The 72,089-nt window shown below is 35.9% G+C and overlaps 2 protein-coding genes and 1 pseudogene across 3 annotated transcripts; 1 reads left to right on the top strand and 2 right to left on the bottom strand.

Moving 5' to 3' along the window:
- Window positions 1-1,086: 1,086 nt before the first annotated feature.
- Window positions 1,087-3,139, bottom strand: LOC306651916 (transformer-2 protein homolog beta). The gene has a single exon (XM_079124877.1). The coding sequence runs from the start codon at window positions 2,415-2,417 to the stop codon at window positions 1,851-1,853; it is 567 nt and encodes a 188-aa protein (XP_078981003.1). The 5' UTR covers window positions 2,418-3,139; the 3' UTR covers window positions 1,087-1,850.
- A 30,555-nt stretch (window positions 3,140-33,694) lies between these two features.
- CYSLTR1 (cysteinyl leukotriene receptor 1) lies at window positions 33,695-57,155 on the bottom strand. Its single transcript, XM_079123059.1, has 3 exons — window positions 56,685-57,155; window positions 39,743-39,826; window positions 33,695-35,667 (listed from the first exon to the last, which is right to left on the bottom strand). Exon 3 carries the CDS (start codon window positions 35,638-35,640, stop codon window positions 34,588-34,590), a length of 1,053 nt encoding a protein of 350 aa, XP_078979185.1. The 5' UTR covers window positions 35,641-35,667; window positions 39,743-39,826; window positions 56,685-57,155; the 3' UTR covers window positions 33,695-34,587.
- Window positions 57,156-64,851: 7,696 nt separating this feature from the next.
- On the top strand, window positions 64,852-65,326 carry LOC306651293 (large ribosomal subunit protein eL21-like; annotated as a pseudogene). Its single transcript has one exon. The product of its transcript is annotated as a large ribosomal subunit protein eL21-like (transcript).
- The last annotated feature ends 6,763 nt before the right edge of the window (window positions 65,327-72,089 follow it).

Genomic DNA, 72,089 nt, shown 5'->3' with positions numbered 1-72,089 from the left:
AACAAAAGGAAAATATAAAGAGATAAAAATTATAAGAAAGAATTTGACAATTTATGGAGATGAAAAATAGAGTAACTAAATTGAAAAAAATCATTAGAGGGGTGCAACAGCAGACATAAACAGGCTGCAAAAAGAATCACTGAATTCAAGTATAGATCATTTGAAATTAGAGGCACAAAATGCAAAAACAACAACAAAAAATACATGTGGAATAATGAACAGAGCATAAGGGAATCAGCACTACCAAGATGACCAATATATACATTATGGAATTCTCTGAAGGATAAAAGTTACATAAATAGGAAGAGAGATTATATGAAATATAAAGGTTGAAAAATTCCCAAATTTGAACAAACACATGGATATGTAAATCCAGGAATCTCCAAGTAAGATAAACCATAAAATACTTGTACAGATATACATTATAGATAAACTCTCAAAGACAAAGCAAATAATTTTGAAAGCAGCAAGGGAAAAGTGGCTCTACAAGGGATCCTCAATGGAATTATCAGCTGAATTTGCAGCAGAAACCAGTAAGGCCAGAACATACAGGGATGATACATTCTAAGTGCCAATAGGAAAAAAAATACTATCAGCTGAGAATTTTATATCTGACAAAACTCTCCTTAAAAACAATGGAGAAATTGACATTCCCCAAATAAACAAAAGATTAGGAGGTAAGATACCACCATACCTCACTACCAGAAATGCTAAAGGGAGTATTTTCTGTTGAAATGAAAGGATGCTAGACAATAACTTGAAACCATATTAAATTATAAAAATCTTCAGTAATTATGGATAAAAATGAAAATATTATTATAATTTTGGTTTGTATCTACATTTTATTTTTAGAGGATTTATTTTTTTAAATTTTTTTCTCCTCATTTGCATTTATTTAACACAGTTCTCAAAACATTTGAGTGAAATTGGACCTCCTTTGGTAAGCAAAGGACCTGAAAATAATATTTAAAAAATGAACAGGCAAAGTCTTCAGTTTATCCATGACACAGGTGTAGTGTTCCCTTCTCTTATCCCACACTCCGAAGCACCCAGTTTTTTCATAAAGTCTAAAAACTAGAACAAGAGTACATTTGTGGTGGAATGTATTGTCACTTGCTGATAACTAGTTGAAATACCATTATCCCCTTATAACAGCTTTAAGAAACAGCCTTAAGGGATACAATGTGTAACTCTTCTTATTCTCTGCTGTGATACAGATTACATAAAGGCTGACAAATCCACATTGATAAGCATTAAGCATTTGCTTTCTTGAAAGATTTTTAGTTCTAATACTAGCAGTACAGAGTTACAGAGCATATTTTTTAACATTTAGTTGCAGGTATATTAAATATGGTTTATGTTTCATGGATTGAAGGAAAATGGGCAGCTTTGTCTTGAAATTTACTACTGACAAATTCAAATAGTTTTAAGCATTGGATATGTTAGAAAGAAAAGTAAAAATCAAATTGTTTATTGTTGCTTTTTGCCATTTGGTAGCATTTTACACACAGGCTTCTATCTTCAGAATACCCTGGATTCAGTAGAAAAACCTTTTAAATGAAGTTTTATACAATAGAAACTTCTGAGCAGTCAAAATTTAGACTGTAAAAAAATACATGCAAAACATACTTTTCTGAAAACACTTAACGTTGAACAAAGCACCGAACTACACAAATGCAGAATGAAAACAGCATTTCAACTCCACCAAAAGTAGTCATCATAAAAGGTGTAAAAGTCACCTAACTTCACTAGGCACTGTTCACTTTTTAAACATGAGACAATAAAAAATATTTTCCACAAACAATATCCCAGCTCAATGGCAGGTTTCAGAAAGTCTTCAACTTCATGCTTTAATAGCGACGAGGTGAGTAGGATCCTGATCTGGATCGTGACCTGTATCCTCCACGACTGTAGTAAGGAGAAGGTGACCGCCTTCTGTAAATTTGATCCCTGTCTTGAGCAGCTCTCCACCCACCTCCTCCTCCACCTCCTCCTCTGTATGATCTGCTATAGTAGTCCCGATCATCATAGTCTCGATCATATCCTCTGTCATAATAATCCCGACGGCGTGAGCTGCCATAGGTTGGTCTCCCCATGTAAATTCCTGGTGTTGGAGTATGTGGTCTTTTCGTTATAGAGAAATCAACTCTAATTCTGCGTCCATCAAGCTCCATTCCATTGGCACGTTCTTTAGCTTCCTCGGCATCATCTACATTTTCAAAATATACAAAGGCAAATCCTCTTGATCGCCTAGACTGCTGGTCATATACAATAGACACATCAGCAATGGGGCCATATTTAGAGAACACTTCTCTCAGATCTCTTTCTGTGGTAGATAAGCTCAACCCAAACACTCCAAGACAACAATTGGGGTCAGGATTTGCCCGATTGCCAACATGGCGCCTTCGAGTAGACATGGGAGAATGACTGTGGCTGTGCCGTCTGCGATAATCTCGACTGTAAGACCTGCTACGGGAACGTCTATGGGAGCGGGAACGGGAGCGGGGCCTTGTATAATGCCTCCGAGAACTTCCTCTGGATCTAGACCTAGATTCAGATCTGGACCTGGACTTTGATCTGGAACGCCTGGAATCTTCCTTGGAGCGAGACCTTGCAGGGGTATGCCTTGCAGATTTCCCCGATCCGTGAGCACTTCCGCTTCTGGAAGCAGAACGGGATTCTTAGCGTAGTGCTTTCTGATTCCAGATTACTTCTTATCTTAACTTCATTTTTATTTCTTTTCTTCATTCTTCCGTTTCAAATTCTGACTTCTTTCATCTTCCCCACTTCACACAAATTGCTCAATATTCTACAAGTGGGACTTCTGGTCTGACAATTAGCATGCATTCTTTCTTTTATTTTTTCAAATTTCAGCTTCACTTATTCCTGAGCTTCAAATACTCATTTATAAAACTTGTCAAATGACGACTTCCGCATTTTCCTTCTTCAACATTAACCCGCTCGCCGTAGTTCTGCTCGCCGCTGTCGCTCATGACTCCTGGCTGACGTCGCTGCTCGCTGGGCTTCAATCGAAGCTTCCAACCTCTTGCACCTTCTCTCTAGAGGCTCCGCCGCAGCCTCGCAGGATGCACGGGTTGCCGAGCGGCTCAGAGCCGAAACGCTCCGCACCACCTCCGCACGGGCTCTCATTTTTAGAGGATTTAAATGACAAAGTCATAAAATAATTAGAATCTATATTGAGGCACATACAGCATACAAAGTTGAAATTTGTGAAACTAATAAACCCGTGTGTGTGTGTGTGTGCTTGTGTATAGTTGTAAACATAACTTTTGTGAGTGATTAAAATTGATTTTAAATTATTGTTATAACATTAGAATGTTGTATGTAATTCCCATGGTAACCACAGAGAAACATGTTTTACTTAGCTGTTTGTCTCTGTGACCAAAATGCCTGACAAGAACAACCATAGAGTACCAGTACCAGAAAGGAAAGGGGAAGTGAGTCTGTGGGGCCCCAAGGAGCTGCCAAGTGCTAGGCCAGGGTAGGCTGGTTTCTCAGGGGGTATACTAGAGGCAGGGCAGAGTCAGAGCCAGCTGCACCCTCCGGCACTCCTGCAGCTGTGAGTTTAACCTTCTTGAAGCTCCATGTGAGTGTCATCTAGACACCAGAATGTGAAGATCTGCCATCAGGGTACAGCACCCAGAGCCTGGAGGCCACCCTTCGCCAAGGTTGCTGGTTCAGTTAAGAATCTACCTCTGGTTCATCTGCCTGCAGGGATCCTTATCAGGTAACTAACAACACAGGAGGAGGAAGAGATACCCTACATGGACCAGGCAACTTTATCCTGTGTTACTGGACCCTCAGGCCACACAGAGAGGCCACACGCAGACTGAACACACTTGTCTGTGCTCAGAGGGCTTCACGGCATTCATGACCATGCTCCTGCCCCTTGTTTGACATCTTCTGAGGATCATGTGATGAAAGGCTAACCAAGTCCATGAGTTTCTATAGGTTGAGCATCCAAGGTCTGAAAACCAGAACCTTTGGGTGACACAAGTGGAAAATTCCATACTGTGAAACTTAATTTCATGCACAAAAATCATAAAAAATATTGCATAAAATTACCTTTTGAGCTATGTGAAGAAGGTGCATATGAAACATAAATGAATTTCACACTTAGATTCCCATGCCCAAGATGTCTCATTATGTATATGCAAATATTTCAAAATTCAAAATCCAGAGTACTTCTGATTTCAAATGTCCAACCTGTACCCAACCTGTACTGAAATACCCAACCTGTACTGAAATACCCAACCTGTACTGAATAAAGGATACCCAACCTGTACTGAAAACAAAACAAAACAAAACATTAAAAGAACATAGAGGAGGAAGGAAAAGTTTATTTTGGTTCATGGTTTAAGAAGTTCAGACCATGGTCTTCTGACTTCATAGCTCTGGGTCCAGATGAGAAAGAACATCATGGGAGAAGGGTTTGCAGAGGAAAGCAGGCAGCCCAGGACATGACAGCAAGGAAGGGGGGGGGGAGAGAGAGAGAGAGAGAGAGAGAGAGAGAGAGAGAGAGAGAGAGAGAGAGAGAGAGAGAGAGAGAGAGAGAGAAAGAAAGAGAAACTTAAAAACTTACCAGGGACAAAATATAAACCCAAAGTCATGTCCCCAGTGACCTACCTGCCATACTCTACATGCCTACAGTTACTACCCAGTTAATCCAGATCAGTGCATTAATCCACTGATTTGGGTACAACTCTTATAATCATTTCGCCTCTGAACGTTCTTGCATTGTCTCATACATGTGCTTTTGGGGTATACCTTATATCTAAACCATAACAACATATATGAATACAAACAAAAGAAAATGAAAATAGAATAAAAATGACACCCCAGATAATCAACTAAATGAAAAGGATGGCTGTAATGGAGGAAATGAGGGACAAAAAGCTTTGAAACATACAGGAAACAACAAAAAAGCATTCTATTGCCATGTATAACTGAATAGAACAAACAATAAATAAAGTAAATCCTTTCCTATGAGTAATTACTTTAAATATAAATGTATTAAACTCCTTACTAAGAAGATACAGATTGGGAGAATGTATAAAAAGGAATCTGACTGCTGGGCACAGTAGCATATATCTGTGATGCCAGTGTCTTGGGAGGCTGAAGTAGGAAAATTGCAAATTCAAAACCAGCCTCAGCAACTTAGTGAGGCCATAAACAACTTAGCAAGACTCTGTCTCAAAATAAAAAATAAAAAGGGCTGGGGATGTGGTGCAGGGGTTGAATTCCTCTGCATTTAATCCTTGGTAACAAAAAAATCTGATCATATGCTATGTTTTTTAAAATTCTAATTTGTTCTAATTAGTTATGCATGCCAGTAGAATGCATTTTGACCCATCATACATAAATGGAGTATAACTTCTCATTCTTCTGGTTGCACATGATATAGAAATACACTGGTCATGTAGTCATATAAGCACACAGGGTAATAATGACTGATTCATTCTACTGTCCTTCATACCCCCTCCCCTTCCTTCATTCTTCTCTGCCTGGTCCAAAGTACCTCTATTCTTCCCTAGCCCACTTATTGTGAATTAGCATCTGTATATCAGAGAAAACAATTGGCCTTTGGTTTTTTTGGGATTGGTTTATTTTACTTAGCATGATATTCTCCAGCTCCATCCATTTACCCGCAAATGCCATAATTTCATACTTCTTTAAGGCTGAGTAATACTCTGTTGCATATATATACCACATTTTCTTTATCCATTCATCTGTCGAAGGGCACCTACATTGGATCCATTGCTTAGCTATTGTGAATTGAACTGCTATAAACACTGATGTGGCTGCGTCACTGTAATTTGCAGATTTTAAGTCCTTTGGGTATAAAACATGGAGTGGGATAGCTGGGTCAAATGGTGGTTCCATTTCAAGTTTTCTGAGGAATGTCCATACGGTTTTCCTTCATGGTTGTACCAATTTGCAGTCCCACCAGCAATGTGTGAGTGTACCTTTCCTCCCATGTTGCTCCCTGTGAGGCAACAAGGTCCGATGTACCTCCGCAGGGCCCACCTGAGGAGAATAGGGGGCTGAGCAGGATGATGAGTGTCAGCGGCAAAGGAAACACACCAGAGCCGGGAGGTCTGTCAGCCCACGAGGCACAGCAGGATCTCGTTTATTGAGGAAATCACACAGCTTTTATGTAGGGTGGGGGCTAGGTGGGAACCAATCAGCTTAAAGGTCAGCAAGGCATGGGAGGTTCACATAGGCGAGAGTCCCATAGGACTATATGGCAAGCACAAGCTGATCAGTTCGCAGAACTGTTGTTAACCAATCCCTGATGGTGGTCTGATTTATCGTCATTAACCTTTTTTTATTTTTTTTTATTATTTAAACAAATGGGATACATGTTGTTTCTCTGTTTGTACATAGAGTCAAGGCTCCATTTCTGTAATCACAAATTTACATAGGGTAATGTTGCTTGATTCATTCTGTTATTTTTTTCCCTTCCCCCCCACCCCTCCCACCCCTCTTTTCCCGCTATACAGTCCTTCCTTCCTCCATTCTTGCCGCCCTCCTTATCCCTAACCCTAAACCTAACCCTAACCCTAACGCTAACCCCTCCTACCCCCCATTATATGTCCTCATCTGCTTATCAGCGAGATCATTCGTCCTTTAGTTTTTTGAGATTGGCTCATCTCACTTAGCATGATATCCTCCAATTTCATCCATTTGCCTGCAAATGCCAAAATTTTATCATTCTTCATGGCAGAGTAATATTCCATTGTATATATATATACACCACAGTTTCTTTATCCATTCATCAACTGAAGGGCATCTAGGTTGGTTCCACAATCTGCTATGGTGAATTGAGCAGCTATGAACATTGATGTGGCTGTATCTCTGTAGTATGCTGATTTTAAGTCCTTTGGGTATAGGCTGAGGAGTGGGATAGCTGGGTCAAATGGTAGTTCCATTCCAAGCTTTCTGAGGAATCTCCATACTGCTTTCCAGAGTGGCTGCACTAATTTGCAGTCCCACCAGCAATGTATGAGTGTACCTTTTTCCCCACATCCTTGCCAACACCTATTGTTGCTTGTGTTCTTGATAATCGCCATTCTAATTGGGGTGAGATGGAATCTTAGTGTAGTTTTGATTTGCATTTCTCTTATTACTAGAGATGTTGAACATTTTTTCATATATCTGTTGATTGCTTATACATTTTATTCTGTAAAGTGTCTGTTCATTTCCTTAGCCCATTTGTTGATTGGATTATTTGTATTCTTGGTGTAGAGTTTTTTGAGTTCTTTATAGATTCTGGAAATTAGTGCTCTATCTGAAGTACAAGTGTCAAAGATTTTCTCCTATTCTGTAGGCTCTCTCTTCACATTGTTGATTGTTTCATTTGTTGAGAAGAAGCTCTTAAGTTTGAACCCATCCCATTTATTGATTCTTAGTTTTACTTCTTGAGCTTTAGGAGTTATGTTAAGGAAGTCAGATTGTGAGCCAACATGGTGAAGATTTGGGCCTACTTTTTCTTCTATTAGGTGCAGGGTCTCTGTTCTAGTGCCTAAGTCTTTTATCCATTTTGAGTTGATTTTTGTTCAGGATGAGAGAGAGAGAGGTTTAATTTTATTTTTCTACATATGAATTTCTGGTTTTCCCAGCACCATTTGTTGAATAGGCTAACTTTTCTCCATTGCATGTTTTTGGCAACTTTGTCTAGTATGAGATAACTGTATTTACATGGGTTTGTCTCTGTGTTTTCTATTCTGTACCTTTGGGCTTCATGTCTATTTTGGTGCCAATACCATGCCATTTTTGTTCCTCTTGCTCTGTAGTATAGTTTAAGTTCTGGTATTGTGATGCCTCCTGCTTCACTCTTCTGGCTAAGGATTGCTTTGGCTATTCTGGGTCTCTTATTTTTCCAAATGAATTTCATGATTGCTTTTTCTAGTTCTATGAAGAATGTCATTGAGATTTTAATTGGAATTTCAAATTTAAATTTGTATAATGCTTCTGGTAGCATGGCCTTTGTGATAATAATAATTCTGCCTATTCAAAAGCATGGGAGATATTTCCATCTTCTAAAGTCTTCTTCAATTTCTTTCTTTAGTGTTCTGTAGCTTTCATTGTAGAGGTCTTTCCCCTTTTTGTTAGGTTGATTCCCAAATATTTTATTTTTTTGAGGTTATTGTAAATGGGGTAGTTTTCCTAATTTCTCTTGTGGTGAATTCATCACTGATGTATAGAAATGCTTTTGATTTATGAGTGTTGATTTTATATCCTTCTACTTTGCTGAATTCATATATTAGTTCTAGAAGTTTTCTGTAGAATTTTTTAGATTCTGTAAATACAGGATCATGTCATTGGCAAATAGTGAGTTCTTTTTCTATTCATATCCCTTTAATTTCTTTGATTTGTCTAATTGCTCTGGCTGGAGTTTCAAGAACTATGTTGAATGGAAGTGGTGAAAGAGGGCATCCCTGCCTTGTTCCAGTTTTTAGAGTGAGTGTTTTCAATTTTTCTCCATTTGGAGTGATATTGGCCTTTGGCTTAGCATAGATAGCCTTTACAATGTTGAGATATGTTCCTACTATCCCTAGTTTTTCTAGTGTTTTGAACATGAAGAGGCACTGTATTTTGTCAAATGCTTTTTCTGCATCTGTTGAGATGATCATATGATTCTTACCTCCTTCTTCACTCTTCTTGCTAAGAATTGCTTAGGCTATTTTGGCATATTCTCTTTAAAAGAGATTTAATTTATATTTAAGGACATGCATAGTTGGAAGTGAAAGGATAAAATAATATATTTCAAAAATGTACATTTTTTTCAAATGCATATGGGCCATTCTCTGGTATAGACCCAGAGTGTATAAGTCAATATATTAAAAAATATTGAAATTATAAAAAGTAACTTTTGCAATCATAATGGAATGAAACTAGAAGTGGTGGAAGGAAACATAAAATTCACAAAAATGTGGAAATTCAACTCAAAGTCTTCACAAACCAAAGAATTTCAGAATAAATAACAATAATATCAGAACGTTAGAAAATATCTTGAGACAAATAAGAGTGAAAACAGAGCATAAGAGATAGTGTGTGCCATAGTGAAAATAGTGCTAAAAGGAAAATTTATATCTGTAAACATTTACATCAGAAAGGAGGAAAGATTTCAATGGGACTCAACTTTACACTGAAGAAGTTAGAATAACAACAATAACAAAAACAAACAAACAAAGAAAAAACAAGTTCAAAGTAGCAGAAGGAAGGAAATAATGAAAATTAGACTAGGGATAAATAAAATCCAAAGTAGAAAAACAGTAGAGAAAATTGACAAACCAAGAATTGGTCTTTTAGTATATCAATACAAGTAATAAACTTTAGCAATATTAAATAAGAAAGAAGAATACAGAATAAAATAAAATATGAAATTAAAGTGGGAACATTATATTTTATTCATATGAACAAAAAGAATTATAAGAAGGCAGTATGAACAATTTTATGCCAACAAATGAAATGAAGTGGATGAAATGGATAAATTAATAAAAACAACCTAACAACAACAACAACAAAAAACAACCTAACCATACTGAAACTTGAGAAGTAGAAAATCTGAACAGACCTGTATCTATTAAACAGATTAAATCAGTATTCAAAAACATTCCATCAAAAGTTCTAGAAGAGATGGCTTCAGTGGTGAACTCTACTACATATTTAAAGAATCAATTCTTTCTTTCTTTCTTTCTTTCTTTCTTTCTTTCTTTCTTTCTTTCTTTCTTTCTTTCTTTCTTTCTTTCTTTCTCTTTCTTTCTTTCTTTCTTTCTTTCTTTCTTTCTTTCTCTTTCTTTCTTTCTTTCTTTCTTTCTTTCTTTCTTTCTTTCTTTCTTTTCTTTCTTTCTTTCTTTCTTTCTTTCTTTCTTTCTTTTAGATGGACACAATATCTTCATTTTGATTTATGTATTTTTACGTGGAGCTGTGGATTGAACCCAGTGCCTCCAACCAATTCTTTTAAGTCAATCCTTTTCAGACAAGATCGGGTGCGTTCAGGGTGGTATGGCTGTAGATAGTCAATCCTTTTCAAACACTTTGAAAAAAATGTAGAAGAGAAAAGACCTTCCTGTTATGGTTTAGATATGAAATGTCCCCCAAAAGCTCATGTGTGAGACAATGCAAGAAAGTGTATAGGTGAATGATTGGGTTAGGAGGGTTTTAACTTAATCAGTATGTTAATCACCTCATAGGAATTAACTGAATGGTAACTGTAGGTAAGCAGGGTGTGACTGGAGGAAGTGGATTCCTGGGGTGTTCTTATGGATTAGATATTTTGTCCTTGTTGAGACTGAGTTCCTTCTTTCTCTGCTTCCTGGTGCCATGTTCCCAGTTGCTTTCCTCTACCCCACACTTCTGCCATGGTGTTATGCCTAACTCAGACACAAAGCAATGGAGTCAGCTGTGTATGGACTGAGACTTCTGAAATTGTGAGCCCAAAATGAACTTTTCCTCTAAAATTATTCTTGTCAGGGCTTTTGGTCACAGCAGTGAAAAAGCTTACTAAATCACTACCTCATTTTCTTTTTTAAAAATTTATTTATTTTGATTTATTGTAAACAAATGGGGTACAACTTGTTTCTCTGGTTGTACATGAAGTAGAGTCATACCGTTTGTGTAATCATACATGTACATAGGGTAATGATGTTTGTCTCATTCTGTTATTTTTCCTCCCCCCCACTTTTCCTCTATACAACCCATCCTTCCTCCATTCTTGCCTCCCTCCCACCCCCCATTATGTATCATCATCTGCTTATCAGAGAGATCTGTGGCATATATACACAATGGAGTATTACTCAGTCATAAAGAAGAATAAAATTATGGCATTTGCAGGCAAAAGGATGAAGTTGGAGACTATCATGCTAAGTGAGATAAGCCAATCCCCCCAAAAAACAAAGGATGAATGATCTCTCTAATAAGTGGATGATGATACCTCATTTTCTAATGCTGGCATTTCCCTAAAATGGATGTGGGGCCATGTAAGCCAAGACTCAAAAGTGGGAGACTGTATGTAAGGAGATAATGTAAGTATTTTTGTTTCAGTGGAGTTATAAATATGAGGCAGGGGAAGGTGATCAATGAGGCTGGAGAATTAGGGAGAGGTCAGATCATGGAGGCCCATGAACAGAATATTAAGAAGCTTGCTTAGCTTTTACTCTCTGTGTTTTTGATGTTTAGCTTGAAACTTACCACTAAACAATGCAGACATGAGAAAATTTTAATTGAAGGTACTTCAAATACAGAATAGTATAATAACTATTCTTAGCAAAGTGAGATGATATCTTATGGTGACTTTGATGTGCACCTGATGATTAGTGATATTGAGAATTTTTAATATATCACTTAGCCATTTGTAAGTCTTCTCTTGATAAATTTCTATTAAGATCCATTGTCCATTTTAAAATTGGGCCATTTATTTCCTATTGAGCTTTTAGTGTTATTTACATGTTCATGTTATTAACCCTTTGTCATATGTATGCAATTTTTTTTCTTGCATTTTTTGGGTTGTTTCTTCACTCTGATGCTTATTTTCTTTGCTGTGCAGAAACTTTTTAGTTGAGTGTAATCCCATTTGTCTATCTTTACTCTTTATCCCTTATGCTTTTGGGTTTTTTTTCCAGAAAAAAACTTGCCCATTGCAAAGTCCCAAACTATTTCCTCTACATTTTCTATAGTATTTAATTGTATTGAGCCTTACATTTAATTCTTTGATCCAGTTTGAGTTAATTTTTTTGTAACTTGTGAGAGATAGGAGTCCAGTTTTATTCTTTTGCATGTGGCTATCCTGTTTTCCAAGCACCATTTAAAAGATTGTCCTTTCTACAATGTGTGTTTTTAGTGTCTATTTTTTATAGTTCCTTTCAGGTATGCATAATATTAGGGTTTATTTTGACATAATTATATATACATGGAATATATTTAGCTCTAATTCAGTCCCCAGTACTTCCCCTTTCCCTCCTCTCCTTTCTCCCCCTCTTCTCTTCCCTCTACTGATATTTCTATGTTCTTAGCATCATTGTCAAAAGTCGGTTGGGCGTAGATATGGGGTTTACTTCTAGTTTCTTTGTTCTATTTCCCAGTGTGTATTTTTATATCAACACCACACTGTTTTGATTATTACAGCTTTGTAGTACATTATGAAGTCAAGTATTTTAATTCCTCAATTTGGTTCTTTTTGCTCAAGAGGACGTTGGCTATTTTGGGGCTTTTGTACTTCAACATAAATTTTAGGATTTTTTTTTCTAGTTTTGTGAAGAACATTATTGTTTCTTTGATAGAGATTGCATTGAGTCTGTAGATGACTTTGGACAGTATAGATATTTTAAAAATATTCATCTTTGCAATTTTAGTGTCCTCTTCAGTCTTTTCATCAATATTTTATGTTTTACTTTAGAGATCTTTCACCTCTTTTTAAAAATTTAATCTTCCTAGTTATCTCATTCCTTGGTTTATACCCAAAGGACTTATAGTCAGCATACTACAATGATGCAGCTGCATCAATGTTTATAGCAGCTCAATTCACAATAGCTAGATTGTGGAACCAACCTAGATGCCCTTCAACAGATGAATGGATAAAGAAACTGTGGTATATACACACAATGGAATATTATTCAGTCATAAAGAAGAATAATATTATGGCATTTGCAAATAAATGGATGGAATTGGAGAATATCATGCTATGTAAAATAAGCCAATACCAAAAAACCAAGGGCTGAATGTTTTTTCTGATAAGTGGATGATGACACATAATGGGGGTGGGAAGTTGGGGGATAAGAGAAGAATGGAGGAACTTTGTATTATGTAGAGGGAAATGAGAGGGGGAGGGGATGGGGGGAAATTTATTCCTCAGTATTTTATTTTTTGTAGTGAGTATAAATGGGATTGCTTTCTTGATTTTTTTAATTTTTTTTAAATTTTTTTTATTGTAAACAAATGGGATACATGTTGTTTCTCTGTTTGTACATGGCGTAAAGGCATACCATTTGTGTATTCATAAATTTACATAGAGTAATGTTGTTTGATTCATTCTGTTATTTTTTCCCTTCCCCCCACCTCTCCCACCCCTCTTTACCCTCTATACAGTACTTCCTTCCTCCATACTTGCCCCCCTCCCTAACCCTAACTCTAACCCTAACACTAACCCTTCCCTCCCCCCCATTATGTGTCATCCTCCACTTATTAGCGATATCATTCGTCCTTTGGCTTTTTGAGATTGGCTCATCTCACTTAGCATGATATTCTCCAATTTCATCCATTTGCCTGCAAATGCCATAATTTTATCATTCTTCTTATTAATAGAGTTGAACATTTTTTCATATATCTGTTGATTGCTTGTACATCTTCTTTTGTGAAGTGTCTGTTCATTTCCTTAGCCCATTTGTTGATTAGATTATTTGCATTCTCCGTGTAGAGTTTTTTGAGTTCTTTATAGATTCTGGAGATTGGTGCTCTGAAGTATGAGTGGCAAAGATTTTCTCCCACTCTGTAGGCTCTCTCTTCATATTGCTGATAGTTTCCTTTGCTGAGAGAAAGCTATTTAGTTTGAATCTATCCCAGTTATTGATTCTTGCTTTTATTTTTTGTGCGATGGGAGTCCTGTTAAGGAAGTCTGATCCTAAGCCAACACGTGGAAGATTTGGACCTACTATTTCTTCTATAAGATGCAGGGACCCTGGTGTGATTCCAAGGTCTTTGATCCATTTTGAGTTGATTTTTGTGCAGGGTGAGAGATAGGGGTTTGGTTTCATTCTACTGCATATGGATTTCGAATTCTCCCAGCACCATTTGTTGAAGAGGCTATCTTTTCTCCATTGCATATTTTTGGCACCTTTGTCTAGTATGAGAAAATTGTATTTATTTGGGTTTGTGTCTGTGTCCTCTATTCTGTAGCATTGATCTACCTGTCTATTTTCATACCAATACCATGCCGTTTTCGTTACTATTGCTTTGTAGTATAGTTGAAGTACTGGTATTGCCATACCCCCTGCTTCACTCTTCCTGCTAAGGATTGCTTTAGCTATTCTGGGTTTCTTATTCTTCCAGATGAATTTCATGATTGATTGCTCTATTTCTGTGAGGCATGTCATTGGGATTTTAATTGGAATTGCACTGAATTTGTATAGCACATTTGGTAGTATAGCCATTTTGACAATATTAATTCTGCCTATCCAAGAACATGGGAGATCTTTCCATCTTCTAAGGTTTTCTTTAATTTCTTTCTTTAGTGTTCTGTAGTTCTCATTGTAGAGGTCTTTCACCTCTTTTGTGAGATGATTCCCAAGTATTTTATGTTTTTCAAGGCTATTGTGACTGGGGTAGTTTTCCCAACTTCTCTTTCTGAAGACTCGTGACTTATGTATAAAAATGCTTTGGATTTATGAGCATAGATCTTATATCCTGCTACTTTACTGAATTCACTTATGAGTTCTAAAGTTTTCTGGTGAAATTCCTCTAAATATATAATCATGTCATCAGCAAATAGGGATAGTTTGAGTTCTTCTTTTCCTATTCGTATCCCTTTAATTTCTTTGGTCTGCCTAATTGCTGTGGCTAGAGTTTCAAGGACAATGTTGAATAGAAGTGGTGAAAGAGGGCATCCCTGCCTTGTTCCAGTTTTTAGGGGGAATGCTTTCAGTTTTTCACCATTTAGAATGATATTAGCCATGGGCTTAGCATAAATGGCCTTTACAATGTTAAGGAATGTTCCCACTATCCCTATTTTTTCTAGTGTTTTGAGCATGAAGGGGTGCTGTATTTTATCAAATGCTTTTTCTGCATCTATTGAAATAATCATGTGATTCTTGACTTTAAGTCTATTAATCTGGTGAATTACGTTTATTGATTTCCTGATGTTGAACCAACCTTGCATCCCTGGGATGAAACCCACTTGATCATGGTGCACTATCTTTTTAATATGTTTTTGTATGCGATTTGCTAAAATTTTGTTGAGAATTTTTGCATCGATGTTCATTAAGGATATTGGTCTGAAATTTTCTTTCCTTGATGAGTCTCTGTCTGGTTTAGGTATCAGTGTGATATTGGCTTCATAGAATGAGTTTGGGAGGGTTCCCTCCTCTTCTATTTTATGGAATACTTTGAGAAGTATTGGAATGAGCTCTTCTTTAAAGGTTTTGTAGAACTCGGCTGAGAACCCCTCTGGTCCCAGACTTTTCTTTGTTGGTAGGCTTTTGATGACTTCTTCTATTTCATTACTTGAAATTGATCTATTTAAATTGTGTATGTCCTCCTGGTTCAGTTTAGGTAATTCATATGCCTCTAGAAACCTGTTGATGTCTTCGAGATTTTCTATTTTGTTGTGGAGTATAGATTTTCAAAATAGTTTCTACTTATGTTTTGTATTTCATTTGTGTGTTGTGATATTTCCTGTTCATTCCGAATTTTAGTAATTTGAGTTTTCTCTCTTCTTCTCTTCATTAGCATGGCTAAGGGTTTATCAATTTTGTTCATTTTTTCAAAGAACCAACTATTTATTTTCTCAATTTTTTTCTTATTGTTTCTTTTGTTTCAATTTCATTGATTTCACCTCTGATTTTAACTATTTCCTGTCTTCTACTACTTTTGGTGTTGCTCTGTTCTTCTTTTTCTAGGGCTTTGAGCTGTAGTGTTAGGTCGTTTCTTTGTTGATTTTTTTCTTCTTTTATTGAATGCACTCCGTGAAATAAATTTTCCTCTAAGTACTGCTTTCATAATGTCCCAGAGATTTTGATATGATGTATCTTTGTTCTCTAAGAATTTTAAAATTTCCTCCCTGATGCCTTCTGTTACCCATTCTTCATTCAATAGCATATTATTTAATCTCCAGGTGTTGGAGAAGTTTCTGTTTTTTATTCTGTCATTTATTTCTAATTTCAATCCATTATGATCTGACAGAATACCAGGTAGTATCTCTGTCTTCTTGTATTTGCTAACAGTAGCTTTGTGGCATAATATATGATCTATTTTAGAGAAGGATACATGTGCTGCTGAGAAGAAAGTGTATTCGTTCTTTGTTGGATGGTATATTCTATATATGTCCATTAAGTCTAAATTATTGATTGTGTTATTAAGATCTGTGGTTTCTTTGTTCAATTTTTTTTTGGAACATCTGTCCCGTGGGTAGAGAGGTTTTTTAAAGTCACCTAGTATTATTTTGTTGTGGTCTATTTGATTTCTCGAATTGAGGATTTGTTTGACATACATGGATAAGTCACTGTTTGGGGCATAGATACTTATGATCATTATGTCTTGCTGATTTATGCGTCCCTTAAGCAGTATGAAATGTCCTTCTTTATCCCTTCTGACTACCTTTGGCTTGAAGTTCACATCATCTAATATGAGGATGGATACTCTGGTTTTTTTGCTGAGTCCATGGGCATGGTATGTTTTTTCCCATCCTTTCACCTTTAGTCTGTGGGTATCTCTTTGTATGAGATGAGTCTCTTGTAGGCAGCACATTGTTGGATCTTTCTTTTTAATCCAATCTGCCAATCTATGTCTTTTGATAGATGAGTTCAGGCCATTAGCATTCAGGGTTATTATTGAGATATGATTTATATTCCCGGTCATTTCGCTCATTTTTGTTTTTTTGACATGATTTGGTTTCTCCTTTATTTGCCTATTCCTTTAGGGTAGATCCTCCCTTTGCTGATTTACATAGCTGTATTTCATTTCTTCCTCATGGAATATTTTGATGAGAATGTTCTGTAGTGCCGGCTTTCTATTTTTAAATTCTTTTAGCTTTTGTTTTTCATGGAAGGATTTTATTTCATCATCAAATATGAAGTTAAGTTTTGTTGGGTATAAGATTCTTGGTTGACATCCGTTTTCTTTCAGAGCTTGAAAAATGTTGTTCCAGGCCCTTCTAGCTTTTAGGGTCTGGATTGAAAAATCTACTGATATTCGTATTGGTTTCCCCCTGAATGTAATTTGATTCTTTTCTCTTACAGTCTTTAAAATTCTGTCTTTATTTTGTATGTTAGGTATTTTCATTATAATGTGCCTTGGTGTGAGTCTATTGTAATTTTGTATATTTGGAGTCCTATAAGCCTCTTGTTCTTGATTTTCCATTTTATTCTTCAAATGTGGGAAATTTTCTGATATTATTTCATTCATTTGGCTGTTTCTCTCTGACTTCCTCAAACCCAATAGTTCTTAAATTTGGCCTTTTCAACCAAAGGATGAATGATCTCACTGATAAGTGGATGATGACACAAAATGCCAGGTAAGAGGGTTGCAAGAATGGAGGAAGTAGGGACCATACAGAGGGAAAAGAGGGGTGGTAGGGGTGGGGGGAAGAAAAAAATAATGGAATGTATCAAAAACTATTACCCTAGGCAAATATATGATTACGCAAATGGTATGCCTCTACTTCATGTACAGAGGAACAAGATGTATCCCATTCATTTACAATTAAAAATAAAAAAAATTTAAAAATTTGGCCTTTTCATGATATCCCATAATTCTTATAGATTCTGTTCATGATTTTTTACCATCTTCTCTGTTTGGTCAACTTTGTTTTGAAGATTAAATATTTTGTCTTCAATGTCTGAGGTTGTGTCTTCCAGGTGTTCTATTCTATTGGTTATGCTTTCTATGGAGTTTTTAATTTGATTTATTTTTTCCTTCATTTCAAGGAATTCTGTTTTTTTTTTCAGTATCTCTAACTCTTTATTGAAATGATCTTTTGCTTCCCGCATTTGCTCTTTTAACTGTTGAGTGGCAGGATCATTCAAAGCGTGCATTTGCTCTTTTATCTCATTGTTTGCTTCTCTGATCATTTTAATTATGTACATTCTGAACTCCCTTTCTGACATTTTTTCTGCTATGCTGTCATTGGATTTTATTGATGTAGCATCTAGGTTTGTTTGAGACATTTTCTTCCCTTGCTTTCTCATATTGGTCAGGTATCTACCCCTCTAGTATGAAACTCTGAGATATTGTGAATTTCCTCTATTGACTTATAGTGTCCCTGTAGATTTCCAATAACTCACCTCCTAGCCTTCAGTAGACTGAAGTCTTGGAGGAACTTGTAAATGCAGTGATCCACAAGGAAGCTGCCGCTCTAGGGGTGGTGGGGTATATTTCCTGCTGGTGGGAAGTGGTGCCTCTACTTGTTGACCAATGGTCAGTCAAAAGGGGGAGTAGACTGTGGGTTGGGGCATGGTTGGTCTGGGCCTGTGTCTCTTGTTCTGCTGCCCTGGTGGGAAAGCCTCACCTGGTGGGGAAGACTCACCCAGCGGGGACGTCTTGCTGGGCAACTCTCCTCTGAGAAGTTCCCTTCAGTCCAGAACTACCACCTGGGCTGGGCAGCCCTCCTTTGTGATGTTCTCAGGGGTCTGGACCTCCCTCCTGGGCCAGGGAACCTTGCCCTGCAATTGAGACTCTCGCTGGGCAGCCCTCCTCTGCAACATTACCTGGGGCCTGGAACTACCACCTGGTCTGGAGTGGCCTGGCCCTGGGAGGGACTCTGTCTCTAAGCGGCCCTCCTCTACAACATTCCCCGGGGACTGGACCTACTGCCCATTCCTGGGACCCTCGCTCTGCGCCTAAGCCTCTTTCTGGGTAGCCCTCCTCTACAATGCTCCTGGTTGTCTGGGTTCATGTCTCCAGTGGGAGAATCTCACTGGGCAACTCTACTCCATGAATTTCCATGCATTCTGGGACTACTGACCCGTCCAGAGAGCCTCGCCCAGTGGGAGAGACTCACCCGGCGGCTCTGAGTTGGTCCCGAGTCTCTCAATATCTGTTTTTCTTGAATCCTGAGTCTTGTCAAAGGGCCTCCAGTCTCCTGTAGGTGTCTCAGGAAGGGAGTCGCCCTTCCAATGATGATGATCACGCCCTCAGGAATAATTCAAAATGCCTGCACCAGCCTATAAAGAAGCTCGGGGGTCCCAGTGAGGGTGTGCTGAGTCAGCACAGGCAACTGCAGTGTCCCTCAGCAGTAGGGGGGCAGGCAGGCAGGCTAGGCAATGGCGTCTGACCTCAGTGTGGGGGAGTGGAGGACCCACTAGCTCCGCCCGATGGCGACTGACCTCCAGTAATATGATTTTTAAAAGAAGAATCAAAAAGTATAACAATGAAAATGTACTAATAACAAAATCTACACTTGCACTCCATTTCTTGCTGCAGTTTGAATTTCTGGTGTCTAATTTTATTCCTTTCTATATTACCTATGTCTTAACATATTGATGTATCTATTTGTGTATTATTATTAATCTTCACATTAAAGATATGAATCATTAATATACCAAGTATTCAATATATTAGATAATTCCAAATTTGTCTAAGTTACTCTTACCAGTGAGTTTTATACCTTCCCATGTTTTCTTCTTACTCATTAACATTTCTTTCTTTCAGTTTGAAGAACTACCTTTAGCATTTCCTGCAGGATAAATCTGGTGGAGACGTATTTTCTCAACTTTTTTTGGTAATGTCTTTTTCTTTTTTTCACTTCTAAAGGAAAAGCTTGCTGGGCACGGTAGTGTCCACTGGCTTTTTTTCCACTTTTAGCACTGTGAAAATCTCATGCCACTCTCTCCTGGCCTGTAATGATTCTACTGAGAAGTTTCCTGTCACATGAATATGTACACCTTTTTGTGTTATTTCTTTTCTCTTGCTGCCTTCAAAATCTTTTCTTTATCTATAATCTTTGAGAGCTTTATTACAATATGTCTTGTATAGACTATAGACTTGGTTGATGTAAATTTGACTAGTTGCCTTTGATTTTCTTGTACTGGGATATTTATATCCTTTTGTAGATTTGGGAAGGTTTCTGTTATGATCTCTTTGAATGAACTTTCTACCCCTTTGACATTCTCTAGGCTCTCTTGAACCCCAAGAGTTTTTGCTCTACAAGGCTATCTCAAACTTCTCATATGCTCGCTTCATTCTTTCTTTTCTGTGTGTTTTCCAATAGCTTGTCTCCAAACTAATTGTATCTTCTGTTTGACATATTCTACTATTGATGCCTCTATCACTTTTAAAATTTCTCTTAATGTATTTTTTCAGTTCAAGTATTTGTTTGATTTTTCAAAAATTCCTTTCGTCTCTGCATTAAGTATTTCTGTTTGAGTATTATATCTTTTATCTTTTTTTCTTGAAGATCATTGAATTTCCTTAAACCAGCTCTTTAAAATTCTTTATCATAGTGTTTATACATGCTTGTTACTATGTGATCAGTTTCTGATGCTCATTAGGTGAGGTCACATTTTCCTGAAAGCCTTGATATTCAGTGTGTGGTATCTTCTGGGTAGTAAAGGATTAGGTATTTATTCTAGTCTTCATAATCTGACTTTGTTTGTGCTTGTCTTTCTGTCTTTCCAGAAATTCTAAACAGGCTTTGTATTTTCTAGGTTTATACATAATTCCACTATTTCAGCCCTAGGTGGAGCCCTAATTTCAGATTTCCTGTAAGTCTGGTGTTTCTGTCGCCACTCTTTCAGAACTTGAGGGCAACCTAATCCCAGGTTTCCCCAAATCTGCTGGTGAGTTGTACAGCATGAAATGGAGGAATACATAAAAAATATAGCCCATTGTCTCAAAAATCTCCCTGAGTCTGGGGTAGGTCCAGTAACTTCATGCATAGTCACTATTCTGTGGTCATGCATTGCTAGATTCCTCTAGGAAGAATCACCATGGTGGAATTTGTACCAGTTTCCTATGCCATGCCTGTGGCTCCCAACACTGACAAACTATGTCACACTGTATGCCCATCAATGTCAGTATAGGACTTTGGTAGGATCAAGACCCACACTGCTAGGTTGTCTACTGCTCAGGTAGATTCATGGCCTAAGACCTCTGCAACCAGCCACAGGTGTGCTGTCTGATAGACTGGGGCCCTGTGTCTTCCCCTGGTACTGGAGCTCTTTTAGAAGCTCCATCTGCTGGCAAACTTTGGGATGGGGGCTGTTAACTTCTGTCTAGTGTTAGGATTTGCTAGTCCAGCAGTATGTTTGAGAGCAAAGTCCTGAACCTACTACCCTGTCCTGCCCCCCCAAAATAGGGTCTTGCTTCACTCTATGCTGTCTGAAGCTGACACTAGCTTGGGGCACACCAGATTCTCATAGCCACAGGAATCTTGGCAGTCTGAGTGGGTGGTGGTGCCCCAGACCCACCCAAGCCTGACAATACTACACACCAAAACTTGACCCAGTCCCATGATTATACAGTCTTTGATGTCATCAGGTCTACGAACTGAGTGAAAACTCTGGCCTGGGTATAGAGGCCTTGTGTTTCTGCCTGGTTGCTGGGCCTTACCACAGTAAGCCCAGGTTGGACCTTCAAGGCAAGTCCTATGGAAACATCTATGCCCTGTTCCCCAGTTGGTAGAGTCGTTTTTGTTGGGGGGGGGGATGCCAGGGATTGAACTCAGGGCACTTGACCACTGAGTTGCATCCCCAGCCCTATTTTGTATTTTATTTAGAGACAGGGTCTCACTGAGTTGCTTAGTGCCTCACTTTTGCTGAGGTGACTTTGAACTCGTTACTCGTGATCCTCCTGCCTCAGCCTTCTGAGCCACTGGGATTATAGGTGTGGGCCATCGTACCTGGTCAATGGGTAGAGTCTTGATTCCCTCTTTTCCACCTAAGGTTGGAGAAGTGCTGGAATAGGCAGTCAGCTGCATGTTGGTTAACACAATTCCAACAACTCAGTTTGTGGGTACTTGTCCAGGGATGGGGTGGTTGAGGTTTGCCTGGCACTGGATTTCACCTATTGCTGGCCTGGTCTGGGTCTCAAGTCTAAGGTCTGAATTTAATTCCCTCCCCCTTCCACAAGCAGGAGGTATCTCTCTCCAGGCTGTGCTGCTAGAATTGGGGGAGAGATGATTCTGGCAACTCTTTTCTTCCTGCCTTCTTCAGTGCATCTTGTCTTTTTATTTTACTAAAAGCAGATACTATGGTCTTCTACCTGGATTCCATGGCCTTTGTGAAAGTAGTTTTGGGTATGAATAACTGATCAAACTGTTGTGTCTCTGGGGAAAGAATCACTGGAGGATGTTATTCATCTGCCATCTTGATCTACCTCACAATTTTCTTTATTACTTCTTTCCTTCTTGGTTTTAAAATTGTTATTTTTACTATAATTTTCAAAATTGTATATGTTTATGGTATAAAACGTGTTTCGAGATACACACACATTGTGGAATGGTTAAGTCAAACTAATTAGTATACCATCACCTCACATATTTATCATTTTTTTGATGGAACCATGAATTTTCTTTTAAAAGTTTAAGCCATACTGATAAACCATAAAACTATTAACTATTATTACTGTTATTAGTTTGATTTGCAGATAATCAGTTATTTATGGCATTTTTTCTATGGGATATCCCTGGTAAAAGCTACACAATTTTTCTATGTTCATATATGAATACATGACCAGTGTAACTCCACATCATGTTTAACCACAAGACTGGGACCCTCATTAGAAAAAGTTATACTCCATGGAGGTATAATATGTCAAAATACACTCTACTGTCATGTATATCTAAAAAGAACAAATAAAAAAAACTCTAAAAATTTTTTCCAGTAATAAAAATAACTTGGAATATTTAATCTATGTTGAAAAACAGATACATGTTTTAATGAGAAGGAGATATGTGGTGTATATGTGTGAGAATGAAATGAGGAATGAAATGGAGACTAACTACACTGGAAGGATTTTCTCTTCTATTTCTTTCTTCCTTCCATCCCTTTATTTCTCTCCCTCTCTCTCTCTCTCTTTTTTCCCCTTGCCCATAATTTTTAGTTGTTGCAATGGAAAACAGTAAACTCAGTCTGATAAGGGTTTGCAGGAAGAGCTAGGAAATCTGGGGTCTGGGGAAAAGACAACTCAGAGCACTTCTGTTAAATTACCTGTAGAGCAAATGCACAGTTGAGGGTTTTCAGAAGCCTGACATAACTTCTATTACAAGGGCAGTAGAAGTCTCCATAGAAAAACTACTCATTTTACAACTTTGCTCATGATAGGATAGGACTGTTCTTATTTTATTATATAGTTGATTTGTTAATTATTTTAATTGATAAATAAAAATTGTACATGCTTATGTTATTTATTTATTTAGACTGGGAGTTGAACTCAGGGATGATTTACCACTGAGCTACATCCCCAGCCTTTTTATTTTTTATTTTGAGAGAGGGATGAGGTAAGTTGCTGAAGTTGACCTTGAACTTGTGATCCTTCCTTAGCCTCCTGAGTCACTGGGGTTGCAGGTGTGTGCCACTGTGCCTGGATGCAATATGATGTTTTGAAGTCACAGCTCACCTTTGTTACCTTAAGGTGGCTAGTATTTTTGATTCTGGAAACTGCTCTGAAATTAGTTATAAATGGTTGGTACATAAAAAGGAACTTATCAATTTCCTTTTTGTATTTCTTACAGTTATAGCCAGTTTACATTTTTGGTATAGTTTGGTATCTCAACTGCCATATAAATAGTTTTGCCCCAAAGAGAAGATGTATCATTCCTCATATTATACACAAAATAGACTAAGCTAGAGATTTCTAATATTCTTCAAACATAATTCTGAGAACTATCAAACACAAAGTGTTTATTATGACAAAAAGCATTTGAAATATGTTGTGCATGCAAAAAAATAGTTACTAAATGAGTATATGTTTGTAACAAAGGAGAAGAGTGAATAGAAGGGGAAGGGAATAGTCACATTAGGTGAGCTTTCAAAATGTATGCAAGGAAAGGATCAGGAACAAAGAGAGTCAACACAAATTTTTGATCCTGTTTTCTTCACTATAACAATTACTTTTCATGTTATTACAGTACTCCTAATTTATAATGTTACTGCCCTATTGCCATGACCTATTTTCCTTCCCTTAGGGCAGAGAGTAATCTAACATCCTAATGACTAATAAGTTACCAGTAAAGCTATTTTTAGCCCTAGGAAGCTTGGAAAAGAGGTTAGTGCGACTTGGACCTAGCAGAGTTGATATAGTAGATGGCAGACACTTAAGCATGTCTTCCTTAAAGACACAGAAATTCAAGTAGCTTAACTAATTACTTAATAGTAAATAGGGAACAAGAAAAGGGAAAGACACAGAAACTATTGTCAGAGGGAGAGAATATTACATCACCTGGCAAGATGAGAGTTAAAAGAATATCAAGTTGGATCCTAAAATTATGCTAGTCACCAAACATATGGGTTAGATAACTTTACCAAGTAAAGAGGAAGAAATCTTTCTGGTAAAATTATCATTTTGCTTAAGAGTACTCAATGTTTAACATAATTATTTTCAAAGGTAATAAGGTACAGTAAAGTATAGAAATCTATTTAGTAGGTAAAAGATTAATTTAAGTGAGTAAAATGATGTTGCTAGGAAATGCATCAAGGACTAACAAAGGTGAATTTTTTTGACTTAACAAATTCACATTTAAGACTTGTTCTTCCAGTCCCCAACCCCTGCCTACTGCAGTGACATCTCCATCCCCCAAATCAGCTCTACACCCATGCCCAGCAGGAAGCAGTTACTGAAGATGGATCTTTGCCCATACACCCAAAAGGGATCTTCTTATAGAAACAAAAATGGGGGAATGAAGGGACAATGGGTTAATAAGGCTGTAGCCATTTCTTCCCTGCCATTTTATTGCTGCTATTATTCTGCCCCTCCACACCATTTTACAACCTAGCTTGTTAGCCTGTGAACTTCTTCATCATTTACTGGTCCAATTGTTAGTAGCCCATGAAATTCCACTACTTAAGAATAGCTCCCCACCATTTTCTCTTTCTCTCTCTCTCTCTCTTTGACCCTTAAGAAGATACATTCTGCTCATCTGCTTAATAAAATCTCTTGTGTGAAAAAAAAGATATGTTCTAAAGAAACAATCTGTTATATGCACAAAGGTATATGTACAGTAATGTTCCTTGTAACATTATTTGAAATAGCAAACTATAGAAAATAATTCAAGTGTCCAATTATAGGGGATCAATTACATAAATTATGGCACATCTATGAGAAGTGATATGTTAGAAGTATATGACTGATGCAGCATGAGATTCAAATTATTTAGTGTGAAAAATTAGGTTACAAAGTTCTGATATAACCAGGTGTGGTTATGCATGCTTATAATACCAGAGATATGGGAGACTAAGGCAGGACAATAGCAAGTTCAAGGCCAGCCTTAGCAACTTAGTGAGACTCTGTCTGAAAAATAAAAAATAAAAATAAAAAGAGCTAATGATGTAACTCAGTCATAGAATGCCCCTTGTTTCAAACCTCATTACATAAACAAGTTTGATGTATATAATATGGGCTCATTTTGTAAAGATTATATGTTTTTTGTAGGTATATGAATAGAAAAGCACCTGGAAATGTGGATAATAAAATGTCAATGTTAATTTTGATTATCTCTGGATAACAGATTTAGGGATAATTTTCATTAATCTGTCTTTAACTTCTGTGTTTCACAAGAACAAAAATATGTTGTGTGTATTAGAATTTCTTTCATCTTTGTAGGAGAAGCCAGTAGAAATCTTAATGGTTAAAGACTGTCAGTCAGTGTATAAAGATGCCCATACATTGACACCACACTGTAGGTACACAGAATATCTGTTAGATGAAATTTATAATTTCCCTACTCTGATCTATTGATATATTTGTCTATTATTTGCAAATACCACACTATCTTAATTACTGTAGCTTTAAGGTTAGTGTAGAAGTTGGATAGTATCACTTCTAAAACTTTCTTCCTTCAACATTGTGATTGCTATTCTGAGTCTTTTGCTCTTTCATATATACTTTAGAAACAATTTATTGTTACCTAAAAAATACCATTTTGGGATTTTAACTGGAAATACATTGAATTTATCAATGAGAAGAACTTATATCCTGACTATATTCAGTTTTCCTCTATGTGTATATGTGACATATATCCATTTATTTAGTTCCTGATTTGTTTCATCAGTTTTAGAGTTTCTGAATATAAATTGTGTACATATTTTGTTATATTTATATGTATTTGATTTTAATTGCTATTGTTAATGGTGTTGTGGTTTTAATTTTAAATTTTAAATGTGTTTTGCTAGATTATAGGAAAGCAATTGACTTTGTACATTAACCTTTTATCTTACAACATAGCTCTACATACTTGTTAATTCCAGAACATTTTTATGTTTTGGGATTATATAATCCCAGACATTGCATTAGATAGACAATGATAGACATGATAGACATAATTAGACAGACAATCATGCCATTGTAAATTAAGAGTTCTTTGATTTGAATAACAACAACTTTAATCTGTGGAATGTTTTCTTAGCTAAAATTAAAACTATTTTCATCCTTGTTTGTTTTACTATGTCCATTCAAGAAATGTAGTCACAAACAGTCCCTCAAAAATTATGGGTTTTTCTTCCTTTCTTGTATTATTGTATTAACTTGGACTTCCAGTGCAATGTTTAGTAAAGACGTAGTGAGGGTGTATCTCACCTTCTTCCAAAAGTTAGGGTACAGTACATAGTCAGGAATAGGGTTTTGTAGTTTTTTTAAATCAAGATGAGGAAGTTCCCCTCCATTCTCAGTTTGCTGAAAGTTTTATTTTTAAAATCATTAATATACATTATATATTAATGTTAGATTTTTTTTCAGATGCTTCCATTAATACTATTATTTGATTCTGATTTTTCTTCTTTAGACTATTGATGTGATGGATCGCATTAATTGAAGTTTTTATGAGACAGGGTCTCACAATGTTTTCCAGGCTGGTCTTAAACTCTTGGGCTCAAGTGATCCTCCTGCTTTAGCCTCCAAATAGCTACTGTAGGCACATGCCTCTGTGCCTGGTTCCTAATTGAGTTTTGAATGTTAAACTGGCCTTGAATACACATAATAAATCTCATTTGGTTCTTTTGTATCATTCTTTTTACACACTGTTGGACTGATTTGTTAATATTTTTTTCAGGAATTGCATCTACATTCACCGGAAATAGTAACCTGTATTTTTCATTTTCAACAATGTCTTGGTTTGGGCATTGTGATATTAATGGCTTTATGGAATGAGTCAAGGATATTCTCTCTTCTGTTTTCTGGAAGAGACTGTAAAGTATTGGTATCACCTTTTTTCCTTCAGTGTTTGATAGAATTCATTAGTGAACCAGTTTGGGCTAGGTTCTTTCTGTTTGGAAGATTATTATTTATTGATTCAACATCATTAATAGATGCAGTTATATTTAGGTTATCTATTCTTGTGTGATTTGTAGTAAGATCGTACCTTTCAAGGACTTGGTCCATTTCATCTTGATTTTTAAGTTTTGAGGCATGAAATATTCATAATAGTCCTTTATTATCCCTTTAATATTCATGGGCCCAATAGTAGTGGCTCCCCTTTACTTTTTTTTTGATACTGGAGATTAAACTCAGGAGCACTAGACCACTGAGCCACATCCCCAGCACTATTTTGTATTTTATTTAGAGATAGGGTCTCACTGAATTGTTTAGTGCCTCACTTTTGCTGAGGCTGGCTTTAAACTTGTGATCCTCCTGCCTCAGCCTCCCAGCTGCTGGGATTACAGGCATGCACTACCAGGCCTGGTTCTTCTTTCATTTTTGATGTTAGTATTTGTGGTTTCTCTCTTTTTATCTGGTTAGAGGATCATCAACTTTGTTTCTTTCAAGAACCAGCTTTTGGGGATGTTGTTTTTTCCTATTGATTTCCTGTTTTTCAAATTCATTTATTTTTCCAATTTTTATCTCTTTTCTTTGGCTTACTTTGAATTTAAATTGCCCCTCTTTTTTAGTGTCCTAAGTTGAAGTTTAGATTATCAATTTTAGATTGCTGTTCTTTTCTAATGTATACTTTCAATGTTATACATTTTCCTACAGGCACTGTTCTCACTGAATATTGAAAATTTGGTAACTTGTATTTTCATCTATTTAATAGCATTTTAAAATTTCCATTGAGATTTCTTCTTTGATCCATGTGTTCTGTAGAAGTGTGTTGTTTAATTCCCAAGTGCATAGGAGTTTTCCAAGTTATCTTTCTGTTATTGGTTTCTAGTTTAATTTGTTTGTGGTCTGAGAGCATACTTTGTATGACTTTTATTTTTAAAATTTGTTAAAATGTGGTTTTGTTGCCTGGAACGTGTTTTATTTTAGTGAACTTTGATTTAGCTTGAGCAGAATGTGCATTCTGCTATTGTTGGATGAAGTATTCTATAGATGTCACTTAGATCCAGTTGATTGATGATGCTGTTTGGTTCAAGTATGCTATTGCTGGTTTTTCACTGCTGGATCTGTCAATTATAGAGAAATGTTGGAGTACCAACTATAATAGTGGATTCAACTATTTCTCACTGCAGGTCTATTTTTCCACATGTACTTTGATGCTATGCTGTGAGGCACATACACATTAAGGATTGCTATGTCTTTGAGAAGAACTGACCCCTTTGTTATTATGTAATGACCCTCTTTATCACTCAAAATTTCCCTTGCTCTGAAGCCTCCTTTTCAGAAATTCACATACATATCTAGCTTTCTTCTGATTTGTGTTATCAGGGTATATCTTCTTCCATCTACTTAATTTTAATATATTTCATTCTTTACATTTAAAGTGGGTTTCTTGTAGACAACATATAGTTGATCTTGTTTTTTAATCCACTTTCACAGTCCATGTCTTTTCATTCACATATTTTGACTGTTCACATTTAAGGCAATTACTGATATAGTTGGATTAATAACTAACTATATTTATAATTCTATTCTATTCATTGTCCTTGTTGCTTGTTTCCTTTTTGTGGTCTTCTACTCTTTTTGAGTTCTTTGTTATTTTAAAAGAGAATAAATAACCCATTGACAGGAAATTCTAGAGGGAACTCAAACAGAGTATGGGAATCTGAGCTGTGTGACCCCTTTCAATTTCCAGAATGTAAGATTTTTAGTTGGTGAAACATCCAAAAGTTATTTGTAGACACAGTCAAGGTAATTATAATAGGTTTCTATATTGAAACCATATTTGCTATAGCTTGATAAACAAGACCCTGTGATTGCACTCTGTATGTCAGAATTGGGGCTTCCAAAGCCTTAGTCCTAGAAATGTCCAATTTTTTTCAATTTATTTTGTTCAGGACTGGATTAGGGCTGAGAGCAGAGGGTATGGAGGGCAGGTCTCAGACAAACTGGCTCATGTGGCCCAAAATCACCAGAGAAATTGTACCAGAAATCCAGTTGGATAATTTATAGAAAAAAATGGAACAACCAAAAGAATGATTCCTTTTGGCTGTAAATATTTTTTTGAAAGGAAGCAAACCAAATGGATATCTTACTATTGATTGATTCACAGTGCAGTTGATCATGGAAGGGACTGCAAAAACTAACCAGAATTTTTTGTCATCCATCTGGGCATTCCCTTGTGTGTCCCTAGATACATGCAGTCCCAATGTCATCTCAAGCTGCCCCTTTAAAGCTAATCTCAAGGTACTCCTTGAGTCTTGAGGTTTTCTAATGATATGAACACTCATATGAGGATTCCTAATTATTTCAGCTTTGAGAAAGGCTCATTTTTTTCTGTTAATGGACTATATTCTAATTCCCTTGAATCGAGAAGTTTTAGGTTTATTTCAATATTCTGACAATATTACAGATTTCACCTTCTAGAACAGGAAAAAAGATTCATTCAAAGTATCAGCTATGTTCAGTACTAAATATGGCATATTAGGAATAGACAGAACCAGAAATCAAGCCCCACAGGAATACAGGATTTGCTTTGGAAAACTCTTATAATTAGATTTAAATGCATTAGATTTAGTAGTTAATTTAAGTGAAAAATTTGAGATACATGAATAATTGTCATGATGCTAATTTAGCAATAAAATTTCCTTCTGTGAATGGAAAAAAGAGCCAGATCTTATGCTGAGCTATTCTAACCTTTATCCAATAAAAATGAAAACTACATAGATGACTGAAAGGGGACAAATTTTATTGACTTTCTTTGTCAGTTTTTTGAAGTTGTTTTTAAAAAGAGAGACCAAAATTAGACATCAATTTGAATTATTTGCCAAAGTTATAGAAAAAAGAATATGATTTGTTATGGGGTGTTAAGACATTGTTTTTTTAATCTTTAGTTTGCATTCCTGTGTATTCAAGAAACAATTAGTTTTTCAAGTTAAGAAGGTGAAAATAAGAACAATAACGCCAAGCCAAGGAAGTTGTGGTTATTAAGAAACAAATATGGTAATTTTTGTTTACCTATAGTGCAATGAAACTGGGCAATAGCAAGCCCTTAGTTTATATTTCTCTTTGAATAGTCAACAATGCAACTTTCTGTGCCCAAAAGAGTTTTCCATCAGGATAACATCTTCTAAGATAGAATTATTGACATGCAAAATATCTCCTAGATCAAGTGACTAGCTTTCAAGAGAAAGGTCCTTGGGGATACAAATTTAAATGTCACTTGAAGAAATGTTCCATGTAAATCTATTTTATAAAATTTAGATTATGCTTTTGTAATTTAGAATAGATATATATTATTGTGATTTAATAGAGTTATGATGGAGGGGATTTTATGAAGGGATTATATATAGTGCAGAGAAAAGTGAAGTAATGAACGTACCAATGAGGAGTTAGAAAATGTCTTTTGATTCATCTAGAGTAACAGCGATCTGGAATGGATCAAAGAAAATGTTTTGGATTTGGCTTCTCAGAAACACTTTGCTATTATTTGTATCAGGCAAAGCCAGTCTAACCCAGGTTGTACACATAAAGTAGAATAGAATAAGTGATCTCTGTTCTTCCAGTGCTATGGTACCTACTTCAAAGGGCCCACAAATTTACATTGATCTGAGATATATTCTCACTTTTCAAGTCTCTGAATTTCTCACCATTGGAGTCACTAATGGTAAATCTTGAGAGATATATTTAATTATCTTAAAAGGCTAATTAAAAATACAAATACAAAATCATATTACTAGAATGAAAAGTCAGAGATTTTATAACCAATAATACCAAAGTGTATAATCAGTTGAACACATAAACCACTTATGTTTATTCTGGAGGCTAAAATATAGAATATTCTTTAAGATCAGAAATGATTTTTTTTTTAAGATACAGAAAACATAATGGCTGAACAAACTGAAAAGTTTAAGTGTATCATGAAAGAGTTTGGATAGCTGATGAAGTTTGAAAGGACTGTTGTCAACCAAAGGAATGTGTGTGAAGACTGTGGCATGTTAATGCCACAGGGTATTATATTGCCATTAGGAATTACAAACATGAAGGGTCTTCTACTGCTGATATGCTAAAATACTATATAATATTCTTAAGATGTTCTTCCAACTAAAACCATAGACTTTAGGCCATGATTCATGTGTTAACCTAAGAATGTAAGCATGTAGTTTAATTAAACCTAGTTTTTAAAATAAACTAATAAGTCATTAAAAATAAACCCTTGCTGTTGCTTCTTTCTCTCGCTCTGTATATATTTATGTTTGTGTGTTAAGAACACTTAACATGAGATCTGCTGTCCTTAAACAGTTTTTAAGTGTACAACACAGTGTTATTAACTATAGGCACAATGTGGTGTAGCAGATGTCTAGAACCTATTCATCTTGCATTTTGAAACTTTTTTTTTGGTACTGGGGATTTAACTCAGGGGTGCTTTACCACTGAGTCACATCCCCAGACCTTATATTTATTTAGAGACAGCTTAGTCTCACTAAGTTGCATATGGCCTCACTAAATTGCTGAGGCTGGCCTTGAAGTTGTGATCCTCCTGCCTCAGCCTCCTGAGTTGCTGCGATTGCAGGCATGTGCCACCACACCCAGCCTGCATTCTGAATCTTTGTACCTGAAAATAATCCAGCAGAATAGTTTAGCAAATTAAGAACTTGGATTGTGTTATCAGACTTCCTGGGTTTGAACCTTGGTTCTGATGCTTGCTAGCTGTCTGATATTGGGCTAGTTACTAAACGTCTTTGTGGCTCAGTTTCTAATTCATCAAACTAGGGATAATAATGGTACTTCACAGTGCAGTTATAAACATTAATTGTATTGGTACAGTTAAAGTATGTAAAGCAGTGTATAGCACATAGTTAGAGCTCATTAAATGTTAGATACTGTCATTTAAAGATATAATTTCCAACCTCAAGGAGCTGATAACTCCAGAAGGATCACTCAAATTTTGGAGAAAATACTGAGATATGAAAAATATGAAAAATTTGGGAAAATAAGTACTAAGCAGTATGGCATAGGCTATACATGCATGAGACATGAAAGAAGAACAAATTTATGTTGTGTTTGAAAGTGATTCAGTGATTGAAGTGTTTTTTTTTTTTTTTTTTGTACTGAGGATTGAATCCAAGTGTGCTTAACCACTGAGCAACATCCCCAGCCCTTTTTAATTTTTATTTTGAGACAGGGTCTCACTAAGTTGCTTAGGGCCTAAGGTGCTGAGGCTGACTTTGAACTTGTGATTCTCCTACCTCAGCCTCCCAAGCCCTTGGGATTACAGGCTTGTGCTATTGTGCCCAGCTGACTGAAGGTTTTAATGGTATATTTCTCTATGGGATGAGTGGGACTATGAATGAAAATGAGAATACAGACAAAAGCTTGGAATTAGGAATAATTGAATTAAGTGAAATAGAATTTAACTGTGGACATAATTTGTTCTAATTCTTTTAAAATTGAGAATCTATGTAGTAAATAAGAATCAGTATATTTAAGTAACAAACCACGTCTGAATACTTTAAAATGACACCTCAAGATATATTTTGAAGGTAAAACTTTAACATAACATCTCATTTGAGTTTAATAAATGCCCTATAAGGAAGGCAGGACGGATATTTCCCATTTTACAAATGAGGAATCTGAAAAGCCAAATTCATGTCACTTCCTTAAAGTTACACAACTGCCATATTATAGAGAACAGGTTAGTATTCAGATCTTCCAATGTAGTGCTCCTCTCCCACACTGTGCTGCTTGTCAAACAACGGTAGGTTTATTAAATGAGAAATGAGAACTGACTTTTATGAAAATTATGCTTGTTCTTTGTTTCAAGTAAGGCAAAAACAGTATAGAGCAAAAGTGTAGGTACTTCCCAGTCTCATGTATGTTAAACAAAAATCAGTGGGTAGGCCGGGCATGGTGAACGGTTCATAATCCCATTTGCTCTGGAGGGTGAGACAGGAGGATTGTGAGTTCAAAGTCAGCCTCAGTAATGGGGAGGTGCTAAGCAACTCAGTGGTTGAGTGCCCTGAGTTCAATTCTCAGTAACCCCCAACAAAAAAATCAATGGGCACCATTATTACTCTGCTTGGAGGCCCGTTCTCTTTATGTTTTGTGATTTTTTTCAAGGGACTGCCACATTCGATGTGATATAGAAATAATGTACGTGTGGCAGATTCAGATAGCATATCTCCTTTCATAGTTTTCCTTTTTTTCTTCACTATCCTAATTTATTTCTTCTGAGATAATGTGCCTTTTGAACACACAAAGTCAAGGAACATACTGCACTTCAACAAAAGCTTGCCCATGAATATCGTAGCTATAACCAAGTTGTTGTCATGGTTGTAAGAACAAAGCTTCCAATTTAATATTAAAAAAACACTGTAAACACATCTTTGATGTTTCTGTCAACATGCCAATAAAAATAAAAAGTATGAAATGATAATAAAGTTTATAATTAACTTTCACCCATAAATACATATCATAGAAAAAATCCTCTTACATATATTTATATGTTTATACATACATATATGCACTTCTTGAAAGAATTTGTAACATGGACATTTAAAATTTTCTTCAGAGATTCACTGTACTTAATTTGTTCCTAGTAATAATCACATAGAAAAGTAGACCCCCCATTCCCTTTCTTCAGATACATTTTTAAATTATTTCTGATCATATATGGGAATGCAGTTGTCTGACTTCTTAAGGAAGGCTTATATGTCATGTAGGAAGAGAAAATTGCAGGAAACTGAACAGATAACTAAAAGGCCATCATTGTCTTTGTGGGGCTTGAGTCGGGGGCAAAGAAAATTGAAGATATACTGACCTTTGATCAGATATATTTTCCTTAGTTTCCAGAATGTACATTGCACAGAACTTTTAGAGACATTTGGCTAAACACTAGCATGTTCTAGCACTTGTACATTCTCTTCTGGAAGAAATGACTCCACTCTGCCTCACTACTCAGTACTACAAAGGAGGAGGCTGACAGTACATTTTATGCAACTCCTGGGTCATCTCCAGTTCTCATCTGATGGCATGCATGCAAAGGGATATGTTAGGATGATTGAGAACTATTTGGTGATTTTATATCTTAAAAATGTAGTCTTTATCCTTTGTTAAGCTTTTATTTGTGGAGGAAAACCTTGATCTCAGATCCATGTTTTACAGTGCAAAAACACAAGCATTCTCCACCTTCTGGTGAATGGTCAAACAACTGTTTATAATTAACAGCCTTTAGCTGTGGGTTGAATTCTTTACACTTAAAATATCTAATAATGTGATGCATAAATGAGGTAGACTGGGAGGCACACATAAGTTAAGTATTTGCAAATTGTTAATGGAAAATTTTATTTTTATTATAAATGATTTCAGAAAATGTTTGGAAAACTCTCTTCATTGGTTTACACTGGATATGGGTTTAAATTCTTCTTTACATATTTCTTCTCCTTTTTCTGGCAAGGAGGCCTTCTTCTTGGGTACATAAGTCATGCTGGACAAAGAATGTTTTCTAAATGTAGAGAGCCTTCTCCTAAAGTTCCCCCCTGAAAAGAAATATAGAAGAGGGTCAAAGCAACAATTTGATGCAGCCAGAGACAAAGTTACGACCACCGACTTCTGCATTCGGAGGACAGAATCACAGGATTTAGTTTCATTGTGTAAAAAATGAAGGTGGATTGTGCGTTGAATATGATATGGCATGAAGCTGATTAAAAAGGCAGCTGTCACAATTATGATCATTCCTATAGCCTTTTTACGACTTGACAAATTTTTCTTCATTGAATTTTTTAGTAAGGTCAAAATGATCATTGTGTAGCAGACAATTATAATAACAAAAGGGATGATGAAGCCAATGAATAATGACACGTAATGCAAGACCAAAACATGATTTTTGGCCTGATTGTCCCGAGGAGGCTCAAAACACTTAGTATTGTTTTTTTCATCTTTGTAAGATTTGGCCATTAAAAATGGAGAACTGATCAAAATAACAAAAATCCAAATACCAACACACACAAACCTGGCTTTTTTCTGTGTAACCAAATTAATGTTTTGAACTGGGAAAACAATTGCAACGCATCGGAAAAAGCTCATGGCTGTCATAAATAAAATGCTACAGTAGAGATTAACATACAGGGCATAGGTGCTGAAGCGGCACAAAAAGTCACCAAAGAGCCAAATGCCTTTGTGAACATAATAGACGACACGGAGAGGCAATGTGCACACACACAGTAGATCTGCTACAGCTAAGTTAATCATATATACTTGGAATGCTGATTTCTCATGATATGTTTTTATAAGTACATAGAGCACAAAGCCATTGCCAAAGAAACCCACAACGGAGATCATAGAGTACAAGGTGGAATACACTTGATTGCGGAAGTCATCAATACTGTCATGGCATGTGTTATTACTGGCAGAAGACATTGTCAGATTTCCAGGTCCATCCATGATTCTCTAGGAATATTTGCTTGGTGCCTACAACATATAAAAAAAACTTGTCAATTTTTACTAAACCTTAAATTATAGGATGTATTAATGTTTCACTTCATAGTAACAATGTGTGTACTTTTTGAAGCAAGTGTTGTGAGGCACTGGGGAGAAATTTGGCTGTTTCCTGGCCCCAGGAGGAACGTTTAGGTCTGAAGAGCACTTAGAAGAAAGTTTTTTACTTTTATTTTGGTACAGGTGAGTGAACCCAGGGGTGCTTAACCACTGAACCACATCTCCAACCCTTTTTTGCTTTTCATTTAGAGTCAGGATCTCACTAAGTTGCTTAGGGCCTCTCTAAATTGCCAGAATGGCTTTGAACTTGCAATCCTCCTGCCTCAGCTTCCTGGGCCACTGGGATTACAGGCATAAGCCACCACATTTGACTGAAGAAACTTTTTCTTAATCTCATTTCCCATCCATATTTCCCTAATGGACTTCCTCTTAACTTTGAAGACCCAGGTAAAATATTTCTCCCATATTTTAAGTCATATCACTCTAGACTATTCCATAAATTTTTCTTTTATATACATTTTTAAATTTTGTAATTAAATACAATTTGAGATATTATTTTCACATATATGAATATCTATTGATTATCTATTGCAAGGATTCTTTGAATTATGTTAAAGAATAAAATACTACAGTGAATGTCACCTTTGTGTACATCCATAAGAAATTAATTAAAAAAAACTATAGGTAAATGACAGAAAGATCAGGAGAGGGAAGGGAGTAGAGGATGGGGGGAGGGGGGAGGAAGGGGAAGTATGTGGGACTGAATTAGAACAAATTATATTCCATGCTTTTATAATTATGTCAAAATGAATTCTATTGTCCTGTATAACTTAAAAGAACCAATAAAAAGAAAAGAATTGCTCAAATAAAATAAAGAATAAACTTGGATGATTCCCTCAAGAAGAGAGCTTCCTAGGTAACATCTGGTGAGTGCTGCTAATAACTTGGGAAACAATCTAATTCGTTAGTACTGAAATTCACTCCTGTGGGAGAAATTCTTAATCTGGGAAATTTATTTTAGAACTACAAAATACCATGACTGGAGAAAACCTAGAGACCACCTAGTTATTTTGATAATGAGAAAAAAGTTCCAGAGAGGTGAAATATATTTATAAAATCTGTACCATAATTTAAGATTCTGAGTAAATATGTGATATAATTAGTGGGAATATATTGTTGGGCGAGGAGGTTGTTTTAGCTGTTCACCCTTGCTTTCTTCCTATACTTAGTCTTAATGTTTAGCTATATACAGTCATTTCTCTTACAGCAAGATTTCTCTTACTTGGTCTAACTTTATCAGGGTCATTAATAAGCTCTAATAATCATAGAGAACTAGGGTTGAGATTGCATAGAAGTAGTAATTTCTTTAGTGTTGCTGCAAATTCTCTTTTTTTATGAAAATGAAATCAACACATCACTATGTAATATGGCAGATAATATTTGATTGAGACCTGATTTTTTGACCTTTCACACAGATCTTGCTCCCTGGTAAGACAGGGTTTGATGATTTTAAGGTGGGAAGACTGCTTGAGTACATAAGAGCTGCCAGTGATTGACAGGGCCAATCAATTTTCCATATCAAGGATACAGAAACAGATAGCTAGGTAAGTGGTTGCAGGTGGGATATAACTTCCCAGGATTAATATAAATAGCAGCATCTTTGCTGTTGAGAATGTGTCATCTATCCATTCAGCTACCTATTCTGTTTTACCCTTTCATTTAAAAATAGCATTATTTGTCACCAAGAATTGTTGGTAGAAGGTTAGCATATTGAAGAGGAATAGTTCTGAGGCCATGGAGAAAAAATGAGACTACCATTCCCAATCTCTGCATTATATCTCAGTTTGATTTCTAATTACCTATCTCTTTCACCATTGGTTCTCTGAACTCAGGTATAGTTGTGTAAGGAAGGGAAACTGCCCAGAATTAATCCAGTCTTTAATTAATCCTATTAGGCGTTTCCTCAAACTGGGCAGTATTATGCTATGAGGCACTAGATGGTGCTGTTGAGATTTTTGATATAGCCTTCCCCCCTCAGTTTTATTGAGTAAAATTGAGAAATAAGTGCTGCATATACTTGATATACAGGTGTAATGTAATGTACAACATGATAACCTCATATAGTATACATTGTGAAATGATTACCACAAAGTTAATTAACAAATCCATCACTTCACATACTTAACATTTGTGTGTGTGTGTGGTGAGAAAATGTAAGATCTACTCTCTTAACAAACTTCATGTATTTAATACAGTCTTAATAACTATAATCAGCATGCTATATATTAGACCTCTAGAACTTGATTCATCTTATAACTGAGAGTTTGTATCCCTTGATCAAGATCTCCAAAGCCCCTGGAAATCAGCCTTCTATCCTCTGCAATAGCCTTTGAAAGAACCACACTCAAAAGATTAGATAATTGTCAACATCCCCTCCTATCATGATCAGTCTTCAAGGTGTCTTGCTACGAAATCTTTCCAAAATTATTTTCCACACAATGCAGCTCCCAATTATGCCATTTCCTTCCTTTGAAAACTTTAATGCTAGTTATCTTTATTTGATCAGTATGTTCTGTATATATGTGTTGAAGTATCATATTGGACCCCATTATTATATACAATTATTACATGTTAATTTTAAAAGTCAGTGATTCAAAAGTGTCTTTGGAATAAAATCCAGACTTCTTGGCCTGATATTTAAGGCTCCTTAAAACCTGGCTGCAATTCGTGTTTCTCAGTTTCTCTCTTACTTCTCCAATTTATAACCCTTGTACTTCAAGTGAACAATTATTTTACTATATTAGGGGAATGTGCCACAAGTTTTCCCAGTTCACTGTCTTTTTTCATGGTATTTTTTCTTTCTCAAATGCCCTTTCCTCCATCTATGCATACGCAAAATCTACTCATCATTTACCTCAAATTATACCTTCTTGACTGTGCACTTCCTCAGCCTCCATCCCAAGAAATTTCTATCCTTGTTGAACTTATAGGGAGGTTTAAATATACCTTGTATGTCAGTGATTTGTGTAGATGTGTTATCATTCCTCCCAGACTATCTGGTTGATAGAGAAACATCTTATACAGGGCCTAGTGCATATGTACCTTGTCCATAAGTATCATTAAATGCTGAATGAATGAATGAATATGTGAATGGTAGAATCAGTTTATCATTTTAATGAATTATTTATCACTTGAAGTGTCTTAGATTTCTCATTCTAATGTAATTAAAAACCTTTCCAGACTCAGAGCCTGAAGTTGTGTGTAAGTAAATTTGCTTCATAAAGCATTAAGGAAGATAATTAATCATAAGACTAGCTGTGAGGGTTAAAAACACCCATATCCTTGACATTGACTAATTATGTGTTTATTTGTTGCATATTACAAACAAATTTGAAAATTTCAGACATTTGAATGAAAGATGCCAAAAAATCCTGATAAATAAAAATTAAAAATACACAAAGAAATGGATTATCTCTAGGTCCACTAAAAAGCTTATCATCCTTTATACACCAATTTAAACCTTCCTATAAATTTCAGTATTTAGGTTCAATTTTTTTTATAAACAAGTCAACTCAGTGATTTATATTAAGTCATAAAAAGGTGGTAAAATTTTCAAACAAGTGGTGAATCCTGGAGGAGTAGACATCATTTAGTCTAAGTCAATCATTTCATAGATGGTGGCTTTGCTTCTCCAAAGTAGCATTTAACCGACTTTTATAAAATTTACAATGATCTCCCAATGATTTGATCCTACTAGATGCATACAGTGAATTCCTTTGGAAATCCAAGACGTCTAAGAATCCTTCCCTGCCTTAAAACAGTTGGGGAAGAGAGTGAGGAGTAATAGCTCAGAAGTGTGGAGAGGTCACCTTATAGTATAGTAAGAGTCATTTTAGTACAAAACAAATAAGTCATTAATTGATTAATGAAAGCAAGCATGAAACATAAATAGAATTGATATATTTTAGCACAGATGATGAAGGAAGTTATTTTGATAAGAGAATTGCAAGTTTAAAAAGCAAGGTTTGTTCTGAAAATGGAACCATACCTCTTTGTGGCACTGCAGTACTCTTCACAAAGGTTCCTTCTTACAGCGGTCTGTTCTTTTTTGTAGTGTCAAAGTATGCCCAAGCTGAAATGATAAGATTGCAATGAAATTTAAGAACCTTAGAAGCAGTCTAGAAGCGTCATGGGAACTTAGCAGTGTTAAGTACAGATCCAGAGTGTGTGATAGGACATCAAATCTTTACTGACAGAATTAGGGCTTGTCATTGAATTCCATGACTTCCTTTTCCTTCCATTCATTTTTATACTCCCAATGTGGGAAATTGGAATTCAGTCTGTGACTGGTCATAGATATTTGCTGCCATGAGCATATGATTTCTCTACATAAAGTTGAACACAGTGTGAGAGAATATTCCATTTTTCTGTGAAACCGTGATGTTTCCCCAATTTTCTTTTACAAACATTTTATCGTAAGGTTCAAATAGGAAATAATTCCTATCCAAGGATCTAGTTTTCTAGGAGTAGGAGTTAGAAAATAGAAAATATCAAGTTTATCTGACTGGGATGGCTTAGTGGTAGTTTTCCTTGAAGGAAAAATGGATTAAAGGACTTTGGAATCTTCTCCCTATAATCTCATCAAAGTATTTATTGTTTTTATCAATAATTTGGCATATATGCATTCAGAGATCAGCTGTTTTGCAACCATGTGTGGTTAATTTCTTTTTTTCTTTCCTTTGGGAATTGGAATTTAACTCAGTGCTTTTTGTATTTGCTAGGCAAGTGCTCTACCACTGAATTACACCCCAACCCTTTTTGTTTTATTTTGAGACAGGGTCTCACTAAGTTGCTGAGGCTGGCCTCAAACTTATGATCCCCCTAAGTAGCAGAGATTATGGGCATGGACCACCACATATGGTACATACTCAATTTTTAATGAGTATATATCTCTTCAGTTAAATTCTACCTGGCAATATAACAAAGTATAACATATTTCCAAGTAATGAGCAGAGAAGGGTTTTATTGAAGCTGCAGTAGCTTGAATCATTTTCTTTCAAAAATTTTTTTTGTTCTATAATTTTCATTCCTGCCTGTAAGGTCTTTAGAGGTTAGCCATATTTCCTTTATGCATGGTCCCAATGCCATTGAAATAAATACCTTTCTCCAATTTATTCTTAACTAGTAGAAACAGGTTGGAACTTTCCAAAGGAAGTCAACTGGGGAAAAAATATCAAAAGGAAAATAAAGGAAATTCAAAAATATAAAACATATTCTAGTTTTAAAAAATAGAAACCTGGATCCACAGTTACAATATTGCAGTTGAATCCACCCTGTACTCAATCATTTTTCAGAACTTCTCCAATATATTTTCCCTCTTCAAATTATCTGCCCTTCTTCAGGTAAGGAGTTGACATAGGCAACCTATGATAGTCTGGGAAAGTGTGGGTTGCAGGTGGAGAATTATTCAGAGTTGGCCTTTACATTTTGTCAATCAGGCAGTAAACTTTGTAGTTTACTTAGCTTTTTCCAAGTCTTTATATATTAATGAAGATATACTGACCAAATATTGAATATATAAAAATCTTTTCTGATTCTAAAATTATATGATTCCACTCATCTATCAGTGAAGAATATTATCTTCACCTCTGTCAGTTTTTTTGTTTGTTTAGACAAGCTTGTACTTCTCCTTAGTGTGAAATGAGAAAAAAAAGTTTATGAATTTCTAAGGTCTATCAATGGGAAGTATACTAACAGACAAATGTACTAACTGTCCATTTCCATGTTGATTGTGTAATTATAGTTTAGTCCAACCCTTATTTGCATGAATGAATGAAGTCCACATTTTCTGGGCAACAGTGTAGTGGTTATTCAAGTTTGGGATTATGAAGGATCACTTATGGTTCCTTTAGGAATTTTTAACTTTGTACATAGCAAGCACTCAATACTTTCACTCATACCAAGGACTGTTATTTCTGTCAGGAACTGCTGCCAATATTTGATGCTACCATTCATATCTGGGTGGTTGGGTGGGTGAAAGTGAAGTGATAAAGTAAAGTATGGATATGTGGTTTTGATTTCAATGGTTTAATTGATGAGTTACTCAGATCATTTATTTGACTCATGTTAAGTCCAATTCATTTCAGGTCAATAAATATTTATGAATCCCCTATTGTTATATGAAAGAAAACCCTCTCTCTCCATTAGCCTTTTGCCTTACTGAGCCTGTAACATAGTCAAACTAGCAAACAAGGTAAATAAAAGAGGCTGGAGACATTATAAGGATAAAGGTCCAAACTCATCTTATTCATTACTACTCTATTATTGCTGTAACAGAATTACATATGACGAAGAATTAATTACAAATTATTGTACTAAGTGTGGTCCAGGTAGAAGTGGTGATCCACAAGTGTGCCTGGGTAGTCCCCAGGTTGATATCTTCTATTAAATGAAATAGTAATAGTGCTTCTCCTTTGTTTCTAGTCAAACAAAAATCCATTCGTGATCTTCTCAATCCAATTTTATGTTTCTCTCCTTTGAAGTCATAGTATTTTGTTTGTGCCTTTCTTGATACTTTTTATTTATTGCTTTGTCATAGTCATCTCTGGGTCAATTGAGGCTTACCCATTATTCTCATCCTGGTCTCACTAGAAAAATAAATAGTTCTATCCTTTATGTGTTTCCTGCTGTACATAGTATAGTGCCATTAAATATTGGTTGATTCAAAGTAATCTACTTTCTATATCATTTCCTTGATGACTTATCAAAATTGAAGGGAATTCTTGCATGGAGAAAGACAATAGGCTCAGTGGAAAATTTGTTAAGACTGATAGGCAGAAAACATGGATCTACCTCAAGCTCTGGTAAATGATTAATAAAGTGATCTTGGGCAAATCACTTCCTCTGTTATCTCTTTACTTATCTGCAATGTGGTAGGGTTAGATTATATGATCTTGAGATCCATTCTAGTTTACCTTTCTGCAAATCTATAAAGACTACAGTATTCATTTTTTCTTGAGAGAAGTAGAATAAGTGTTCTGTAGCTTCAAAAGAGAGGAACACAGATATAAGTTGTGTGCAAGATTGACTTAGGACTATTAGTTGTTCCCTGAGTTTCTCTCAGAAAAATGTCTATGGGAAAGACTCAATTCCTCTTTGAATATATCAGCTGTATTCAAGATACCATCTTAGTCAGGCCCTATAAAGGCAGGACAATAGTTCTAGATTTGACATTGGTTTCAAAACTGAGTGCTATTTTTTTATGATTTAAAGTTGCTCCACTTGCCAGGACTCACAAATCTTTCTCCCTGGCCTTACCCCTCTTGAAAATTATATTTCTGGTTCTGACAGAAGGACCACCATACTTCGGGTCTTATAAGAGAGAAAATTCTGAAGCCGTCTTTGTCAGTTCATTTTAATCATCTCCTGTATGAGGTGCCCATCCTGCCTGACCATATGACTTCAGGATTCTAGGATTAATAATCTTTTCAGCAGGCCATATAACCCATCTCGTAGAGTGCCTGCCTCTCATCCTGGAGGCCAGGGTTCGAGTCCCCAGCACTCTGGGATTGTGGAAATAATCTTTTCATTCAAGCTTTAGTAAATGCCCAAAATCTACTCAGCATGGTCTCTGACAGGCTTTGATCTCTGGGAAAATATATGTTATCCTTAACATGGACAGTTTTTGTTTTCGAACCCTTAATAACCTAAACAAACTAGTCCTTTTTAAATGCAAGTAAAAAAGATTTGAAATTTGTTTTACTCCTTGCAATTGGTAATAAATATAAAGTCCCCAAATTTAGTTTAAGACAGCTGCTCCTTTTGTGTATTTTTGGAAAATTTCTCAGTCTTCTGGGAACCAAATTCTAGAATTAAGGTCATCTATTAAGATCATTTTAGAACTCAAATGCTTGAAAGGAAACAAACTCCAAACCCTGTCCCTACTGATCTGAGTTTGTAGTGACATGTCCTCAGGTTATGCTGTTATGCCTTATTAGGTATATTTGAATACTTCCCAATATATTACTTATAACCTCAAAATAGTTTTAGATCAAACAAATAGCATTAAAATAAATGTTTACTTGCTTAAAAGTGAATTCTATAATTTATTTTTCTTGCTAAATTGAAATGTTATGACTATTGATTTGTAGCTCTTCTTCCCCACCCTCCAAGCCCTTGGCAACTACACTCTACTTTTTGATTTTATTAATTTGACTATTTTAGGTACTTCATGTAAATGGAATAATGTATTATTTGTTATTCTGTGACTAGTTTATTTTGCTTAGCATGATGTCCTTAGTATTCATTCATGCTTTTGCACATTACAGAGTTTCTTTCCTTTTTTCCCCACATTTTTACAGGTGTATTACAGTTGTACATACTGATGGGATTTGTTGTTACATATTTGTACATGCACGCAATTTAACAATATGATTTGGCCAATACCTGAATTTCCTTCTTTTTAAAGACTGAATTATATTTCATTTTATGCACAAACCACCTTTTCTTGATCCATTCATCTTTCAATGGGCATTTAGGTTTAAATTTTATTCTGTACCATTTCTTATTTATAACAAGTTCCCTGACTGGTAAATGAAGACTTCTTATTTTTGTTACACAAACTATTTCTCCTTTAAGAAAGGAGAAAAATTCAGTTTAATTTTCTGCTGAGGCAGGGACAGTATGGATATACGGGCAAAAACAAAATAGCTTTTAAGCCAGGATAGGTCTGAGTTTGAATGGTAGTTGAATCTATATGTAGGTGGTTGACCTTGGGCAAGTTACTTAACCTGTCCTATACTCAATTTTCTCATCTATGAAATGAAAATAATGAAAGAAGCCAAATTACAGAAGAACCTGGGAATGCAAGCAAGTTTTTGCAGGGTTGAAAGGAACTCTTGAAAAATGATACATGGTGCCATTAAAGAAGGACCCAAAAGGTAAACAGAATATCATCCATTTGCTCCATATTGTGTACCCTTGAATGTGAAGGAGAAAATTGTATTTCCTTGAGTACCATAGAAAACAGTAATGCAGATACATTGCCTCCTAGGTATAGACAGCCAGATATCTGTTCTCAGTGAATAGACTGAATTGGAAGTGGCACATGAAAAGTTGTGAATTAAATTAAATTAAATCATATTGAATTGAATTATTTTGATTATATTATTAAAGACTTGTGGTCAAATCATAAACAGAATAAAATTAAATGTCTGTTGAGCCTTATCTAAAATAACATCAAATAATTAGTTTAATTAATTCAGCTAAATTTTCTGAGATTCAACTATAAACTGAACCTCTAAATTTAACTTTATATTTAGAAAGATATATATATATAGAGATAGTTGGAAAATCAGTTCATATTAAATACTGAGAAGTATTAAAGAAGAAATTAAACTGAATTTCTAAAGAGAAGAGCTCATCAGCTTGATTTAAACCTTTAAATTCTATCCTTCATAACAAAATAGGAAAATATACTATAATGATACAGCTTATTACTTTTGCCTAGCATTACATGCATTAATTAAAAATGTTTCCTAAGTCTCTCTTATGTCTATTTATTTACTTGGCTTGGCTCTTCTTAACTGAAGTTCCTTAGGACAGAGAGCATTACTCATCCATCTTCGTGTTGTCAGCAAGCTTAAATCAGGGCTTGGGACATGGTAAGCACTCAATAGGTATTTCTAACTGGCATTGAATTGGTGACAGGAATCATGCTTGAGGATGAGGTCTAGTTCATATTTGCCTGGAAGTGAGATAGTCACAGGATTGGGCTTGTCCTACCACTGTGTTATTAATACACTTGATAAAATCCAGAGAAAGGGAATTATTATATGTTACCAACTAGTGGATGGGGTAGAATTCTGAATATCTTTGAAAAATTAAAAGAAATGGGGAATGTAACAAAGGTGAACACCAAGTAAATTTATATAGTTTGTTATGTACCAGTCAAGAAATGTGATGTTTTGTTCCAAGGTGAGAGAGAGAGAGGGAGGGACGAAGGGAGGGAGGGAAAGAGAGTGAGAGCAAGAGCGAGAGCGAGCAAGAGAGAGAGAGAGAGAGAGAGAGAGAGAGAGAGAGAGAGAGAGAGAGTCAAAGAGAGAGCTGGCTGGGGGTGGAGAGGAGAGAGGGAGAACGAATATGAATAATGCATATAAGTATGGAAAGCAAGCTTCAACTTATTCATGAGTCAGGAACAGAGAGGTAGTCATGATCAACACCACACGGATCACTCTTTATCCCTTCACAGAAACTCCTGACTCCTTCTATTAAAAAGTATAACTCTCATCCCATTAGACTTTTCTGAATTACTTCTCATGGTCCTTCCTGTTGCTGTAAATGTGTTAGTATAATATCAAATTCGCTTCCCTAAGGTGTATTCTGGTAGAAGAATTATACCAGTGCTACCTGGACACTCCTATGTAGACCAAGAAATGGCAGGACAAAGAGTAATGTATCAGTGTCTGGTGTTCAGAATTTCATGAGGATTTGAAGTCCAGCATGATTAAAAGAGTGAGTTGTATGAAAAGATATGACAGCTATGTTCCCACACAACTGTAAGGTCAATCAAATCACTGTGCACAAGTTAATGAAAGGAAGTAGGGGTCAGGATACTGAAAATAATTCTTAAACAGAGCTACTTATTAAGAAGGAGCTACCAGAAGTGGCTATAATAATCAATGTTTGGGATTGAATGACTCAGTTTTTTTTTTTTTTTTTACAATTTTAGAGGTTGAAGAGCTTGTAGAGAACATCTAATCCAACCTTACTCCCTTCATGATCCCAAAAGATGAAATGATTGCTGAAAGTAACACACCAAATTAGTGCCAGAGCCAGGATGCCTGGCTCAGTCCAGTGCTATTTTCACTACACCACATGGTCAGTTAGGTTTCAGATTCCATTAAGTGGTTCACAAAACACTGACACATAAAACAAATTCATACACTGGTGCAAATTGTGGCAGTTGAGCAGTTGTGCAGAAGACTGAATGAATGCCAGGAATTGATCCATTTCTCTTCTCTCTTTTTCATTATAATATGGACATACTATTTATAGAATATTAGGACTTTATATTCTTATATTCTTTATATTCTATAGAATTAGAATATTGCAACTTTCTTTTCAATTTTCTTGTTTCTCTTCAGCTTTTTTTCTGTTTTTATCACTTATGCTGAATTATTCATCTTTTTTTTCCGATTGGCTGTTTATTTATTTATTTTTTTATTGTAAAAAAATTGGATACATGTTGTTTCTCTGTTTGTACATGGGTTAAAGGCATACCATTTGTGTAATCATAAATTTACATAGGGTAATGTTGTTTGATTCATTCTGTTATTTTTTCCCTTCCCCCACCCCTCCCACCCCTCTTTACCCTCTATACAGTCCTTCCTTCCTCCATTCTTGCCCCCCTCCCTAACCCTAACTCTAACCCTAACACTAACCCCTCCCTCCCCCCATTATGTGTCAGCATCCACTTGTTAGCGATATCATTCGTCCTTTGGTTTTTTGAGATTGGCTTATCTCACTTAGCATGATATTCTCCAATTTCATCCATTTGACTGCAAATGCCATAATTTTATCATTCTTTATGGCAGAGTAATATTCCATTGTATATGTATACCACAGTTTCTTTACCCATTCATCAATTGAAGGGCATCTAGGTTGGTTCCACAATCTGGCTATTGTGAATTGAGCAGCTATGAACATTGATGTGGCTGTATCTCTGTAGTATGCTGATTTTAAGTCCTTTGGGTATAGGCCAAGGAGTGGGATAGCTGGGTCAAATGGTGGTTCCATTCCAAGCTATCTGAGGAATCTCCACACTGCTTTCCAGAGTGGCTGCACTGATTTGCAACCCCACCAGCAATATATGAGTGTACCTTTCTCCCCACATCCTCGCCAACACCTGTTGTTGCTTGTGTTCTTGGTAATCGCCATTCTAATTGGGGTGAGATGGAATCTTAGGGTGATTTTGATTTGCATTTCTCTTATTACTAGAGATGTTGAACATTTTTCCATATGTTTGTTGATTGCTTGTAGATCTTCTTCTGTGAAGTGAATTATTCATCTTAAAATGCAATTCTAATCATATCACTTCCCTCTGAAAGGTCTCTAGTGACCTATTATTTAAACTCAAAGAACTACTCAAGACTATATTGATATTCCATTCTAAACATATAGAGTCACTTTCCTGTTGCTTACTATGTGTACATCATATAAATATGACCTTATGAACAGCTCTGTTTCTCCTTTGGTTTATTTTCCTTTGTCTGGTCGTATTGCCGTCTGTGAAATACCCTCTGTCCTCATCACTATCAGATGTAATTTTAATCATATTTAAGACAATCTCTTACCTCATCTCCTCCATAAAATGTTCCTGTTCTTTGTGTTACTGTAATATAATAATTCTATTAAAAGTGTTGTTATTAGCCACTTAATATATGCCAGTTCTTTGTTAGACCTTTGGAAAATAAGAGCCAGGCCTTACCCCTACAGTGTTTACAATCTACTAGAGAGAGACACAGTTATGTTAACAAATTAATACACTGTATTATTACAACAGCTGTGCTATAAGTATATAAATACACAGAGAATAGAAATAGTAACTAGTACAGTGTGTTAGAAAAGGCTTCATACAGGAGAGGAGAGAGCAGATGGAGAGGAACATTCTTTTTTAAAAAAATTCTAGTTTCTTTTTAATCACTGAATTTCAGTTTTTACAAATGATCTTAGGACAATCCAGGTAATTGAGGTTTTGTGGGGGTAACAGTTCTTGTACATGAAGAACAATTACATGCTCCACTTTTTATAAAAAGTTTATTGATTGTATTAACAAACATTGTCACAAAGAGAAGCCATTGATTGCTGCATCTGTATTTACAAAAAGCCATAAACAAACATGAATTTCTCCATTATCAGGACAACTTAAATAGATGTTTGTACATTAAGGCAGTGATGAGTCTAAAACAATGAAAATCTAAGTGAAGGCTTTATGTTCATTTGGCGTATTCTTTTTTCTTTTCTTTTTTTTTTTTTTTCTTTTTTGGTACTGAGGATTGAACCCAGGGGTGCTTAACCACTGAGTTATGTCCCCAGACTTTTATTTTTAATTTTGAGACAGGGTCTCCCTAAGATGCTTAGGGCCTTGATAAGTTGCTGAGGCTGGCTTTGGACTTGTGATTCTCCTGCATCATCCTTCCAAGTCGCTGGTATTACAGGTGTGCATCACTGTACTCAGCTGCAGAGGAGCATTCTAGTGCGTGGGGGCGGGGTGAGGGAGAAAATAGAAAGAGCAAGTTGTGAAGGTGTGAAATAGCCTGGCATATTTTGGGTGCATCTAATAGTTTAACATGGCTGAAATATAAGATGATGATTGTATGCATGCACATATGTGTGTGTGTGTGTGTGTGTGCACGCACGCATGTGTGTGTGATTGGGAATGCAGCCATCTTTGATTCCACACCACACCACTTATCTTATCCTTCATTAAGTTCTGTTGATTCTCATTTTGTAATACCTTCTGATCCTCTTTTTTTTTTTTTTAAACAACCAAGTTCAGGATTCTATCTCATGATACTACTTAAAGATACTTGAACTATGCATCCCTTTTACCCTTACATGGCCAAATAGGTGAACCTGAGAAATTTCAAGATTCAGGTTGGGGTTGTCATTTTCTACGAATGCTAACATGTGCACGGTTCTATTATCTTATTACAGTTCTGTAATTGCTCTCTTATGGTTACATGTCTGTCATTTAGGCAGATAATGAACCCATTAATGGCAGTGAATGTGCATTATTCATTTTTGTTCTCTTTTCCTAATTGGGCAACTTCTGAAAAGCATCTGTATGGTTTTAAGTGATTTTGTGTAATAGAGTACTTAATTCTCCAGGGTGGGTGTCTAGCGGGTGGAGGGAGGAACATGTTTCTGTGTAGAAACATGGGTATCTAAATAATTGTGTAAAGTGCACATGAAATGTGGATACCTCTAGGAGGGTAGAATCTATTAAAAAGAAATCTGAAATTTCAAAAAGAGTGCTGAGGACCAGGACCCACGGATGGACACTTTTCAAAATATAAAAGAAAGGAAAGGTGATAGGACAAACTTAATACACACATTTAGGCAGGAAGGGAAGGCAAAATCTTAAAACAAAGAAAGAATAAGCAATCTCATGGGACTGGAGGAGAGTTCAAAACTGACCTAGGTCAGAAACTGATTAGAATCCGACACAGGATGTGTTTGACCATGGAGCCTAGGTGAAACTGATGATGGGGGATGTCTTTGAAGTGAACTAACAGAATACACTGAAAGATTAAATCAGTATCTGGATATGATTTTGTGATTCTACTAAGTTGAACAATTCCCCAAGACTTCCTTTACCTTTCTAATAAATACTAGCATGTACCGGATGGTCTATTTGTGTTGGAGAACTGCCAGCAGGGGTGGGGTAACAAGGGTAGTGCTAAAGCAGAAGAGGAAGTGGGAGAGGCTGGGACTCAGGGCTCAGCCTCCCAAGGCAGATACTTCCTCCACTTCTGCTGAGCAGTGGCAAGACTTAGGAAACTTAGATTTCATGAGGGTGCAGCTCAGTGAAGCCCCACTCTTATTTACTCAAGTCTCCAATTCCCTCTTTCTTTCATTCCATGTATCCTATTAAAAATGAAAAAAACAATTGTTGTATTGTTCATCCTACAAGTCTGAGATCAGGGAGGTTAAGAGCAATGTTGTATTGATCTTTTGATACAGTAGTTTCACACTAATGTTTGTTGGGTGGTTATACAAATGAATAGAAAAATCAACAAATATGAGTATTTTGTAAACTGGAAGGCACTACACAATTGTAAAGTTTTACTATTTTTTCCAGCTAATACTAGGCTCAGTTCAGATCTTACTTCCTGACACCACTTTCAATATCTCATCCCATATCCCTCTCTCCATTTGAGCTTGTATTGTTTAATATCTGTATCAATAATATGACAGTCAGTATTCTACTACCTCATATTATTTTTAACATGTAGGAAGCTTGTCTCCCTGGGTAGATTGTGAACTCCCTTGAGCAGGAGAAAAAAAATCAGTTATTGTTTTCTTAAGCATTGTAACCACAAAGTTGAGCCTATCATTGTGTTTTGCACATAGAAAAAAATATGTAATAAATATTTATTGAGTGATTGGTTACTGGTTGGTGCAAAGCTACCCATCCTCCACGGTGATTTAATCTATACACAATCAGGCTTGTACTAATGATCCCAGTGCCTTTTCTCTATGGTAATAAAAGATCTTGGGACAGGAAGCAGAAAGATTCTGCTGTTATCGTTTGCAGTTCTATCATTACAACAAATAGCTTTCTTACTCGCTGTTTCCAGAGATATGCTTAGCAACATTCTCACTAGTATTAAAAACTACAGGAGTGCTGATGCTGCATTACTGACAGCTGTCAGATGTTTTTTTCTGCAGTAGCTTATTCTCCTTTAGGGGAGAATATCATACTCATCAAATCAGGCAACTCTGTTGTCAGACGATTGGGATCCAAACACAAAACATTATCAAGCCCAAAAGGATCCAGGGCTGTGGCCTTCTGAGATAATGGCACAGTGTGTCCTCTTGCATAGTACTCTGTCATAAACAGTAATAAGATTAAAGTGATGTGTAAAACCAGGTCTGAAGGAAAAAGCTCATCACAAAAAGACAGTAGAGATTTTGATGAGTGTAGGTGTAGGGCAGGAAGATAGTTGAGATAGAAATATATTACAGGAAACCTACATACCTTTGAACATTTTGTAAGGACTAACCAGAAGGTCTACCTTCTTTCAGGGATGCCAGTATACCTAAGTCTCTAACCAATTACCAGAAACTTGGAGTCCCTGAAGTTCTGAGGCCATTGTTTATAGCTGAATATGAGGACTTCCCTTAAATTCTTGGCATTCAGATGCCTGGAACTTGGGAGCAAGATAATTGTTTTCTAGGAAACAGTTTTTTATTGAGGGTTCTTTGTCTTAAATAAGAACTCAGATTAAGCATAAAGGTTAAACAATTTGGAATGAAAAGCCTTAATGTCTCATGAGATCTGGAGACTTCCTACAGACTTTCCTGCAGAGATATTTGATGCAGTTATTATTACCTCAATTCCACTTAGCCTGTTGAATTCATGATGACACAAAGACAATTCTATGTAAAAAAAAGGCTATTAATCTGGTAGATGGGAATAATAGTTCTATACTTTAGATATCTCACGTGATTTGAAACTGGATTTTTCTTTCCTTTTTAGGAAAAGGGGATTTTTGGAAAAAGAAGAGGAAATTAGAATGAGCCAGTGGATTCTTAAGTTTAGATCTCAACTCTTTTTCCTTTTCCATGAGTTACATTTGAGAAGGGGCTTGAACGTGCAGTATGTATTGATTTCATAAATACTAAATAAAACAATGACACTTTATTTATTTCAAGGGAAACCAGCTATGTATTTAAATGTCCACGGGCTCATGTTTACTCTTCTGTTTTGTCTATTTTCCCCTATTTTTATGAGGCCTATCCTTAACTTCTTTAAAAATCTTAACTGATCTTAAAGATTTTTTCCCTCTTTTCTCCCATATGTACTGACTCTCCTCCCCAATCCAACAGAAGGACTGGTAGAGCACAAAGAAGGGAGAAATCATGATGGGGTGGAGTGAGATGGGATAGAATGAATAAGCAGGAGAGAAGAGTTTTGTGGAGTGCAATTTTCATTTAAACAGTGGCCTTCTCTACTAATGTACAAAGAATTCTTGACAAAGGGCTGAAATATTTGTCATTTGAGCGTGTTTTAGTACCAGGATTGTAACATGTATTAATGCACCTAAGATGTCTGTGTTTATCTAATTGGACTAAATGACTTCTTTTATTGCCTTTTTTTGTAGAAATAAGCATTATGCTACTACTTGTTATCAATCTATCAGACTTCTTAGCAGTTGTATTTCCTCAGTGCAAAAGAACAAATTGACATTCTGACTTATGAATCCTTTTCTTTTGTGGGCCTTATTAGTATGAATATATTTCTCAGGAATTTGCTCATGGCTGGGAAAGCTTTTCTCACTGGCCCTCAAATCATATCACACAGATGTCCATATTAGACTGAAATGCAAACAATACTGAAGTAAGGTATAAAAGTAGTTTTAGGTCTTTGAATTTCAGGGAGACACATGCAGTATATATTCCTGGAACATCATTCGTATTACGATCACATTCTGGCTATACAAAGGCTTCATGATAGAGCAGTCAAATATTCCACTGCATTCAGAACTTGGTGTACAAAATTATTTTGATTCTTACATTTTAATCTTAAGAATAAATGGGCTTAATGGAAGTAATACCTAATGAAAAAAGTGTGTTTACAGAAATTCTTCTTAAATACTACGCTTGAATATTTTATTTACATTGATGTGTGTAGAGGTATTACAGGACTAGTGGCAACCAGAAGGCGGATCCTACTAACAGGAGTAGGAAGAGATTGCTAAGATTAAGAGTGAGGCCCCTGTTCAAGAAGTGTCATGTAGGGTGTAGGAAGTAGCTGGCCCTACTCTTTCTACATGCAATTGGTTTTGTTATGTGTTTTTATCCTTCTGGAATGGATGATATTGAAACAAAACCCTTTGGATGGTTTGAATTTTCAAGTTGCTTTCATATTTATTACTTGAAAAGATTTGGAAAATACCCATTTGATGCATGACAAAAATCAAGAAATAGAGATGTTCAGTAACTTGTTAGAAAGCATACAGCTGATTAAATATCAAAGCAAGTATGAACTCCCAGTTTTCCAGGCTCAGATTTCTTCCTACTGGGATCTGTGCAACAAGATAGTTTAGAACAGCCACTGTTAGGCTATAAGATAGCTTGAAGCAAAAATTCCCAATGTTTGCTTTTGTTAGAATAACTCAGCATTTATTTAGGGACTATAGTGTGTATGAGGCACCATGATAGTTATTGTTGTGTGAGGGAAGTTTAAAAAATAAATAACCTGGTACCTTCCCTCAAGACTCTTGGTATTTTGGGAGGACAAGAATCATATTTCTGTAGTTCTTATTTCTATGGACCGACTTCTTTCTCTTGTCTAAAGAGGTAGGCACTGCCCATTTCAGTCCATGATCATCTCTTTGATATATTTTCTCTCAACAAATTTAGATTTATTTTATAGTCTTGGCTACCACATTCTCCAGATTTAACTTTGGCCTGCATCTCTTATCCATCACTCATCTTCAGGGCCTTTATTTTTCTCATCACCCATGAGATATTCCTCCTTAAATTCTTTACATTGCCTCACACTCAATAGATCAAAACCGGAACTCATCATGTCCTGCATTCCCACTTCCACTCCCAAGTTACCCACTTCTGTGAACAGCAGTAATACCACTGCCCAGATTTCACCGTCTTAAAACTTCAGATACATCTCTGACTTATTCCTCTCCTAATCACTCACCAACTTTTATTTATTCTTCCTTTAAAATGTCTCTTTGAGTTCCTCTCATTCCATTGTCACAGTCACCAACCTAACCTAGAGCCTTATTAACTTCTACCCTTTAAGTTTGTTTTCTAGTTTTCACCAAATATAGTGAAGCTGATGAAATTCTGTCGTATTCATCTACTCAAAATGGTTTTCCAATAAGTCTTTACATATTCAAAGTTTACTGATAATTTCCTATTAGAAAGTACTGGAAATTCAGTGTCCAATAATTCACCCCTAAATTTCTATTCAAATTTATTTTCTGTTATTCTCTAACCCAATCTCTTTACCCAGTCCAGATCAGGTTTCTTGGTCTATGCTCTATTCTGGTACTGTGTATTGAACTCAAAGATGCTCTATCACTGAGTTACTTCCACAGCTCTTATTATATACTTTTTGGATTTTGAGATAGTGATTTACTAAGTTTCCCAGGCTGATCTTGAATTTCTGATCCTCCTGCTTCTGCCTTCCAAGTTGCTGGAATGTTGCTGGTGTGTGCTACCATGTCTGGCACTGTTAAACTCACTCTTAACACAGCTTATTTCTGACATTATTTCTGTGATCTGTATTGAATTCAAATAACCTATTTTGGCCACATACAATGTACACAGAAGGTTTTCTCACCGTGGTTCCAAACCCTAAATATTCTTTTAGGCCTATCTTATTTTTGTCTCCTCTCTGAAGCCTTCTCTATTCAACCTATCTTTCTTCTCTGAACTCCTTTGCCATTAAAAACAACATTGGTTTACTGTTTTTTTTTTTAATTTTTACCTTCTATAGGTCTAATAACCTCACCAACACTGTAAATTCCCCAAGGGCAGGATCCAACTCTTATCGCTTACTTTATGCCACATATTGTATTGAGCTTGAGCAATACTTGTTTAACTGGACCAAATCAAACTTGAGAAAAATCATGTTTAATAGGAACACGAGAAGTAACAAAATGGATCAATAGAAGTTCACAAAGAATTATGCTAATTGCCAGATTAGGATAGTTATTCTTTTGATATCAAACCTACAAGGTTGACTATGTATGTACCTTATGAATCTGTGCCTTCCCTTTAGAATCCCTCAATGGTTAAAGACACTGCAACTGCAAACTTATAATTTTCTGAACCATGGAAGAATCTTGCTTTTATTTTAGATTCATAGTTCATAAATGCATCAAAAATTTGATTAAAGATAGGAGGGAGAAGGTAGTAAAAAGTGAAAATTGATGATTCTGGATTGGGAAGACACTGATATGTGAGTTTCAGCGTTGGTTCAATCTGCAAACTTTCCTTAACCTATCACTCTGTCTGGGTTCACTGGTTCCCAGGTTGACTTATTTTATCTGCAGGAACTGTTTGGCTGGTGTAGTCAATATTTAGGGAAGCTGAGGAGCAATTTTTTGTTAAGGGGATGGATGTAAATATAACACTTGTGGTTATTTACTTTATAGACGTAGGTAGTTTTTAGTTCAAATTGGGCTATTAATAGTAAAATAATGAGAGAAAATATTTTTGAATGATTAAAAATTTTTGCTATTGATGTGGTAAGCTTAAAATTGTCTGGAAACAAATTTAACTAATATGTTTAAAATACAAGGCCATTCATTATATTCTGTAATATATTCTAAAAATATAATTATATTGAAAATAATATACAAACAAATCTATGTTTAGTTACATTTTCCTTTTAAATAATCATTTGGTATGTAGGTGGGTGGCCTCTCTCTATATTTGAAAACAATTTCAGGAAACTGGATGTCATAACCCACTAAATTCAAACAGGTGGATCCCACCAGTTCATTTATTCACCCTGAAAATAACTTCTTAGCTGCCAAGGAAAAAATGCTTCTGGTTCACAGATTTTATTAAAATATATGAATTTTTGGCTCTTTGTTAACCTGGTCTGTGTTAGATATGTGTAAGCTACAAAATAGGTCATATAATTTTCTTATATATGTTTTCAGTAGAGAGAGCTTTCTTTTTGCAATTTCTGGTCAGACCTTGCCTGTTTCTAGTTGCGTGGTGTGTTTCAAGAAAATTTCTTAACCTTTTTCAGTCTCTTTCCTCATTTGTCAGACAGAGAGAACAACATGAACACTGTTTTAGTTGTAGGATTTTAAGAGGTCCAAGTGAAGCTACCTTGTGAAAATGCCAGGTTACCTTTCACTGTCTGTGAAGGAAACTGTCACTACATTAGAGAAACTTCCCTGAGCCCTTAAAATAGGATTTTAAGATATATTTTACATATTTGGCTTAATCACAATAGTGCTGGAGGCTTGGGGAGTGACCGCTCTGTATTTTACCACATTGATCCCCTTGCAGAAGCTGTGAGCCATACTTGTTGACAGACTAATTACATTATCAAATATCTGGCCAAGAAATGAAGTAGAAAGAATACATTTAGCAGCATAATTTAAAGCAGGCAAGGCAGACTGGTTACTTCAAAACTCTAGGGAATTTGCTTAAATCTGTCATCAGCTCAACTTTACCACATATTCTTTTGGAACTAGTGTTGAAATATCAAATCTTACCTGCTCTCTTCAAGGTTCACAGTTAAGGGTCCTTTTGTGGTGGCTCTCAGAAGCAGGTTCCAGGTCTTCAGTAAATCTATGCTACCAGTCCCTTGGAGAGCTAACCTTCACTGGTGAGCTGCAGAGTAAATCTGGATACTCTGGAGATTTTTATAAGTGCCTGCTCTCTAGGCAAACTTCTTTGCAAAGATGAATTGCTGCTATTTTCAAGATGGGAGAGGGCGGGGCAGGGTAACATTTGCTAGCCAATATATACAGATTCTTCTTCCTCTTTCAGATTAGTCCTCAAGAGTTTAAAGCACGCCAGAGTTTGGCTTCTTTGATGCAAAGTGGGGGAGGAGAATGAACAGAGAGAGAGGAAAAATAGAAACTGGAGACCTGACGTTTGTGTATATAAATGAGCTTTTATCTCTAGCTCGAGCAATAGAATGGTCAGAAAATCATGCAGCTGCTATGAGATGGGAAGCAGGGAGAAGTATATTCTGCTTTGTTTAATTCTTTTTCATTTTTACGTCTGGGGGATGGTTAGACGATTTGTAGGCGGGGTAAGATAATCCTATCAGTATATGCTAATATAACAGGCATTATGTGAAACTGGATCTTAAGCAAGATAAATTTTATCTCTCCATTGCGTGTACGCTCCTTCTCTCCCCACCCCCTCCTTTAAATGACACTTGGAGCTTTATCCACATTCAAAAATCCATTCCCTTTCTGTTGTCCTATGTTCTGGAAAAAAAATGAGTACTTTAGTTTGAGCTCTGTTTCCTAAAATCTTCACAATAGTAAGTTGTCTCTGTTGGATTAAAAGTAGTTTCTCCCATCTCCCTGAGATGATTTGGGATTATTGGGTTTGCTGTCAGTGGTCCTGTGTTAGGAGTTTGGGGACCAGGTAAGTGCTCTTGGCCTTTGGTTGGGCTCTGAGATATTGGAGCTGTGGGATCCTTATTCTGGCTTTTGGAGAGTGGAGATGTATCAATTTAGTATATGTTGATTGGAGCTTGGGGTGGAACCTTGATGTTGCAAACTGAATGGGTAAGACTATGATTTAAGTTTGTTAAATGAATTATGTTGAGTTACATTAAGAAGACTATATGGGGGTGGGCATAACTATATTCATTTTAGCATTTTATACACATGACTCCATGCTTGATGGACTTGTAAAATAAGAGTCCGGCCTTCTGGACTACTACCTGTTGTGGGAAAACGTCATTTACTAAAATTTTACTTCTTTAGGTACCAGAATTACTTTATAGTCAATATGGGGCCTGGACTCTGAGGCCCCTGGAATCTATAGCTCCTTCCAGAGAATCCTTGATTATGGTAGTAGTGACAAAGATTTGGGAAAAAGGCCATCCACCCACATTAAAGGTGGAGCTAACATTTGGATTCAAGACTAGACTTTTCCTGCCATGGCGAGTTTTATTAACTATACTGGCATTTTAACCAGTATTTCTTCAACTGGGTTTGGACCCCCAGAGATTTCTAGGAAATTTTATAAGCAGGGCAGAGGGTAAATTACTACTTTCCCTCCAATTGAAATATTACAACTGTTTTGAATTATGGTGGAAGGGCAATTCATATTCATTTTACTGAAGAAAAGAGAAAGAAGGTGCATCCTTGAGATTTAAGATGGCATCAGTATATAAGTGGCAGAGAGGGGATGCCCTCTGTCACTTATTTGTGCTCCTCTACTTTTATTCTTCCTTAACTTGTTGCTTCTTTGTCCCTAAGTGATTTTAAAAGCTGTATTCTACCCATCCTCAAATGGGTCTTTGCCTTGTCCAGCTACATCAATTTATACCATATTTGCAATAATTGATCATAGATTTCTTATCTCTCTTTCTTTTTATCTCTTCCCATTTACATTACAAACCTATCCTCGTATTTTCTATCATTTCAGGAAAGGGCGAAGTGCACACACAGATACTTCTCTGCTGCCATCTTATTTTGCCTTCTCATTTATCTAGACTCTTTTAGTTCTCAATTACTTATTGGGGTGAGAAGACCAAACAGAAAATTTTGAGGAAGAAGGGGGATAACATGTAGCTGGATGGGGAATCTGCCTTAATTAGGTAAGATTTGGGTAGAAGCTTAAGGAATTTTTAGCCATACAATATTTACATAGTAAATATGAGCCAAAGGATCCATAGTTTACATTGACTCAAAGCTGAGAGGGGTCTTGAAAGATCATCTTGTTTTGACTTAATAGTAAATTTAATTCTTTTTAAAAATATTTTGTTTTTTAGTTATAGGTGGACACATTACCTTATTTTAAAAATTATTTTTATTGTAAACAAATGGGATACATGTTGTTTCTCTGTTTGTACATGGAGTAAAGGTATACCATTTGTGTAATCATAAATTTACATAGGGTAATAGTGTTTGATTCATTCTGTTATTTTTTCCCTCCCCCTACTCCTCCCTCTCCTCCTTTTCTTCCATACAGGGACCCATTACCTTTGTTTTGTTTTTATGTGGTACTGAGGGTTGAACTCAGGGCCTCACGCATGCCAGTCGAGTGCTCTACCACTGAGTCAAAACCGCAGCCCTAAATTTAATTCTTGAGGGCATGACATGTCTGATTTTTTAATTGCGTCCTCAGCTGTTAGCTCATTGCTTGTTTGGTTTGTTGGATAAATATTTCTAGTCCAACTCTCTCATATTACAGATGAGAAAATAATCCAGAGAGAAAGAGGCTGTCTCAAGATGTATTGATTTTACCATAAAATCAAGAGGAGTCAATTTTTTTCTCCAGCACTGAAATTGTTCCTCAAGTCAATACTAAAATCTACTTTAGGAGGATGGATAAAGAGTGCTACTATACTCATAGCATAGTTATACACATACACATGTAAATACACTTACTCACAGACACCAGGACAGCCATGATTCATCTTCTGGTCCCAGCTTATAGAAAACTGGAGACAATAAAAAAAAATCAGTCTGTAGAAATTTGACCCTCACCAATTTTTTTCTTCCTCTCCCAGGGCCTACCCCAAGTGTATAAAGCAACCCTGGATTATCATTTCTAGTTAGGCAGGGACTTAGAGTGGGTGAGTTTGATGAATCCTGTAAAGCAGAATAGCACAGACCACTTAGAAGAGATGATACAGATCATCTAAGTCAATTTGTGTGCTATACCATGTGATAGTGTCACTAGCCATGTGTGGTTATTGAAACTTAAAGGTAAATTAATAAAATAAAAAATTCTGCTTTTTATATCACTTAGGTGCTCAGTATGGTAGCCATATGTGAATATGACTATTGCATTGAACACAATAGATTTAGGAAGACATTAAGACTAATACCTGGGGCTGGGGTTGTAACTCAGTGGTAGAGTGCTTGCCTAGTACATGTGAGGCACTGGGTTCAATCCTCAGCACCACATGAAAATGAACAAATAAATAAAATAAAGCTATTGTGTCCATCTTCTTCATAAGAGAAACCACTAATACCTGATTTGGGATAGAGGGTGTCACTAGTATAAGGTCATGTAATTAAGTACCAAAGTTTGGAAAAGAACTCAGTATTCTGGACTTCCAGTCAAGAGTAAACAGATTTATTTTCACCCCATATATATTTATTTCTGTGTCAGTGCATATCTCTGAGCATTGTTGAGGCACAGTGAGTATGTGTGACTCCATGTTTGGGCTTTGAAGTGTTTGGGGAGTTGGGGGAGAAGGGCATCTGGTTAGCATGGATGAGGGACCTTCCTTGAATGAATTTGTATAGCTCTTACCTTTCTTCCTAACAGGACCAAAAATAAATACACATAAAAGCACATATAAAAAGTTATAAAAATAATAGAAGGTGCATTGATTATGATAATTCCAGCCTTACTTCCCCCTACTTAGTGTTTGTCCCTGAGTTCAACTGGAGATGGGTGTGGGTAGGGAAGTGGGCTGGGTTGGTAGGTCATTTTAGTAGCTGAGGTGAGAGGGCGTCTGTTGGGTGTGTGTGGTCAGAAAACTTGCTAATAGCGCCCAAACCTAGGAACTGGGGCTGGATAAACTTGCTCTCACCTCAACTTTTGTTCTAAGAGAGAATCAGTAATGAAGGAATTAAGCACAAACTGTCAGTGATAGCTGGACTTTTCCTTAATTATGGAGAATGTTTACAACCACTTACAAGTGTGTTAAATTTAGATTTTTCTAAGGAAAATGAAAGAAAATATTTTGAGAAATTATTACGCAATAAATTTCTAGTGAAAGTGTTGCTATAACTAGTCTACCAAGAAGTGTCTAAGGATTCTGCAGCTCCTCCAATCTTCTGATACTCAAAACTTGCCAGTCAGTAAGAGCTTGAAATGCTTTTAAATATAGTTCATGACAAGAGTCCTAGCTTAGATGCCTTTAAATTCAGATCTACTAAAGAGTACTGGCCTAAGGACTGACTTCTCATAGGAAAGGTTATCCACTATGGATGGAGAGAATTAGATGTGAAAAGCATACCTTGGAATATACAATGAGGGGTTTGGAGTAATGATGACTTTAAACCTCCTGGGCAGGTGGGCATGTGAAGGATACAGAGGGGATGCTGACATTATAAGTGAACTTTACAACTCCCATTCACCAAGTAGGTTTAGCAGTCATAGAGCCTGGATTCAGTTTCAGCTTGCCTTGTGACTCCAGATGAATTCTAGAGTCCTTCAGATTCTATCCCCATAGAGTAGAGAGAACCATAAGAGTGTCCAAATGTTCTCCTTATTCTACACATCAGCAGATTTATGATATAAGTCAGCTGTAGTATTAATCTTATTTGCTGCATAAATCAATCTAGCCCACCCCTCCCTTATTACACTTAAGGAAACAGCCTGGAGAGGATTTTTCAAGATGAATTTCTTAAGACTTCTGAAACTTAGTCTTCTTATTAGAAAAAATGATGAAATAATATCGATTCTGCCTTCTGCCTGCCTGATTCACAGAATTTAAAAGCCAAGTAAGAGCCAAGAAAGAGCTTTATAAAGTATAATATATTTTGAGGATACAGCTACTTCATTGTCTAGTTTTTAATCCACCCACCCAGAGACTTCTTTCACCAAAAATATTACATGACTTATTTTTCCCTATCTACTGTTTTTAAATACTTTAATTTTATTCATTTTTATGTGGTGCTGAGGATTGATCCCAGTGCTTCACACCTGCTAGGCAAGCTCTCTACCACTAAGCTACAACTAGAGCCCAACATGACTTCTTATAAATAAAATTTATTTTGAGAGAGGAAATTTGGATAACTTTGAGATAATCTGGGATCCTATAGAGTGTTACACTCCCAGGCAGGGGATTATTGCCATTGAGGATGTAGTTGCAAAGGCAACTTTTAAAAAGCCTTTTTATTAGTACAGTATTAATTATACAAAAAGTGGATTTCGTTGCAGCATATTTGTATATGTATATAACATACTTTGATTATGCTCTCCCCATTACCCTCTCTTACCCTTCACTCTCTCCTCCTCTTATCCCCATCCTCTTCTGTTATAGAATCCAACAAAGGCCTAATTTTATTTCAGAAAAGAGTTTACCACAATAGCAGGTGTGTTTGTATGTGTTTCCTCTGTGTGAGTGTGTCTGTGTAGGAGTGGTTTATAAATGAGGCTTAGGGGCTGTTGAAGCACTACTTGTATAACTGCCTTAGCCACTGGAACTCTCTGAGAGTAAATGAATACATTCATTTTACTCAAAATTGGAGTCCCAAGACCTATCAAAGGTCCATCATTTTTGGTATGGCCTGGGACAGAGCAAGTCATTTAAATTTTCTGAGCTTTGGGTTTCCCATTTGTAATTCATAAGACTAAGAGGATAATGACATCCACTCTGTTGCTTCACTGGGAATCAAAGTGGAGCTAAGGCATGTGAAAGTGCTGTGTATTGTAAATAGCTGTAAAAACAACCTCATTGTCATTTCCTAGTAGCAGGGGAAGTCCCCGGTCCCCCGGATGTGCTCAGACATTATCTTTGGCCTACTTCCTTATCTTAGTAGGGACCAGCTAACTCTAGTCAAGAAGGGATATTGATTTAAATATTTGATTTTGTGGCCTAGGCCTTAACCTAGCTTCACCTTTATTGGTGAAGCATTCTAACTTTGAAAAACTATAAACAGAACTATCATTGGGCAAAAATTTTGAACAAATCTAGTATGTTTTCAAGACCCTTTTTCTTTTCAGCACCTGCTCCCCTAGAGTGGGTAGCAAGAGAAACTGTATTCTGAGAGGTTGTATCACCTGGGGTGTAGTTAATAGCTAAAGATCTGGAGGTAGATTCAGGATAAATCTTTGTTTCACCATTTACTAGTTGTAATCTTGGACAAGATATTCAGCCTCTTGGCTCCTTAGATTCCTGGTCTGTAAAATGGGGCCAATAACTGCACTATATTATGGGGTCATTATAAACTTTAAATGTAATAGTTCCTGGCACAAATTATGTTAACAATAAATGTAGCTTTCTTTTTATTTTTATTTTAAAGTTGCAAGCCTGGAAATAGATATCATCCCAAGAACGACTTCTGATTTAGAGCATTAAAAACTTTCCTACATCCTAGACCTGCTGACTTGCTGGTTTGTACAAGTGAACCCTCAGGCAATATTGGGCACAAATTTGAACTCAAAACAGGATCTTGATATTTTGTAAATGATATTTTCATAACCTTTCTGCTTTATACTTTTCAGAGACTTTTTGTTTTTTTGCTTACAGATGACCAGAAATGCCTTTCTTGGTTGATTATTTCCTAATAAATGTGTGCATCCCTGTCTAGAGGCCTCTCACCATTGACCAGTTGGACCCTATATTGGCTGACTGAAGCTTTCATTTGGACTAAAAAATATAGTTTTTTTCCTCTGGACTTCAGAGATCACAAAAGATGATAAGTGTCTAATGGGGCTAGGTTGGATTCCTGGAAGAAAATAGGTATGATTATGGTTATGGAACAAGGGGCTCAGCTTGTTTAGCCCTCATTTCTTATTTGGGGCATGCCTCTGTGGATCAATCCCAAATTTACATCATTAGTTCACAGACTGATTTTGTTTGATTCCAGAAAGTTATACCTAACAATTTATTTCCCACCCACACAGAAAAAACATGGGCCAAATGTGTGTGTGTGTGTGTGTGTGTGTGAGTGTGTGTGTGTGTGTGTGCGCACACACAGGGGCAAATAAGTGGTTACTTGTTGGTTGAACATTTTTCTCATAGAAACAAAAGAACTGGGAAAAAATTAAAATAAAGAACATTTAAGAAGACAAGGAGTGGAGGTTTACCTGGTTTGATTACTTTTGTCACATCTCTTAGCATAGTGCCTGAGCATATTTTTATATGTCTCACTGTTAATAAAAAGAGATTTGTGAAAGCATGTTGAAAAAGTGACTGCATTATAAAATTCTGAGATTATTACTTGTCATCAGTTTGCTGTTGGTTATGGAATGTTCTTAAGTAATGGTGAACTTGCACTTTGGCACCAAGATCTTATGGGCATTCTCTCTCTTCTCAAGTGGTACTAATGCCCACTTTTATATCTAAATGAAAAGCATTTTTGAATCTGATAACAGCTCAATCTCCAGACTGTCTTGAGACCAAAATAATTTCAACAAACAAATGGGCTGCAGTCATGAGTAGTCAAAATGGTAGCTGTAAGAGTCTGTCTTTTCATTCCTGATATGAAAAGGCCTTCTCCTTTTACTCATTTTGGGTTCATAATGGTCTGTCCTTCTCTTCCTGTTTTAAGCAACAAATGTTGATAACATTCTATGTAAATAATTAGTCCACATTGCATAACTATTGCCTCCATTCAGACTTCGAAGAGTGCCTCAGTCCTGTTTCAGACAGACAGAGTAGGAAGGTATTAAATAAAAAAGAAAAGGGGCTAGAGATATCTCTTCCACTCTGGATATGTCTTCCTGGAGTAATGGTCTGTCTGCCAAATGTATCAGGTTAAATTTAAAGTTGTCAGTCCAACAGGATTAGCCCTAAGAAAAATTAGAGAATAAATGAAATGAGCCTGTCTTGACTTTTATTTAGAGATAGATAACTCTTCTCCCTTTTATCTCATTTGCTGTCCAGATATCCAGTGCTTATATATTTTTTTGTCTCTTTCATCAAGAAATTTTTATTAGAACATTGCTTTTAATACTTGTTGGAGCCTTTAGGCCAGAACTGTCATCTTCCAGTAATTTGCCAAAATGACGAACACAAAGGGAAAGAGGAGAGGAACCCCATATATGTTCTCTAGGCCTTTTGGAAAACATGGAGTTGTTCCTTTGATCACATATATGCGAATCTACAAAAAAGGTGATATTGCAGACATTAAGGGAATATGTACTGTTCAAAAAGGAGTGCCCCATAAATGTTATCATGGCAAAATTGGGAGAGTCTACAATGTTACCCAGCATGCTGTTGGCATTGTTGTGAATAAGCAAGTTGAGGTCAAGATTCTTGCCAAGAGAATTAACGTGTGTATTGAGCATATTAAGCACTCTAAGAGCCGAGACAGCTTCCTGAAACGTGTGAAGAAAAATGATCAGAAAAAGAAGGAAGCCAAAGAGAAAGGTTCAGCTGAAATGCCAGCCTGCTCCACCCAGAATAGCACATTTTGTGAGAACAAATGGAAAGGAGCTTGAGCTGCTGGAACCTATTTCCTATGAATTCATGGCATAATAAATGTAAAAAAAATAAAAGTCTGTGAACTTAAAAAAAAAAACTTGTACACATGTGGAGGTGAAAAAGATTTCCCCAATAATTTTAATCAATTAACCACATTGTTCAAATATAATTTTTACTTTTTATTAGAAAACTTCGTTTGGTACACCAACAAATGCAGTCATTAACTTCAATTGAAACAATTTATTTTCTTTAGAAAATTAATACTGTATTTTATCTCTGTTGTATTACTTAAATGTTCATTAAAGTTAATGTTTCTAGAACATATACTAGGCCCATTCCTTTAAAATGTAATCTTATCTTTTATGTTCTTCTATAATTATTGATCATTTTGTGGCTTTAAATCTCTGAAAGCAAATACAAAGGAATTAAAGGCAATCATGAAGAAGTTTTTTTTATTTAAAAGAAAATTTTCAGTAACACAAAGTTAAAAGTACAGCTGCCGAGAACAAAGAAACATCATATCAAAATCTCTGGGACACTATGAAAACAGTACTTAGAGGAAAATTTATTTCATGGAGCGCATTTAATAAAAGAAGTAAAACTCAACAAATAAACGACCTAACACTACAGCTCAAAGCCCTAGAAAAAGAAGAACAGACCAGCACCAAAAGTAGTAGAAGACAGGAGATAGTTAAAATTAGAGCCAAAATCAACGAAATTGAAACAAAAGAAACAATACAAAAAATTGACAAAATAAATAGTTGGTTCTTCGAAAAAATAAACAAAATTGATAAACCTTTAGCCACACTAACAGAGAAGACGAGAGAAAACCCAAATCACTGAAATTCGGAATGAACAAGGAAATATCACAACAGACAGGATTGAAATACAAAACATAATTAGAAGCTATTTTGAAAATCTATACTCCAAAAAAACAGAAAACCTCGAAGACATCAACAAGTTTCCAGAGACATATGAATTACCTAAACTGAACGAGGAGGACATACACAACTTAAATCAATCAGTTTCAAGCAAGGAAATAGATGAGGTAATCAAAAGCCTACCAATAAAGAAAAGTCCGGGACCAGATGGGTTCTTAGCCGAGTTCTACAAAACCTTTAAAGAAGAGCTCATTCCAATACTTCTCAAAGTACTCCATGAAATAGAAGAGGAGGGAACCCTCCCAAACTCATTCTATGAAGCCAATATCACCCTGATACCTAAACCAGACAGAGACGCATCGAGGAAAGAAAATTTCAGACCAATCTCCTTAATGAACAACGACGCAAAAATTCTCAACAAAATTTTAGCAAATTGCATACAAAAATATATTAAAAAGATAGTGCACCACGATCAAGTGGGTTTCATCCCAGGGATGCAAGGTTGGTTCAACATCAGGAAATCAATAAATGTAATTCACCATATCAATAGACTTAAAGTCAACAATCACATGATTATTTCAATAGATGCAGAAAAAGCATTTGATAAATACAGCATCCCTTCATGCTCAAAACACTAGAAAAAATAGGGATAGTGGGAATATTCCTTAACATTGTAAAGGCCATCTATGCTAAGCCCATGGCTAATATCATTCTAAATGGCAAAAAACTGAAAGCATTCCCCCTAAAAACTGGAACAAGGCAGGGATGCCTTCTTTCACCATTTCTATTCAATATCGTCCTTGAAAGTCTAGCCAAAGCAATTAGACAGACCAAAGAAATTAAAGGGATACGAATAGGAAAAGAAGAACTCAAAATATCCCTATTTGCTGATGATATGATTATATACTTAGAGGAACCAGGAAATTCCACCAGAAAACTTTTAGAACTCATATGTGAATTCAGTAAAGTAGCGGGATATAAGATCAATGCACATAAATCTAATGCATTTTTATACATAAGTGATAAATCTTTGGAAAGAATAATTAGGAAAACTGCCCCATTCACAATAGCCTCGAAAAAAATAAAATACTTGGGAATCAATCTCACAAAAGAGGTGAAAGACCTCTACAATGAGAACTACAGAACACTGAAGAAAGAAATTAAAGAAAACCTTAGAAGATGGAAAGATCTTCCATGTTCTTGGATAGGAAGAATTAATATTGTCAAAATGGACATACTACCTAAAGTGCTATACAGATTCAATGCAATTCCAATTAAAATCCCAATGACATCCCTTACAGAAATAGAGCAAGTGATTATGAAATTCATCTGGAAGAATAAGAAACCCAGAATAGCTAAAGCAATCCTTAGCAGGAAGAGTGAAACAGGGGGTATTGCAATACCAGATCTTCAACTCTACTACAAAGCAATAGTAACAAAAATGGCATGGTATTGGTACCAAAATAGACAGGTAGATCAATGGTACAGAATAGAGGACATGGACACAAACCCAAATAAATACAAATTTTCTCATACTATGCAAAGGTACCAAAAATATGCAATGGAGAAAAGATAGCCCCTTCAACAAATGATGCTGGGAAAACTGGAAAACCATATGCAACAGAATGAAATTAAACCCCTATCTTTCACCCTGCACAAAACTCAACTCAAAATGGATCAAGGACCTTGGAATCAGACCAGAGACCCTGCAGATTATAGAAGAAAAAGTAGGTCCAAACCTTCAACTTGTTGGCTTAGGATCAGACTTCCTTAACAGGACTCCCATAGCACAAGAAATAAAAGCAAGAATCAATAACTGGGATAGATTCAAACTAAAAAGCTTTCTCTCAGCAAAGGAAACTATCAGCAATGCGAAGAAAGAGTCTACAGAGTGGGAGAAAATCTTTGCCAATCATACTTCAGATAGAGCACTAATTTCCAGAATCTATAAAGAACTCAAAAAACTCTACACCAAGAATGAAAATAATCCAATTGACAAATGGGCTAAGGAAATGAATAGACACTTCACAGAAGAAGATCTACAAGCAATCAACAAACATATGGAAAAATGTTCAACATCTCTAGTAATAAGAGAAATGCAAATCAAAACCACCCTAAGATTTCATCTCACCCCAATTAGAATGGCGATTATCAAGAATACAAGCAACAATAGGTGTTGGCGAGGATGTGGGGATAAAGCTACACTCATACATTGCTGGTGGGGCTGCAAATCAGTGCAGCCACTCTGGAAAGCAGTGTGGAGATTCCTTAGAAAACTTGGAATGGAACCACCATTTGACCCAGCTATCCCACTCCTTGGCCTATACCCAAAGGACTTAAAATCAGCATACTACAGAGATACAGCCACATCAATGTTCATAGCTGCTCAATTCACAATAGCCAGATTGTGGAACCAACCTAGATGTCCTTCAATTGAAGAATGGATAAAGAAACTGTGGTATTTATATATATATATATACACATATATATATATATATATATAATGGAATATTACTCTGCCATAAAGAGTGATAAAATTATGGCTTTTGCAGTCAAATGGATGAAATTGGAGAATATCATGCCAAGTGAGATAAGCCGATCTCAAAAAAACCAAAGGACGAATGATATCGCTAATAAGTGGATGATGACACATATTGGGGGTAGGATGTGTTAGTGTTAGGGTTAGAGTTAGGGTTAGGGAGGGGGGCAAGAATGGAGGAAGGAAAGACTGTATAGAGGGAAAAGAGGGGTGGGAGGGGTGGGGGGAAGGGAAAAAATAACAGAATGAATCAAACAACATTACCCTATGTAAATTTATGATTACACAAATGGTATGCCTTTACACCATGTACAAACAGAGTAACAACATGTATCCCATTTGTTTACAATAAAAAAAAAGTACAGCTGCCTACTCAATCATATTAACTGTACATGTAGCTGAGAATAATTCTGTATTATAGTAGTTACCTTAGATTTCATTTTCTCTACATTAATTAGAATGTAAATGTTCATACATAAATAAAATATAGCTTGAACCATTAATTTTAAATATTGATATTTTAAACATTGCACAAAAAACAATAAAGTGGGAATAATAAAGTCTCAGTTTTTCCTCCTTTGTTTTGAATTATTTTGCTATTTCTACCTAGAAGATGTTTCTAAAATAGCACATAATTTTAATGTTTTGAAATCTAGACCAGTCTTGCTTTATTTTGTTCTATGCATGATATGCTTCATAATTGCCAAGTTTAATATTCAAAACATTGGCATTCTGTCTCACAACAAACTGAAGTCTTATTGTCATAACTAGTGATTTAATTCTTATGCTAACATTTCAACAATTCAAGGAAAAGTGAATCTGAGAAGTCACTAACACTTTAGCGTAAATAAATTTAATTGTTCATTTTTCTAACATGACTTCATTTTATTTTATTTAATTTTTTTTCAAATCAAGTAAAACATTTATTGAATGCCTACCATGAGTACAGAACATCACTACTAAGAATAAAACTGGTTATATATAGATGAACAAAATGTGCCACTGGCAGCAAGTAATTTAAAATCAAAACGAAAAACCTAATTTCTCTTGGGATTACCTAACGGAAATCATAAAATATACGTCTATCCTTTCTATCTTCAATAATTTGGGAATCTCAATACACTGATCTTGATATCTATCTCTATACTTGCCCAATGGCATCTGATGTACTTCATTTCAGTTATACAAACTTACAAAATACCACTCAGAAAAATAAAATAAAATCAGTAAAAGCTTCCATGGTCCCATGATGCTGAATGAACATACTCTTAACATTTATGTATAGAGTATTTTATGCTTTTTCTTTACATATATACATGCACATAATGATCAAAATGGGATTAGTTTATACATATTGTTTTGTAACCTGATATTTTATTTAACAATATATTGTGAATTTCTTCCTATAATATTAAATATATTCTTTCTGTCTTGAATTATTTTCATTAAAATTTATATTTTCAAATTGTAGATTCATATGTCATTATAAGGAATAATGAGGAGTGTACCCTTCACAAAATTTCTCCCAATGATAAAATCTTGCAAAATGACAGCATGATATGACAAATTACTGTTATTGATACAGATATGGTAGATTTTATTTCATTTCAGACTTCTTTTTTGACCCATTGATTATTTAGATTATATTGTTTAATTTCTAAGTATTAAGAAATTTTCCTGTTGTCTTTCTATTATTGATTTCTAATTCGAAACCATTATGATACAAGAAGAGTATTGTCACAATATCTTATGTTTGGTAAGGCTTGTTTCATGGTTTGAGATGTGGGTTTTCTTGGTGAATATTATATGTACTGTTGAAAAGACTCTGTATTCTACCATGGTTATATGGAGTGTTCCTTAATATCAGTTAGATCCTGTTGGTTGATTATATTTTTCAGATCCCGATCTTTACTATTTTTCCGCCTTGTAGCCAATAGTTAGCAGATATTTTAAAGTTGACTATAATAGTAGATTTGCCTATTTTTCCTTTCACCTCTGTTAGCTTTTGCTTTAGGTATCCTGTGGTTCTCTGGGGTATATATATGTATATAGTTAGGCTCATTATTTTTCCGGGTGGAGTATACTTTTTATCACTATGCTGTGTTGTCGCTAGTAATTTTCCTTGTTCTTCAGTGTATTTTATCTGATATTGATATAGACACTTTTTTATTTGTTCTAATTAGTTATACATGACAGTAGAATGCACTTTGACTCGTCATACATAAATGGAGTATAATTTCTCATTCTTCTGATTGTTATTGATGTAGAATCACACTGGTTGTGTAGTCATGTGTATACATAGGGAAATACTGTCAGATTCATTCCACTATTCTTCCTACTCCCATACTCCTCCCCTCCTTTCACTCCCTCTACCTAATCCAAAGTAACTCTATTCTTTCCTAGGCAACCCCCCTATTATGAATTAGCATTCACATATCAGACAAAACATTCGGTCTTTGGTTTTTGGGGATTGGCTTATTTGTCTTAGCCTGATATTCTCCAGCTCCATCCATTTACTGGCAAATGTCATAATTTCATTCTTCTCTAAGACTGATTAATACTCTGTTGTATATCTATACCACATTTTCTTTATCCATTCATCTGTTGAAGGGCACCTAGGTTGGTTCCAGAGTTTAGCTATTGTGAATTGAGCTGCTATAAACACTGACATGACTGCATCAGTGTAATATGCTGATTTTAAGTCCTTTAGGTATAAACCAAAGAGTGGGATAACTGGGTCAAATGGTGGTTTCATTCTACGTTTTCTGAGGACTCTCCACACAGCTTTTCATAATGGTTGCACCAATTTGCAGTCCTACTGGCAATGTATGAGTGTACCTTTTTCCCCACGTCCTTACCAACATTTACTGTTTCTTGTATTCTTGATAATTGCCATTCTGACTGGCGTGAGATGAAATCTTAGAGTAATTTTGATTTGCATTTCGCTAATTTCTAGAGATGTTGAACATTTCTTTTCGTGTATTTGTGGATTGATTGTATTTCTTCTTCTGTAAAGTGTCTGTTCAGTTCCTTAGCCCATTTAATGATTTGGTTATTCCTTTTTTTTTTTTTTTTTTGGTGTTTTTTGAGTTCCTTATCTATCCTGGAGATTAATGCTCTATATGAAATGCATGTGGTAAAGATTTTCTCCAATTCTGTAGGCTCTTTCTTCACATTATTGATTGTTTCCTTTGCTGAGAAGAAGCTTTTTAGTTTGAATCCATCCCATTTATTGATTCTTGATTTTACTTCTTCCGTTTTGGGAGTCTCATTAAGGAAGTCAGATCCTAGTCTGATACGGTGAAGATTTGGGACTACTTTTTCTTCTATAGATGCAGGGTCTCTGTTCTAGTGCCTACGTCTTTTATCCACTTTGCACTGAGTTTTGTGAAGGGTG

This window comes from Sciurus vulgaris, assembly GCF_902686455.1.
Source record: "Sciurus vulgaris genome assembly, chromosome: X".
NCBI classification, from domain to species: Eukaryota; Metazoa; Chordata; class Mammalia; order Rodentia; family Sciuridae; genus Sciurus; species Sciurus vulgaris.
This window is presented reverse-complemented; position numbering and strand designations above follow the sequence as displayed.

What these genes read in the sequence shown, in the direction of transcription:
- CYSLTR1 (XM_079123059.1), bottom strand. Translation starts at nt 35,640, where the DNA reads ATGGATGGACCTGGAAATCTGACAATGTCTTCTGCCAGTAATAACACA.
- LOC306651916 (XM_079124877.1), bottom strand. Translation starts at nt 2,417, where the DNA reads ATGTCTACTCGAAGGCGCCATGTTGGCAATCGGGCAAATCCTGACCCC.